The sequence below is a fragment of the Paroedura picta genome, chromosome 1 (assembly GCF_049243985.1).
Source record: "Paroedura picta isolate Pp20150507F chromosome 1, Ppicta_v3.0, whole genome shotgun sequence".
NCBI classification, from domain to species: Eukaryota; Metazoa; Chordata; class Lepidosauria; order Squamata; family Gekkonidae; genus Paroedura; species Paroedura picta.
Genome location: NC_135369.1, coordinates 32,150,890 through 32,221,898, shown reverse-complemented (window position 1 = coordinate 32,221,898; position 71,009 = coordinate 32,150,890). Strand labels below are relative to the sequence as shown.

General features: G+C 45.8%; 2 protein-coding genes across 4 annotated transcripts; one reads left to right on the top strand and one right to left on the bottom strand.

Annotated features, from left to right (window-relative positions):
• The first annotated feature begins 19,057 nt into the window (after positions 1–19,057).
• CTSB (cathepsin B) lies at positions 19,058–33,629 on the top strand. Its single transcript, XM_077332593.1, has 10 exons — positions 19,058–19,229; positions 25,522–25,675; positions 26,666–26,751; positions 27,790–27,904; positions 28,599–28,717; positions 29,074–29,159; positions 30,260–30,406; positions 31,052–31,168; positions 31,863–31,991; positions 32,918–33,629. The coding sequence occupies exons 2-10, from the start codon at positions 25,550–25,552 to the stop codon at positions 33,013–33,015; spliced, it is 1,023 nt and encodes a 340-aa protein (XP_077188708.1). The 5' UTR covers positions 19,058–19,229; positions 25,522–25,549; the 3' UTR covers positions 33,016–33,629.
• A 9,615-nt stretch (positions 33,630–43,244) lies between these two features.
• On the bottom strand, positions 43,245–63,015 carry LOC143835230 (squalene synthase-like). 3 transcript variants are annotated; one of them, XM_077332581.1, is made up of 8 exons: positions 62,705–63,015; positions 54,689–54,786; positions 51,081–51,264; positions 50,564–50,692; positions 47,182–47,373; positions 45,348–45,524; positions 44,192–44,344; positions 43,245–43,878 (listed from the first exon to the last, which is right to left on the bottom strand). In XM_077332581.1, exons 3-8 carry the CDS (start codon positions 51,204–51,206, stop codon positions 43,657–43,659), a joined length of 999 nt encoding a protein of 332 aa, XP_077188696.1. In that variant the 5' UTR covers positions 51,207–51,264; positions 54,689–54,786; positions 62,705–63,015; the 3' UTR covers positions 43,245–43,656. The 3 variants fall into 3 exon arrangements, with proteins under 3 accessions (XP_077188696.1, XP_077188687.1, XP_077188680.1); XM_077332572.1 differs by lacking the exon at positions 62,705–63,015 and adding an exon at positions 61,052–61,438; XM_077332565.1 differs by lacking the exon at positions 62,705–63,015 and having other exon boundaries at positions 54,689–55,191.
• Positions 63,016–71,009: the final 7,994 nt, after the last annotated feature.

Below are 71,009 nucleotides of genomic sequence, written 5' to 3'. Positions count from 1 at the left end.
GGCAAAACAACAAGGGTGGGCAAAGATTTTTTCTGGCACTAAGAGATTTCTTACCCTAACCTGCATGGCATAGACTACTAGCCTGAGCTTGTCAGGTCTTAGAAGCCCTAGTTAGTACATAGTCTGGAAAGAAGATGACTAAGAGGTGATAGTACTTGAAGGGCCGTCAGAGGATGGAGCAGAGATGTTTTCTGTTGCCCCGGAGGGCTAGACCAGAACCAATGGGATTTTCAGAAGTTCCTGACAGTTAGAGTGGGTCCTCAGTAGAACAGGCTTCCTCGGGAGGTGATGGGTTCTCCTTTGGAAGTTTTTAAGCAGAGATGCTGATTTTGTGAATTTAAGCAGATTGTACTTGGGTGGTGGGCAAAAGGGATTGTGTCTGAGCTTAGCTCTTGCGGCCGTTTCTTGCCTGGGAGGGAAATGCCAATCACCGCTTTGGGGTTGGGAGGTGAATTTCTTCCAGGCCAGACTGGCCAGGGATTCTGGGGGTTTGGGGGGAAGGCATCATCTGGACATGAAATTGGGGTCACTGTGGGTGGGCAAGTAGTTGTGAATGTCCTGCATTCTGCAGGGCGTTGGACTAGATGACCCTGGAGGTCTCTTCCAACTCTTTCTATGATCCTATGATTCTAGATGGGATGCCACTAAGAAAACCAGAGTTGCTATGCTGAGGTAGGCAATGGCAAACCACCTCTGTTTTTTCTCTTTGCCTTGAAAACCTTAAGCTGGCTGTGCCTCAACAGCACTTTGCACCGAAGGGAAATGATAAAGGTGAACAGCTATCAGTAATCCAAGCATTCTGAATGAATTTGAATCCAAGTGTAAATCACAGGCAAACTTATCCCAGTGGACTAAAATAATTGCACAGGTTGCTTCTGTGTTACTAAAACTTTCCAGCCTCTCCCTTCATTGCCCATCATTATTCAGAAGGGTAGCAGGGAGACAACTTGCTCCAAAACTGGCATTGTACCAATGGTGCAATTTGTGGCACTGTATCTTCCCGTTATAAACAGGTTATTCATAGGAGGGTTTTCCTTCCTTCAGTATCTGTGCATGTACTGTTTGAACTAGGGCAGTTTACAATCCGTCCTCTTCCTTTATTCATTGATTAACTGATACATTACACTGTACATCCTTTTTGAATGTCCGTGTATTCGGTTTAAAGGGCGGGGAAACTTCTACCTCATCCGATGACTCTCTTTTCTAAGATTTCATTGGGATTGGTAGTGTTAAAACCAAGCATGGTTTTTCCCCCAATGGGTTTCTAAGCAACTCCTAGGTCAAGAGGTCTTCTGACCACACATCTAGCGCTGAAACAGAGAGGGCTCTGCATACAGGAGATGTTCTCAGGGCCCCACTCTTTTTTAGTTTCATGGAGTGGGAAACCTTAATTGCCTTACTGACCTAGGAAAGGATAGAAGGGCCTCAGTAGGGACATTATCATGTTGAATGATGTTTCCATTAAACTGACTTAATTTCTGCTTGAGGTAGATGGCCCTGTTGGTATCTCTCTGCTCTCTGCATTACACTGTTGGTACCTGTTGGTATCTCTCTGCATTACACATGTGCTTAGCTGGATTTTTTCTGAAGCCTTCATGGCTGGATTGCTTCTAATAGACATCTACAGTGGGACGATCTGGTTGAATAAGCCACATTCATCTGTCACTGTGCCATAGATGTCAACTCCTGGAAAGGTTATTGTGGGTTGAGTGGTTCTTCAATCTTTTTATCCAATGTATAAGCACACACCCACCTCCAGGTGAGTGATCTTGCTAGTATCCCAGGGGTGACTGCACAGAAAACACAAATTTGAGAACAGGGTTGTACTTACCTATAACTGTTGTTCATCAAGTGGTCTTCTGTGCAGTCACACAACCCTCCCTCCTTCCCTACCGTGGACTGATGATGATTGCCTTACCTGTTCCAGGGGCAGGAAAGGGAACTGAGTGGAGAGTGCTAAGCCCTCCCACATCATGTGACTTTGGATGGGAAAGTCACCCTCCGTGAGGGGAGGGGTGAGCACTCTTGGAAGCTTCTAGAATTTTTTTACATGTATAGATTGCTAGCTCCTTCTCCACGGCCAGCTATGCAAAGACAATGCGCAATGTCACTTCCAATGAATACTTGTGGCATCATGTCACTGACACTGTACTTCGGGATTTGGCACAAAACATCAGTGACATGACATCACCTCCAGGAATTCACCAGAAGTGGCAATAAAGTTGTCTCCTCCCTCTTCAACTGGCACCCCTCTCCTTTCTATGTTTATCAGGTATCATGAGACCATTTATGTGCTACTTCCTAACAAAGGAAGAAGGAAGAAGGAAGAAGGAAGAAGAAGAAGAAGAAGAAGAAGAAGAAGAAGAAGAAGAAGAAGAAGAAGAAGAGTTGGTTCACTTTTCTCTACTCGAAGGAGTCTCAAAGTGGTTTACATTCGCCTTCCTTTTCCTCTCCCCATAAAGACACCCTGTGGGGTGGGTGAGGCTGAGAGAGCCCTGATATTCCTGCTCGGTCAGAAGAGTTTTATCAGCGCCCTGGCAAGCCCAAGGTCACCCAGCTGGCTGCATTTGGGGGAGCGCAGAATCGAACTTGGCTTGCCAGATCAGAAGTCCGCACTCCTAACCACTACACCAAACTGGCTCAAAGGACTCACAATAGCCAGTATTTGGGTCACAGAAACTTTATGGATTAGTAATCCATAGGTCAGTTATGCTGCATGCTTTCCCTTGGGGTAAAAGGCTGTCATGGAGGGTAGATTCTCCCCTCCCCAAACCCCAACTTCCCCAGGCTCCACCCCAACATCACCAGGCATTTCCCAAGCCACAGTTGGCAACCCCAGCTATCCTTTGGTCTATCCTGCTTTCATAGATTGCTGTATGAATAAACGGGGGAGAGAAAACTGTGCACTTTATCCAGCACTCCTTGGAGGAAGGGCAGAATTCAAACCCTGCTGATACAGTTGCTATCACCTAGATTGTTGTACAAGCTTAAACGGCTTCACGGGGGGGGGGGGGGAGAATGCATTTAAAATACATTTTAATATCTACCAGCCATTACTGTGCAATCTTTTATGCATTGCTTGCTTTTTCTTTCCTGTCATATTCATGCTTTGTCATGTCCCATGACGGCCCTCTCAGCAGACTGACCATACTAAGAAGTTACCAGACCAGCTAACCAAAGACCTGGTGATGTCAGAGGAAGATTTTTTTAAGCCGTTGCTAGAGTTTGTACACTTTTTAAAGGAACATGCCCTGGAAACAGCAGAGGAGGTAGCCTTAGCAAAAACTCTGGATTTATGGGCCATTACAGATCTATAGTTACATTTATTAATGTGGTACTACCAGCAAGGCCACATTCTCTGGACAGGAGAACAAATTTAGCTCTGCTGTGCTGCGGTGAAGCCTGGGGCATTGTAAGTTGCTTTGATACTCCTTGCGTTACAGAAAAGCAAGATATAAAAATCTACTCCTTCTGGGGACAGAGCTGTCCATTCTTCCATAGAGCAGAGAAGAACAAAGTGCCAGCTTTCTATGTTGTTCAGCTGTTGTCTGGGGAATAAAGTAGAGATCAAAGTGGGGAGCAAAGACACCTGTCCTATTCTGAAAAGAAATCAGAGAAAAGGAGGGATCCATTCTTGTTGCAGTCCAGTTGCAGCCAGGATTAGATGCTAACTGCTGGTTCTAAGGCCAAGCTACATATCCTGGTTTTGGCCCAAAGCATAAAATGGGTCCATTTCAGGAAACAAAAGAGTACGATGGAAGATAAAGAAAGACTTGGGAGTTGTGCAACTTACCCAGAGAAAACTATAAAGCTGACTAAATTGCACCAGGGAAGGGCAACAGGAAGAGAAGTTTTTGCTTGAATTATTGGACAACTTATCAGAAGAAAACTATCAAACTAAATGGCTCTGGAAAAGGGCAACGGGAAGTTTTTGACTGAATAGCAAAGCTGTGGGCATGAATCTGAGTCATCTATCCAACAGAAGCTGTGGGGATGATGGGAAGACATGAACTGGAAGTTTCACATGACCACAGGGCACTTAACGTCTGAATTGCATGAATGGTCAATGATTGCATCCCATGTAAAAGACCTTGCAGGAAGAAGCAGTTTTGTCTTCTAGCCTGATGTGGCTTAATTGCTGTCAGCTGATGGCATTCCCTGGCCCATTCCGCACAAGTTAAATGTAGCTGGAGTGTGACAAATTGTAAACGCTACTAATTTGCAGTTATGCACGACGTCGCACACAATCTGCCACACTCCTGAAACGGACCCGCGAAAAGCGCTTCATTGTAGTGCTTCCAGGGAAATCCCAAAAAGTGGATTCACCCTCTGGAAAGCGCTACACTCTTGCAAACAATCTGCAAGAGTTTCGAAAAAGTTCTGTGCGTTACCATTGTTGCAGTTTCAGCAAAGTCCCTCCCCCTGGCTTTCTCCTCTGAACTTGCGATCACCATTTTTTTTTCTTGGAGCGAGTGGAGAGCAACGAGCCAGCGAGCCTTCATTCACCCAGCGAGGCTTCTCCGGCTGCAGTCCCTCCACAGCTTTAAAGCTCTCCTCAAGTCACCAAGCACAACACCTGGTTTGCACCAAGCACAACACCGTTTGCAAGTTCCCTTTATTTTCGGCCGAAAATCGTGCCCGTGCACGGCGGGGGGGGGTTCACTCGGGGGAGCACGGCAACAATGAAATGGCAGTTCACACACCAGCTGCCAGCTAGATGGGTTTCTACATTAGGGTCCCTTCCATCTCTATGATTCTATGATCAGCTGGTAAATAACAGACCTATTTATGTGTATGCTTGCTGTGCATCAAATGCCCTCAAGTCACGAACAACTTATGGAGACCCCAGCAAGGGGCTTTCAGGGCAAGTGAGAAACAGAGGTTGTTTTCCATGGCCTTCCTCGGCAGTCTTCCTTTGTGGTCTCCCTTCCAAGTACTGGCCCTGCTTAGCTTCTGGGTAGGGTAGCCCAAATTCTCCTGGCAACAGGTAGGGAAGTGCCAGGAGAAATAGGAAGGCCCAGGCCACATCACTAGCATTACATCATCACGCCAACATCCAGGAGACACTCTGATATTTAGGCAAAACTCTGGTAAAACAGATTCAACCTTTGTCCAAATACCAAAGGGTTGCCCGGATGTCACTGGTGCGAGGGCATCATTTCCTGTGTGACATTAGCAACCTGCCCTATACTTATTGTTCAGTGACCTATGCATCGTAACTCTAACTAGCCCCTCCTAGCAACTAATCCCCCCACACACAAACCTGTACATGATGCTAGAAAAAGGTCTGTTTTAATGTGTCTGAAGAAGTATGCATCTATACATGCTAAGTCACTCAGTTCTCACTTATACCCAGAATTAAACTTTGTTGGTCTTAAAAAGTACCACCGGACTCAAACTTAGTTCTCACATTGAATTGTTAACTCATTGATCTGTATGTTATTTTGCTGCACCTAACCCCACCCCCTGTACCTATATGTAAGGCTTGTAAAAAAGGTAAAGGTGTTCCCTGTGCAAGCACTGTCTTATCGTTGGGGTGATGCCCTCAAGCGTTTTCATGGCAGACTCAATACCAGTGCCTTGCCAGTGCCTTCCCCAGTCATTACTGTTTTACCCCCCAGCAAGCTGAGTACTCATTTTACCGACCTCGGAAGGATGGAAGGCTGAGTCAACCTTGAGCCGGCTGCTGGGATTGAACTCCCAGCCTCATGGGCAGAGCTTTCAGACAACATTTCTGCTGCCTTACCACTCTGCGCCACAAGAGGCTCTTATGTAAGGCTTGAGGAAGCCTTTTTCAAGGCAGCTGAAGAAGTGTGCATGCACACAAAAGCTTACATTCAGAAATAAACTTTGTCTTAAAGGTGCCACTGGACTCAGCTTTTGTTCTAGTGCTTTGGATTGATCTGCCTACCCACCTAAAGCAGATCCTAAGTCAGTGTCAACTGAACTGGAAGGGGAGGGGGAAAAGAGGTCATTTCTAACTGCCACTGTGGCAAGTCTTTCAATTCTGGGTACACAGCTCCTGTTACTGCTGACTAATGTGCCAGACTCTTTGTGGGCCAACCATCTCAACAAGCTGGTTCATATCCCAGTGAAATCATGTGTGACTCCTCCTTCAGTTCCTCAGTACCCTCTCTGAGGCAGGTAGAAGAATTGCATGATCAACTGTTACACAATCGCAGTTTGATCTAGACCACAAAGGGGCTCTTTGATCAATTAGATCTTCCACAGCTCTGGGGCTACCTGTTTCTCCTCCTGGCAGGAACCTTTTCCTGGGAGAATTCCCTCCAGTGTGCACAATTGGAATGGCTAGTTTCCATAAAGGCAACAAGCAAGTCGAAGCTGTATTGCTAAGGTCCCATCCTCATTTGTCAAAGGAGGACTCTCAAATAATTTCCAAAGCTGTTAAACTCTTTATTGTACAATCAAAGATAGCTAAAGCAGAATTTCAAATGGGGGGAGAGGTTTCTCTCTAAACTACATTTATAGTCCCCCAGTTAAGTATGTGCAACTTGGAATTTAAACTTGGAATTTTCCAAAGAAACTGAATGTTTAGTATCTTTTCTCTGCAGCTGGTTTTAGTATCTTTTCTCTGCAGCAGAACAGTTAGTTCTAGTTTCGAGGTCACTTATTTTTTCAGTCACAGCGCATCTGACCTACCCTATATGACTTTCTCCATACTAATGTCACCCCCTTAGTTCAGTTTTACTTCCACATGACCAGGTGCTGGGTTTGCATTGGTACAGGATAGGATCTGGGTCACAGTCAATGAACACACAAATTAGTAACTGTGGGCAAAGTAACTGTGGGCAAACAAGAGTTTAAAAGTGGAACATAGGGTTTTCAGGTTTTCTATAGTGCATATAAAAGTAAAAGGTCAAAATTGTGGGGCCCCTTGGTAGTAGTGGCCATGTGATTTTGGACTTTATGATCTTGCGGAAGAGAAAAGCTGTATGTAGTCACACATACAGGCTAGACTTCAGGACAGCAAATTTTAACAAACTTGAAGTTATGTTGGGTAGAATCCCATGGTCAGAAAAATTTAAGGAGATGGAAGTCCAAGGAGGCTGGGAGTTTCTCCAAAGTGAAATACTGAAGGCACAATCGCAGACAATTCCCTTGAGAAGAAAAACTTGGAGGAACCTAAATTAACCAGGGTGACTCCATAAACAGCTTTCAAAAGAACTGAAGAATAATAAAAAAGATTCATTTAGGAAATGAAAGGAAGACTTTATAACTGTAGGGATAGTCCATAAACACCTAGTTTCTTTAAATGAAACTAAATCCTCTGGGCCAGATGAATGACATCTACGGGTACTAAAAGAACTTGCAGATGTAATTTCTGAGCCTCTGTCCATTATTTTTGACAATTCTTGGAGAACAGGTGAAGTTCCAGAAGATTGAAGGTGGGCAAATGTTATCTCCATCTCCAGTGGATGGGCAGGAAGATATGTGCCAGTGTTTATCTCTTGTGGCCCTTCCTTGCATACCTAGGAAACTTCACCACTGTGGGATGGTAGGTGAATTTCCTCCAGGCCAGGTTGGAGATTTTTGGTGAAGGGATCACTTGGGCATTAAATTCGGGTCACTGTGGGTGGGCAGGTAGTTGTGAGTACCTGCATTGTGTAGGGCATTAGACTTGATGACCCTGGAGGTCACTTCCAACTCTATGATTCTATGATTCTGTGTCTTCAGAGTAGCCTCCCAGCATTTGGTATGCACTGTATGTTATTAACCACCATATGATTTTTAGCTGTGCTGTTCCCAGACCAGTATTGCAATACCTATTATAAGGTGTGACGTGGATAGAAACATACATGTCTGAAGGCTGGGGAAAATAATTCATAGCTTTGTTGCTGTTAGGTGCGAAGTTGTGTCCGACCCATCGCGACCCCATGGACAACAATCCTCCAGGCCTTCCTGTCTTCTACCAGTCCCCGGAGTCCATTTAAGCTCGCACCAACATTCCTAGCTATATTAGGTTATTACAGAGTTGGTGGTTCCAGGATTTGTAGCGTCTTACCAGTGAATTGTTCAGGTTCACATTACCTAGCAATGAAGGTCACTTCCAAGCTTCCCCAAGGAAAAATTAGAAACAGGATTGGTTTGGAAAGTGCAAAGGATTTTGCAGGACAATGGGAACCTCTGTACTTTGATTAAGTGATGTCATATGCTTTTGCACCAGTAGCAGGTTCAAATAGGAGCTGGATTGTTGTGACTTCAAACCACAATAGGCAATGGCCAGAAAGAAGCCCACCTCGAAGTAGAAGCAACCAGAGTTGCCCAATACAGACTTGTAGTTGGAGAAGCTCAGAGAGTATGCTGTGATGGTGAAACTTACTAACAGTGACTAGATAACCACCAGAAGAATTACATGAATGCTGGGACTTTTTTCTTGAATTCATTGATAGATAATAATGGAGTGCAATGGTTTTACTTCTTTCTTTCTGTTCTTTTCTCTTCTTCTCATAAGAATATGTTTATTATTTATTAATATTTATTTATTATATTTTGCCTTTTGGTACTGTCCATTGGGTTTTCATGGCAAAGATACTGGAGTGGTTTGCCGAGATGAAACTCAAATACTTTGGCCACCTCATGAGAAGGAAGGACTCCCTGGAGAAGAGCCTAATGCTGGGAGCGATTGAGGGCAAAAGAAGAAGGGGACGACAGAGAATGAGGTGGCTGGATGGAGTCACTGAAGCAGTTGGTGCGAACTTAAATGGACTCCAGGGAATGGTAGAGGACAGGAAGGACTGGAGGATCATTGTCCATGGGGTCGCGATGGGTCGGACACGACTTCGTACCTAACAACAATAACAAATGTATTATATTTATATACCGCCCTCCCCGAAGGCTCAGGGCGGTTTACAGGGAACAGGAAAGAAGATACAGATAACAGATGGTAACAACAGGTGATAATAACAATAACATTATAACAACAACATTAACATGATAATAACATGAGAGAACATATTGTTAACATATAGTTAACCTGGCCAATAAAATCAAAACAAAACCCTGCAGAATTGCCAAACCCTAAATATAGCATTGGCCTCCAAAAGAGAAACATTAGACTCGGCCAAGAATATTGTGTTTACATCCCAGAGAACTGAAATGAGACCAGAACTCGTGCTCAGCATGTCATACAGATAGATTCCAGTGGGTAGTCATGTTCTTCTGAAGCAACAGAACGAAATATGAGTTACTTAGTTTATCTTTTGATTTTGGTATGCTGAACCTTTAATGTAGGGTTTTATCAGGGATTTTATCTGACCATTGTTACCCGCCACGAGCCATTCTGGGAGTTGCAGGGTAGAAGTCTAATAAATAAATAAATCTGGATGGGTTGAATGGGTTCTGCAATCTATACTAACATTGTTCTTTGTACTGGTGACCTTATATTTGTTTGCATGATAAAATACTGTATCGCTTGTTGCCTTAAGAAAACCAACTAGATGCTCAGACATATGTTGGAGGAAATCCCAAAGAAGAAATAGTGGGGAAAATATGTAAAATCGAGTTTAACTAGTAATTCAGAAAGGGGGAGGGAGAGGATGAAAAATATGGTTTTGTTTAAAGTTAGCAGTATGTAAAATAATTTACTGAAGTTTTACATTATATACATCTGATAGGAGGGGTATGTACAGGTGTCTAAACTGGAAAGAACCAGTCACAAGCAGCTTGAGAGTCAGAGGGGAAGTCTGTTAAGAGCTAGAATTTTCCACAGTTAAGTTTAAGTCTAAGCATGGGCATAGATTTTGGCAACACTATAAAGAAGGGGTTTGGAGTTTACATTTTCAAGGTCATCTCAGCCATACCCTACAATCACATGATAAAGATCAAACAACAACCCATAGTGAAGATCAGATAATAATCTCAAATTCTTCACAATTTGAAAATCTAGAACACCAACTTCTAAACTCAACTCACTTGCTCCCCCAGGTTCTGGGGCATCCCAGTTTCCTACAAAACTTTGTCCTCTTGTTTTCATTCCTTGGACTTCCTTCAGGCAAGGAACGCACTTCTCCTAGCAAGATTAAATGTCTTCCCCTCAAGAGTGACCCATCACAGGTTTTGCCATATTCCTGAGAGAGGCTTTGCCCCCATGATTGTGGTGTCCCCAACACCCTCCCCCTACATCATCTTGGTCTGCCTGGCTCTTTGCAGCCAACACATCCTGATTCAAGACTATATAGCCAAATTGGGACTGAATTGCAGGAATGAATGGCAAATTCTTAAAGCTCGGTTTATCGAGAAGAATCATGCTCTACTGTCTAAAAACAAATGTATGTTCAATGTTGAAAGTCAATCTTTCGTATTTGCAAAAATCCTGAGCATCGGGTTTCACCTGTGTTCATCTGTGTTGTGGTTATCTGTATTTATTTTAATTTATTTCATTAAGGGTAATCTATACCTAATCTCAAATTCAGGTCTCTGTGAGTTTTCTCCTCATCAACCTGTTACACATCACTGTGCATTCGGCCTACTTTCTAACTGGAGCCCAGTGTACAGAAATGATCTATTGCCAGAAATTCTGCCAAGGACAGACCTCGAGGTCCGAGGCAGGATTGCAAACCTGCACTATAATTGACCAATGTATGGCTAGATCCCATCTGCTAATTGACCAATGTATGGCTAGATCCCATCTGCTAGATCCAGTCAATTTAAGTGAAACTGACCAATAGTGTGCATTGGTGGAAAGATCTATTGAGTGGCTTTTGTATATAAGTTAGGGTTGGTTGTGGGTTACTTTGGTTCAGTATGATCATGCTGGGGTCACAATAAAGAGCTGAAATGAACTCATGGTCTATGAACCCAATGATCTAATACAGTGGTTCTCAACCTGGGAGTCGGGACCCCTTTGGGGGTCAAACAAACCTTTCACAGGGGTTACGGCAGGGTGAGCAGCTTGGCCAGGGTAGATCAAGATAGAGTGTTTGTCTGTCTGGAACAGCAGAACAGAGTGAGATTGGCATGGTGGGACAAGAGGCAGAACTAAACTGAGAAACCCTGGGGGGGGGGGAAACAATTTATATACAATCATGGATCCTCATGCCATTGGCCAGTTTTGGTTTAATTTCTGTGAAAGAGCACTTACATAAATTTATGCTTGGGGGTCACAACACAAGGAACTGTATAAAAGGGCCATGGCATTAGGAAGCTTGAGAACCACTGATCTAATAGATTCTTCTTAATAGCCTCTCATACATGGACTCATGCAGCTATGAAGGATCCATGACTAACAGCTGAATCTCAAGCAGAGTTACACTCCTCTAAAGCCACCCAAATCATTTCCCCCACACCCCATTTTCTTCTTGTGGTAACAAGCAGGCAAGAAAAGATATGGACTGATAACGAGGACCGGCCTTTGTCCCTCAGCCAGCCCTGCCCAATTTGAGCATGTTTTCTGATGGAGCCTGATAACAATTAGAGCTTCTGCTGGGTAAAAGAATGGCCCTTGTAGGTTCTAAGGCTGATCCTGCCTCCCAGGGAGAGCTTCAGAAACACCATCAGCACCACAGTTTAAGCTCTTGTCTCCAGATTTTATATTAAATTACTATAAATTCTGGGTTGTGAGTCTCTTGGAAACAGAAATGCACTTGAAAAAAACCTGCAATAAAACCGTGAGCTGGACTGAGATATAGCCAAGTCAGTAAGATACTTTCAAACTGGTCAGCTCTCTCTGAAGTTATTTTGTTGAATAATGTTTAAAAACACACCATGTTGCATGTATGTGATGAAGTGGGTTAGGTCTCTTAATACATATGCTACAACTAATGCGGTCAATCCAGGCTTTCTCAATCAGGATTTCATCAAACCCTGGGGTTTCTTGATGGCCCTGGAAGGGTTTCTCAAATGAGTAGAAGCTAATTAATTTAAAATATATATTTTAAAAAATTGTTAAACATTTATCAGTCATACATATCAGTTAAACATATATGGTCATGCCGACCACTCGGCAAGATTTGTTGGTCTTAAAGTTGCTCCTGGGCTCTAAATTTGTTCTCGCCAAAATGGCCAATGACGGGCTTGGAGGGAGTAGTTCTGTACACAGCTATGCTTCCCAGGATCTGTACCACTTCTGGGATTTCTTGAAGCCTGAAGAATGTTCCAGGAGTTTCTCAATGGTAAAAAAGTTGAGAAAGGCTGCATAAATCACACAAGATTCAGTTTTGTTTTTGCATTCATTAAGAGACTAGCAATACAATCCCACATACTGCATTCACATCCTGGATTTTCAAGGGACTTAGACTGAAGAAATGGTGCAGGGGGGTCACATCATGAGGCTGCAATCCAAAACCACCAGAAAGCAAACCCCGGGTCCCACAATCAGGAATGCACCTGTCCTTTAATCTTTAATCTTGACACTTTAGTTACTTCCTTTACTGTTTCCCTCCCACCAGAGTTGCGTCCAAATGAATGATGACCTTATAAACACAGCTTGTTATTTCAAGAAGGCCCTTGTATCTGGAAAACATCTTCATGAAGTTCTGTCCTAACCCACTCTCTTCTTATATAAGTGGTCTTGTAACTCCTATTTCATTGTCTGAAAGCTTACACCTGCTTTGAATTAAACTGTGTTGGTCTTAAAGGTGCCATTGGACTCAAACTTTGTTCATGAGATCAGAACACACAGGCCTAGGACTGCACTATGGCATGCCTGTCTGCTGGACCATGTCGTGTGTTATGCTGCTGTTGCCAACTGTCTCATGAGGCTGACAAGACTACTGTCAACATGCTTCTCACTTCGCTGCACTCTGCTGCACTCCTGGAAGAGGGAAAATTTCTTGTTTTGTTTTCAACGAGCCTCAGGATTCTCAGGGTCCATTCTCTAGGCTCTCATATTGCTACAAGGTTCCTTGGGGAGAGAAAGTCTGTTTGTAAGGAGACGATAAGGTGGCAGAAGCGCACTTGTCCACTGTTTTATTCATCTTGAACAATATAGTGGAGATGTGCCATTTTCCCATGACTTGGGTCTGGGTTCCCCTACTTTGACATTCAGGTAGCAGCTCCACCTGAGAGGCCTGATTCATGTTGGAACCCTGCTGCAGGGAAAGGGACAGCTTCAGCATCCCCACTCCTATGCAGTGCGATACTAAGCACATTTACACCCTTCTAAGCCCATTGACTTTGATGGACTTAGGAGAGAGTAAACCTGCTTAGGATGGTACTAAGGAAGGGTTAATACACTTCATCCTGTGATAGGCTATAGCCTGGGATTTATATGAAGGAGATGGAAGCTCATTTTTCTTTCTGAGATTCACTTCTTAGTTTTGTTTCCCCCTTTAGACAACAGATACAGACTTGAAAAAGAAAGGAGAAGTTACCAGGAACGGATGTGGGGAGGGGGAAATGAATAATGTTTTATTTTAACATATATACTCCCCTGCCCCAATTTTATCCTTAAAACAACGAAGTTACTCAGTAAGCACGGTAGTGTGGCGATCTAAACACAGCTCTTCCTGGGTTTACATTCTCTCTCTCAATCACTCACGCACACGCAGTCTGTTTTTCTTTTCTGACTACCAGTTTGGTGCAGTGGTGAGGAGTGCAGACTTCTAATCTGGCGAGCTGGGTTCGATTCTGCGCTCCCCCATATGCAGCCAGCTGGGTGACCTTGGGCTAATAAAGCTGTTCTGACCAAGCAGTGATATCAGGGCTCTCTCAGCCTCACGCACCTCACAGGGTGTCTGTTGTGGGGAGAGGAAAGGGAAGGGGATTGTAAGCTGCTTTGAGACTCCTTTGGGTAGAGAAAAGAGGCATATAAGAACCAACTCTTCTTCTTCTTCCTGATGATCCCTTTTCAGCTGCCCTTGCAATCAGCATTTAAACACAGAACCTACAAATAAGTTTGTATGGCATCAGTGATCTACTCAAAGGAGCACTGCATAACAGACATGGGGGGGGGGGGGGTCATGCACTTTCAGATTTCAGTCCTGGCAGTCTCAGTTTTCTTGAGCTTCTGCTTTGCCAGGCCCAGCAGACATCCAGCACAGCTTGCCTTTTTCTCCAGAATGCTGGGTGAGTACAGAGTCTTGCTGAGATCATCATTTCCTCATCCACATTCTAAATCACAGAGGAACTCTGCTAAGTCATCAGGAAGGGCCTAGTTGCACAACCAGTTGTCATCTGTTCTGGGTAACTGAGATTGCAGTGATAAAAATGCTGACTAACAGAGCAATCCTAAAAGGAGTTACAGCCTTCTAAATCCATTGAAATCAATGGGTTTTAAAAGATGCAACTGTGTTTAAGATTGCGCTGTAAATAAAAGGTAAAGGTATCCCCTGTGCAAGCACCGGGTCATGCCTGACCCTTGGGGTGACGCCCTCCAGCGTTTTCATGGCAGACTCAATACGGGGTGGTTTGCCAGTGCCTTCCCCAGTCATTACTGTTTACCCCCCAGCAAGCTGGGTACTCATTTTACTGACCTCAGAAGGATGGAAGGCTGCGTCAACCTTGAGCCGGCTGCTGGGATTGAACTCCCAGCCTCATGGGCAGACACCTTCAGACAGCATTTCTGCTGCCTTACTACCCTGCGCCACAAGAGGCTCCTTATATTATACATGCTGTGTAAATAGTGTCAATCAAACTCAGTAGAATTTACTTCCATGTAAATTTGCAAAGGACTGGGCTGCATATATTATGCACAAGTAAATGGTGCATAATCCCCACTAAACTCGTTGGTAGAACAAAGTGTTCCAGCAATACCTTTAAGGCTAACAAAGTTTTATTCAAGGTACTAGGGGCCAAGCCCATTACATTCAGGAACACAATGGGCGATAGATTGGGGTGTGTGGAAGACTGTCTGCAGACGGTCTCCCCTGGAACCTGGAAAGGCTCACCAGCTGGGGCAGGGATCTGCAGCCTCCAAGCCTCAGAAGGAAATGGAAGGAGGGGGGGGGGTCAGGGGTGAGGAACGGAAGGCGATTGGCTGGCCACTGGACAGACAGTTGGAGGAAGACACACCCAGGGGTGGGATATCTGCCCTGAGTGGGTGTTAAGCGCTGAGTGGCATTTAAACCATAAGTCACGCTCCTCCTCCAAGGCCTTACCAAAAATATATAGTGGAATAGATAGATGTGCTTTTGTCTTCAATCACTAAGGAAGTGTACATACAAAAGCTCATGTCTTGAATAAAACTTTATTAGTCTCAAAGGGGCTGCCAGACTCAAACCTTGTTCTACTGCTTCATACCAACCCGGCAGCCCACCTGAATCTGAACTCAGTGGTGTTAAATTCACAGTAAGCATGCATTGGATTTAGTCCATGAGCTCTCAAGCCCCAGTTGATTTACTGCAGGGAGCCCCATTCAAACACATGGTGCAGCCTGAAAGGACATCTCATCAGGGAATTTGCAGCACAACCTTAAGCTGAGCTGTACCTTTCTAAGGCCACAGAATCACTGTCTAGAATCGCACAGTAGGCCTGTTCAAAAGTCACACTGAATGTACAAACCATGCAGAGTGTACACTTAAAGTTTCTTTATATGGGTGCCGGATTTTGAGTAATTCTCATGTTAGATTCAATATATATACAGGCAAACATGTGGTTGAAAACATACACTCATCCAGTACTGGTTCCCAGTGTCAAATATAAAGAGAAAGCATGTTGGCTCTTTCAGCAATACATGTTCACCCAACATGTGACCAAGGTCTGTACGACATTCTTTCCCCAAAATTACTAGGGACTGATGTCTGTCTGGGCACAAATTTCATGTCTTGCCATTCCCACAGCCCCAGCATTCAAACAACTGTTTTTTTCTACTGCCATCTCACCATCTCCCGCCGTCCAAGTCTACTTCTGTGCCAAGAACAGCAGCACAAGTCAATGTCTCTGGACTAGAGAAAGCACTATTCACCCATGTCAGTAGACCAAGCTGCTGTAAAGGAATAGGGTAGCCCAGGGAAGCCTGTTTCTGTCAGATCCCAGAAGCTAAGCAGGACTAACCCTGGCAAGTATTTGGGTGGGAGACCTCGAAGGACCACTAGGGGTCATGATGTGGAACCAGGAAATGGCAGCCCACCTCCAAGCATCCCCTGTCTGGTTGCCAGACAATCTTCAGATCTCCTGCTCTATTACACATACCAGGGGTAGTCAAACTGCAGCCCTCCAGATGTCCATGGATTACAATTCCCATGAGCCCCTGCCAGCAAACCCTGGCAGGGGTTCATGGGAATTGTAGTCCATGGACATCTGAAGGGCTGCAGTTTGACTACCCCTGATATATACCATATGATTAATAAACAACAGAATAATATGCAAAAATGTGTCGTTTCCTATTATTCCCAAGGTAGAAGAAGGAGTGTTGGTTCTTATATACTGCTTTTTTCTACCTGAAGAAGTCTCAAAATGGCTTACATTCACCTTCCCTTTCCTCTCCTCTCCCCACAACAGACACCCTTTGAGATAGGTGAGGCTGAGAGAGCTCTGATATTACTGCTCAGTCAGAACAGCTTTATCAGTGCTCTAGGGAACCCAAGGTCACCCAACTTGGCTGCATGTGGGGGAACAGGGAATCAAACCCGGCTCGCCAGATTAGAAATCCATGCTCCTAACCACTACACCAAGCTGGCTCTCTTACCAGGGAGTATAGGTAGTCCAGCCCAGGTTTTAGAGATGGCTTTGGTTAAACTAGCTAGGTAAATTGTGGTGAAGTTCTCTGGTTGGAATTATCTCCTGCTAATGTCTGCAAAGAAATATGCTCTTCAGAGTACAATTTACAGAAATTAACCTGCAGGGCATTCCATGAAAGTTAGTTGTCCCTCAAGCTTTCTCACACTGCTGTACTATCAACCCCTTCGTCTGTCCTTTCTTCCATTGGATGTAGAAAGGTAAGCAAGTTAACCAAGTTGAAGACAAGACTCACTGGAAAAGGAAAAATTAAATGAGCAGGAAAAGAAGAAGACCCAACATGAGATGGATTGATTCCATAGAGAAAGTCACAGCACTCGGTTTGGAAGGTTTGAGCAAGACCGTCAATTATACAACTTTAGGATGGAATTAATTCATGTGGTCACCGTAAGTTAGAAACGGCTTTGATGGGACTTATACACACACAGTCAAGTTAAGATTGCCCGTTTCATTCCAAAAGTGAGATGAAAAACCCCACGAACTAATCCACATAATACCTTTTACTAGGACCAACGAACAACACATAACAGTGTACAAGGCTTTAATTCGCCTGAAGTTTTCCTGAAGCTGTATGTTATTAAAACAACATTAACAACAACAAAGTTTTAAACTCGCTTTGGAGAAAGGAAAAGTCCCCAGGCACGGAAACCCTGGCGCAAGCCTGCACTGTAGGTTAGATAGGAGGTTCAAGTGGCACCAATGTCAAGTTACACCCAGCTCTTTTGGCTAAGAGGCAATAAACTGATTACACTCCACAGTAAAGGCAAAGTCCAGGAAATGTCTCTGCTCTCTCTCAAAATCAGCAGAAAAGATCCCTTTGTGGAAAACAGCACAGAAAACACTTGTACAACCTCAGGGCAAAAATGTTAAATGTTGCATGATATATTGGCCCAAATGAAGCCCAATTATGTACTTGCACTTCATGTTACTTTCTTACATAGTAACTTGCCAGTCTGATTAATCTCCAGACAGCATGGTCTGTCTCATCATTGCCTGAATTTAAACAAGTCAGAAAAGTAAAAAATGGTTAGCTGCTTTGCCCCATTGTATTCAATAACCTGACTCACCAAAATGCACTATTTCGAAAGAGCTCATAGACGGAAGATGTTAAGAACCTTTTCCATGTAAAACTGATACTCTGACATTGAGGCTCAAACCAGATGAGATGGCAGATCCTCAAATAGGTTTCCTGAGCATCTTTGATTGCCAAATAGCAGCAGTATGCACTGCACTCCCTTAAATAAGGAACCAGCCAACAGAGCTGCTGCTAGAGATGTCAGCCTCCTGGTGGGACCTGGTGAAATGAGATCAGTTCCCCTGAAGAAATGGATGCTTAGAGCAGTGGTTCTCAACTTTCCTAATGCCATGACCCTTTAATACAGTTCCTCATGTTATGGTGACCCCCAACCATACAATTATGCAAGTGTTCTTTCACAGAAATTAAACCAAAACTGACCAATGGAGTGAAGATCCATTGTTCATGATTGTATGTAAATTGTTTTTTTTTCCTGGGGTTTCTCAGTTCAGTTCTTCCTCTTGTCCCGTCGAGCTGTGCTGCAACCTGGAGCACCTGGCAGGAGACTGTGCTGCGCTGGAGGCACTGCTGGAGCCGCTGGCAGCCGAGCATGGGCACCTGTAGGACCGTTTATGCACTGGAGGTTTCATGCCAGGCTCCAGGCTGGAGTTTTAGTCGTGGCAGGTTGTACCACCTCTTCCTGCCCCCACACAGGGGAGCATTTAGCCCGGTGCACCTCATCCACCCCCTATTTGTGCTCCTGCACGGGAGCTGGGGCAGTGAAGTTCCCAGTGCGTAAACTGTCCAGGAGGAGCCGCAACTGTAGCAGTGCACCCCCGGCCAAGCTGCTCGCCCTGCTGCAACCCGTGAAAGGGTCGTTCAACACCCAAAGGGGTCCCAACCCCCAGGTTCAGAACCACGGCTTTAGAGGGTGGTGTCTACAGCCTTGGACCCTACTAATGTCCCTGTCCTCCCCTAGCTCCATCCCCACAACCTGGATCTGGCAACCCTACCCCTTCTTCCCCCTGCCAGTGGCCAGGAGAATCCTAGCAACCCTGCAGCTCAGTGCTAAAGCATCTGGCCCTAGGTCTGAGCCCGGCATCTCCAGTTAAAAGGACCAGGTAATGAGGAAAATATTGGAAAGAAACTGCCAGATCTGGCAACCAGTGGTATAACTCCGCCTAACGCAGCAGGAGGAATGCTGCAGGATCCATTATCGGCAGCGGCCAGCAGCGCGCAACCCTCCCGCGCCCATCGGCGGCACGCTTTGCTTCCGAGCCCTGCCCTAACCAGCGCCAGCACCCTCGCCGCTCCTTTGCGCCTCCAAAGGCAAACGGGAGAGGAAATGCAATCACATGACTCGGCCGGGAGGGGGGGCTGGGGGAACGGAGCCACGTGACGCGAGTCAGGCGCTGCTGGGGCGGGCGGCCAGGAGCCACCACGTGGGGTGAGTCAGCGGGGGCGGGGGAAGAGGATCTGCAGAGCAGCCGGGCTGGGAGGCCACCAACGCCGGCGAGCAGGAGATAAAAGGCAGGACTCGCTGAGCCAAAGCGGGAGCGCGAAGGAGCTCTCCGTTTAGGTAAGGGAAGCTTATCTTCGGGGAGGGGGATTCCAGCAAGGGGGTCTATGGGGAAGGGGGGGAGGCTTGGTCTCCAGCCCTGCGCACAGCTCTTAGGGGGTAGGACTGGCGGAAGGGCAGTGCCCAGCCCGTCATGTTTATTCCCGGGCCGAAGTCATTGCAGGAAGGGCGCATAGTGTCGTTTCTGAAACGCGAACTGGGACAGGGTTGATTCCAGTGTTGGTCTAGGAGCAGCACAAGGGAAACCGAGTCCAATGGCACCTTTAAGACCAACCAAGATTTGTTCGAGGCGGGAGCTTTCGAGTGCATGCGCTGGCGTGCACTCGAAAGCTCACGCCTTGAATCAGTCTTGGTTGTCTTAAAGGTACGACTGGACTCGTATTTTGGCGGGGGTCTGGAGGTTCGGGGGCGGAGGACGGCACCAGTCCCGTTAAGGTAGACTGAGCTACTCCCCCCACAAAAAAACCCACCCCTACTTATATTTTGCATCTATAATGGATTTAGGTGGGGTTTTTTTAAAAGTACGTATTAAGCCGGAAATCAGTTCGTTTAGTCAGTTCGGTGGGAAGATCAGCCAAGTTTTAAAAGGTTTGAAGAGCCTTAGAAATCTGATCACTGCCTGGGGAGTTTGGAGGCAGTCTTTGCGTTGCATTTACACAATCGCTGTCTGCTATCTGCGGAAGCATTGCATAATAATTAACTCCGGCTCCTTTATATGAGATTATCCTTGAAATGGTTAACTTTAATTAGCGTTGTTATCCAGTGCGTCTCTTTGTAATCCCCTCTTTGCCACTTGGTTTTTGTCTTGGGCTGGGTTTTGTCTTTTTAAGCTGGTTGCTTTCCTGAAGTTTTGGTGTGGCCTTGAAGGCCGAATTGATTGAAACCTCTTGGCCTGATACAGGAAACGCTCTTATCCATTTAGTTTATACCTTGCCTTTCTGCAAGGTGCGGTTCTGATGTTTCTGTTGCCCGTCACCATCTTGTTCTTCCTTTGGAACTGCCGTCTGTTAGAAGTTCATGAAGTGTGATGGGGGGGGGGGAGACCTACAATTGAGTGGGTATTTGAGTCCGTATGACTCTTTTGCTTCTCTGTGTGTGCCCCCCTTGAGGATATGTTTTATGCATCTGAGCAAGTGGCCTCTAATTCGTGACAATGTATGCAGGAAATACGTTCATCTGTCATTAAGTAGCCGCAAAGCTTTTGTTTGCATGCAGATACTTGATGTGGATCTGATGGTAAGTAACAGGCCTGAGGTTTTGGGTGTGGCTCACTTTTCTGTGTGGTGGACTTGATGCTCAGCCAAGCAAACAAGTCACGGTGCAGGTGCAGTTTCCAGTTAGATAGACGAAGGATAGAAGATTGAGGAGTCAGGCCACATTGCCCATGCTGAACATACTGAAACAAAAGGCAATCCAAACTAACTTCCTGCGGGTGTGTATCTCTGGCATGTGTATAGTGTTCTCACTTTTTAAGTCATTGACTTTCAGCCGTTGAGTTTCAGCCTTACAGACAAGAGGCACGAAGGACAGCTTGAGAACCTGTAAACAGGCCCAGTATTGCATACTTGGATAACAGGAGAACCAGCTGTACTCAGTCTGGTTGAAACAGTGATGTCTGTAAAATTTTGTACTTCTCCAGGCCCTACTTTCCCTTGGTTTCTGTATGAGAGTTTTCCCGATGTCCCTTTGCCCTTTTCCTCAGTTCTGTTTTTTTCCCCACTCACCGTCAGCAGCCTTACTTTTTAGTTTCTTCAAGGGTTGCCAAGAGTTGAGGTTTTTAAGGGCTGTCTTGAGGACAATTGGGGGTAAGGGGCCAGTAGTCAAGGGGAGGTGCTGTTGCCCTCTTGACTGAATAAGAACAGAGTGTCACTGGTGCCAGTCATGATCCGGCAAGTATGGGCACCACTGCAACGGGACTGTGGCATTCACATTTCTGTTATCTTAGCCTACCCTACATCACTGACAGCCAATGGATAAGCCTGTTGAGCTAGTATCTGGAAGACTCAAGCTTGAATCCCCATTTGTGCCATGGAAGCGAACTGGGTTTCTTAAGGTCATTCATTCTCTCAGCTTAACCTACCTCACAAGGTTGTTGTGAGGATAAAAATGGAGAAAAGAATAGCGTAAGCTGCTTTGGGTCCCCATTGAGGAGAAAGGCAGGATATAAATGAACTAAATAGAGTTGTGAAGACAAAACAGAGGCTGAGAGGGACCATTAGGCCACCCTGAACTCCCTATAGGAAGAATAGGATTAAGATACGATATAGTTCCTGGAAAACCTGTCTGCCAGATACCTAGAGTTGACCCTCTTTCTACAGTGATCCCCTGCTTCTGTGGCATTGTATATCACCACCCTCAAGGGAAAAAAGCCATAGGCCATATGGGGAAATTCCTCTTAATGCTGGAATTGGCCCCTGGCTGAAATGATTTGAAATTGATTTGAGGGTTCAGCAGATCAGGAGGCACATGACTTTGTTCATGTAAGAGAATTTCTGGGGCTCAGGAAGTTTGCTAGTCTGTTTTATCTTTCCGAAAAAGACACCATGTTATCACACATCCAGTGAGTCTGATTTGGTTGAGTGAGGGCAAGAACACCATTCCACTGCTTCATGGCTGAAAGTGGGCTACATCTAGGTTGGGTTTGAGGAGGGGCTTTCCTTTTCTGATTCTACTGCACACATTTGCCAGCTGAGCTAGGAAGGCTAATGAGTTGATGTTTGCTTTGGTATTGCTTAGTTCTGGCCCTGATGGTGAGCCAAGGTTCAGCTGATGAGGTGCAACTCCTTGAGGCACAGTTTGCAAACCATTGCCTCTGTAGGTTGACTCCTGTGAGCTTATCTTTGTGAGTTTGTTAGTGCTACCTCCATGGGGAGACTTGTAGTGGTAAGACTTCCTTCAAACACAACTTGCCCATTGCTCCCAGCCTACTTCATGAGAGCATTGGATTCATTCTTCTTGTTTGTCATGGCTAAGATGAGGCCCCGGATCCTGGTGAACAAGCTTAAGTTAGTGGTGGTATGCCTTTTCCCAGAATCCTTTGCAACACATGAGTCCTACAAACTTTGGTGTGTTTCTCAGGAGATAACACTGGGGCAGAAAGAGTTCTTTGAGTATCAGATGTTAAAAGCTGAAAACAACAAAATGATAGGGGGAAACCCACATACTTTTTTAAAAAATGGAACTTGTTCTGATAGTTTGTGCAATAAAACTGGGCTGGAACGTGAGAAGGGAAGCAGTTGCTGTGAGGAGTGGCCAGGAGTGTCCATCTCAATTACTGCTCTGAGGCTTGTGTGTTTCGATTTATGCCATTCTTGTGGGGAGGGGGAGGAAGCAAGTGCTGGTAGTCTGTACAGGTGAGTAATACCCTGCTTTGGCTGTGATCTTGATTACTTGTATTATATTAAAAACCAGCTCACTGCAAGCACTGTACCAGGTGTCCTTGGCTTTATCTGCAGTAAATTCCTGAATTGGCAGTTTATGTTTAGACTAGGGGAGGGAGAAAGACCAGATGGCTGTCTTGGTTGTTCTAGTTGTCTGCCTCTTTTTGTCCAAGTTAACTTGAAGCTTGTGATGTTGGTCTTGGGTCACTGGCCTGTGATGTTAATCCTGAGTTTCAGGCATTAGTCTGTCTCTCCCCTCTCCCCCCCAAAATAAAATCTTTTGGTAACTTGAAATACTGCATTTATGCAGCAAATTTGTTTCCTTGGGGCACGGAGCAGAAATTGAGCAACTGGGGAATCTAGGGGTTTTGCTGTGTCAGTGTTTTTGGTTTTTCTAGTATAGCAGCTGCAAAGGCCTCTGTCTTTCACTGGGGAGCTCTCATCATCCCTGAGGTTTTTTAGAATTCCACAGCATATTCAGTGTATTTGCGTCCCTAAGGACTAGGAGCTTCCCTTTTAAAGAAAATTGATGTTCCAGAAGCTGACTTCTCTGGCCTGTACCAGATTCTGCTTATGCTGTGTCCCAGCAATATGATGCCATGTATTCAAGGCTGGTCTCATTAGAAGAAGAGTTGGTTCTTATATGCCTCTTTTCTCTACCCGAAGGAGGCTCAAAGTGGCTGACAATCACCTTCCCTTTCCTCTCCCCACAACAGACACCCTGTGAGGTGGGTGAGTCTGAGAGAGCCCTGATATTCCTGCTCGGTCAGAACAGTTTTATTAGTGCCAGTGACAAGCCCAAGGTCACCCAGCTGGCTGCATGTGGAGGATTGCAGAATCAAACCCGGCATGTCAGATTAGAAGTCTGCACTCCTAACCACTACACCAAACTGGCATGATTTCTGTATTGCCTTGACGGCCTTAATGGCTTCTGCCCATGATGAAAGGTCATTGAAAGCAGTTACAGTTTTGGTAGGCAGTGTTTGCCTCAAGTTCTGTTTGAACAGCACTGTTGAATTTCAGCATGGATTTCTCCATCCAAAGGATTTTGCAGTTCGGCACATTCAAGATGCTTCTGTCTGCAAAACATTAACAGCTATCTTCAGTGTACTGTGCCCTGTAGTCATGAGCCCCTGCATTCAAAGCAGCACTGGGTCTGCCAGACAGTATGTCTGATATTTAGTTTCTCCTCCCGATCTCATCCAAAGTGTTACCAAAGAACTGGAACTAGTGGGTTTCAGGGTGGCTCCCATATGTAGAATGTATAGTGAGTTGGTGGGGAAGTGTGAGCATTTTTTGTGGCATGCAGTTTAAAGGGTACTTGCCTGAGTTTAAAAAGTTATTTGGATTCTGAGAACTGATAAATTCAGCACTATCTACAAATTGGGCTATCTTCAGATAAGAATGAGTGTTAAAAAAAAAGCAAGCTTGTTCTAAACAAGACTACAGGAGTTGACCTATGCGTTGTATCCTGGACCATGTCTTGCTGCTGATTTAATGAAGTAGAATCAATTTCTACTCTGATGGTATATTACTACAAATTGCAATTTGCTCTGGTTAAAGAGGATAGTTCACTTAGATGAAACCATGTTGAAGGATCCTCGTTCAGGCTAAATTTATGTGGATTCCAATTTTCTATCTGCAGGAAACCTTTTTTTGTGTGGAAGAACATTCTAGCTTATCATTCCTTGTCAGCTGTCTGAAGTGCTACAGCACAAGAGATAGATCTAACGTCTTTGAGCCCTCATTGCTCTGTGGAGAAGAAAAGTGTGATAGGAAATACCTTAGCTGTGAGGGTTAGCTTGGCTACACAGTTGAAAATTGTATACCCCGCCCTTCTCATGTTTTGGATAGTCTGTAGTCCTGTTAAGCTGGCAAGGACAATGTCTTGTAGACCTGGAGACAGCCTGTTGGTGCTGTGTACGTTCTGCTTCAAACTTGCAAAGGTCAGTCTTGGAGAAAGAGCATGTTTGCAGTGTGCATGTGGGCGGGGGAGGGGGCTTTCCAGAGGAACCTCGCTAAAAATGTCTGCATCCAAAGACCTGTTTATTGTTTTGGGCAACGGATTGCAATGTTGATTCAGATTTGTTAATGTCCATTTGGTGACCTGCTAAAAGCGCTACTACTCGTACTCTTTGACTTTTGTCGTTCATTATTGAGCCGAAGAGTTCTTTCCTCTGTTCCTTCATTTCCCAACATTATGAACAAATATCTTGTACTCTGCATCAGTTCAAACTGTATGCTGTAGTCAAACCATGTGATGGTGTGTTTGCAAACGGAGAGGCTGCCATGATATTGCCCCAAAGCTTTGAGGAGTTACTAGAAAACAAAACAGGCCCAGGAAAGTATGTCTTCCAAGTAAGAATTCTGAACCATCTGGTACAACGTGGTCCATTGAGACTGGCGGTGCATCTCACCCCAGGCTTCAACTGAGGAGCTGGGGCCTGAACTGGTATGCAACACACGCGCTCTACTTCTCACTTATGGGCCTTGAGTATAGGGTAGAAAAATGTTGTAGTATTGTTCTGGTTCCCTCTTCTAGCCGTTTAAAGCTACAGTGAGGCAACACTGTTCTCTGTTCCAGCCTGGCAGAAGACATTTCAAACCTTGAAATCAATTATTAATATCCTTAATGTCTTCTGTTCTGATTACAGCACAGTAGACGTGGCACTGGATTTACTGTTTCCCAGCTTCAGTGTAATACTCTTTTCCCCCATCTTTAATTGACTGGTGACTCAAGTTTGCAAATAGCCACTCACCTGGTTATTCTGATGAACCAAGAAGTGCATTGGGCAAAGCAGATCGGCAGATTTTTTTCAGAATATACTTGACTGACAGAAGTGGGTGTACACGTGGGCTGGTCAGTTTTTGGGAGTACTTTGCTACAGTCATGGATATCTCCATCCTTTCAGGTGGCCTCTTAGAAGTCTACTTGCCAACATGTTGCTGCCCGTAGCCTCTCTGTGTCTCCTGGCAGCTCTTGCAAGTGCCCGCAATGTCCCCTACTTTCCTCCTCTCTCTCAAGACATGGTGAACTACGTTAATAAACTCAACACTACGTGGCAGGTAAGTAGCATTCGGGATGGACATGGCATGCAGGTAGGAGGTGTATTCTGTGTCAACTGTTCACTCAAACACCCCAATAGAGGGCTCTATTCTAAATCGAAATTCTGTCCATGATAGGTGCAGGAGGCCAATACAGGACCTCTCTGAAATAAGGCTTGACGTTTCAGTTTGGCTGAGACCTACCCAGTTCTATTCACCTGTGCTTCTTACACTCTAGATTAAGAGATGAGGCAATGGTTGCCCTTTCTGATGTGTCCTATGCCTGCTTGGCTGTTACTCCTGAATCTTGGAAGACAAACCCAGAAGGGTCTAGCTAGCTGCCACTCAAGGGCATGAAGTAGTCAGTGCCCTCTTGGTGGCTGACAAAATGGTGTTTGCTCATTTGCAACTGAGACTTCCATAATGTTCTAAAAGGTCTTCACATGCCTTCAGGTTTTGAATTATTAAACCCTGGATCTTTCCCAAGGTCATCCTTAGTTGTGAGTCAGAATTCTGGGAAAGAGGAATCCACATAAATTAATGGTTGTAGTATAAGCTATAAGGGAATATATGGAGGATAGTCTTTGCCTGCTGCAAGCTTCTTGACCCTGCATTCTAGCATGTGGAGGGTTTTGACAAGAAAATATCAACGCCATTTTGATTTGTGCAAAAAGAAAAAAATCTTCCGAAGAATGGTTCTGTGCCAGTGATCAAAAAACAGGAGAGACTAGATCAAGTCTGAGCCTCAGAAGTCGTACCAGGGCCTCAGAGGTTTGCCTTGAATTGGACCCTCCATGCCCAGCAAAATGCAATGTCTTGCTATGTCTCTACCCTTGACTTACAGATTGTTATGTGACAAAAGTTCCTTATTGGATTATTTACCATGAAAAGTATCACCTGGGTCCTTATTGTGGCTCATTGCCTTCAGGTGCTGATGTCTTTGAATACTATCTGTGTTCTTGCCTTGAGAAGTGTGGCTTAACTTAAAATTCTTCTCTTTTTCTTTTTAAGGCTGGGCATAACTTTCACAGTGCTGACTTGAGTTATGTGAAGACGTTATGTGGTACATTCTTGAATGGCCCTAAACTTCCTATAAGGTGAAGTATTTTTTTTCTTCTAGTCTTAAACTTGTCAATTGGGGGGGAGGGGGGTTGGAAAAGTGGTTTCTTCACTACTTCCTGATAGGTTATTTAATTCTTAAAGGATTTGTAGATAGGTGCTCAAACATGCAAACTCTGGGGGACAAGAATATGCAGGAGGTGGGTGGGAAACAGTTTGCTATTCAAATAGTGCAGTCTGAAGAGGAAGGAACTTGTGGCTGACACCTGATAGTGGCATCACAGACACTATCCTGTAAGCGCACATGTTTAGTCCCTACCAAAAATATGGTTGAAGATGGCTGCCTCTGCTGGGAAATGGTGACTTGCCAACAATATTGGGGTTTTCTGGGGCCAAGGACACTCAACAATGAGCTTCCTGGTCTCAACTTTCTCACATTCACAAAGACAAGTTCTTTGTTTTTGTTTGTTTTTTCCAATAGTAGATTAAAATACAACTTCTGAATCATTAGCATCCTGAGGGATGCTGGGATGTTGGAAGCAAACACTTCAACGTCTAGATAATGCTATTAACACAGATATAGTACCCATAGGGTAAGCTGTAAATTTCAGTAAATTACATGATTGTAATTCTACAAAACCCTCATAATGTGCTTAGTTTGTAACCCGATTTATAGCTAAAGCTCTCAGAGCAGCTTATAGGTGAGCTCCATAAGCTATAATGAATGCCACTAGCTGTGGCCACAGAATTCAGCTAGTGAGGCAACTCACCTCTCAAAATGTCTTTAGAAAAAGCCTTTGGTGCTTTTAACTAGGATGGGTTTGCATCTCTCTAAATTGGTTGGTGGGAACCTTGGGGCTTCCCCTGGTTAGTAGATCCCCTGGGGGCAGATCCAGGCCTGACTTGCTGCAACACTTAGTCTGGTCTTTGGGGATGTGGGATAGTCAGAAGAATGTCTTGGAACTTGGACCCAGCAGGTCAGTGTTCTGTTGCGTGTATTTGCTTGAAGCATGTGGCAAGACAGCTTACCTTGTCATGCTTTGTTTGCATTTGTCTCCCTTCTGCCCCACCCCCAGGTTAGGATTTGCAGCTCATATGGAGTTACCTGACAGCTTCGACTCCAGGCAGCAGTGGCCAAACTGTCCAACTATTAATGAGATAAGAGATCAAGGTTCTTGTGGCTCTTGCTGGGTAAGGCTAATGTCGGTAGCTAAAAGGAGTCACCTGGGACTGGCTTCAGGGTTCTGATGTCTCTTTGGGCATTGATTCAGATTGGAATAATGTATCTGTTGGCGGATGAGTGAGAGGAAACCTTAAAGCCCTTTTCTGTTTTGTTGGGGAAACTCCCACCTGAGTTTTAGTGTTATGAGCCAGTGTGTGCTTTTCTTCGCCACCACACAAACTAGGGCAGCTATTCCCTGAAGTGATGAGAGAGAATGTAAATCCTAACCTCTTTCAGACTTGCCAACCCCATCAGAGGAAAATAACCTTTAGAGAGGAGTGGATAGTTAGACATCCTGTTACCCAAGATGGCTGACATTAGGACTTGTCTAGGACCAGTTTCCTGTACAAATGGCAGTGCAGGGACGGTATTGTGGGAGCTGATGGAGGAAGGAGCACAAGTGCCAAACACCAGTGTACAGACTTTCAAAATATTATGGGGGGGGGGCTTAATTTGTTCCTGCTTGCGTGCAAGCTGGTTCCTTTCATCCACCCTTCCTTTCATGATTGGTTCTGTTACTTTACTTGAAAAGCTCAAGGGGACACTTATGGAGTCAGGTTCATGTGCAATGGGGAAAGCAAGCAGAGAACATGCAATGTTAACTGGCAGTAAAAGCTTGGCAGTGCAAACAAAGTCTTAGTTGACCCTGTTCCCATTCTGCAGGCGTTTGGTGCAGTGGAAGCCATTTCAGACCGGGTTTGTGCTCACACCAATGGCAAGGTGAACGTGGAGATCTCTGCTGAAGACTTACTGTCTTGTTGTGGTGGTGAATGCGGGATGGGGTAAGTGATTTTCATAGCCTGATACTTCATAGAGGAGTTCCTAGGTGGGTTGAAGCTTTCCAAGTTCAAGAAGGCTTGCTCAGTCAACAGGCTTGTTAAAAAGCTTGGGGAAGGGTTGATGGGTTCATAGATGCCTGAACATAAAACTCTCAGATGCCTTGGCCATTGAAGCTGAGGGAAGGAGAGAAGTCACAAGCCCCTCCAAAGATTCTTGTGCTCAATGAGCACAGTGGCTCTGTAGTTTTCCAGGGGGGTGTGGTCCCTTGTTTCCTACTAATACCTTATCTCCATTATCCTTCCCATATTTCCTAAAGGAGCCTCTGAATAGCTGTGCATAATCATTACTTTTCTTGCAGATGCAACGGAGGCTACCCTTCAGGGGCATGGCAGTACTGGACGGAAAGAGGCCTGGTGTCTGGTGGGCTGTATGACTCACATATTGGTGAGTCACACATGCTCATTGGAGAGGGACTGTTATGTCACTCACAGCATCTTGTGGCTCCCTACTCCACAGCCTGAATGTTGACGGTTTTGGTATGCAGTCCATTGCCCATCTTTCACAAGATCTCATCCCTAGTCTTTCCAGTTATACAGTAGCTCTAGTTGCATGACCCTTAGGGGGCAAGTGTTGGAATTGGCAGTCCCCATAATTCTGCATAATATCCTATGAAATGCAGAGGCGTGTTGACTACCTTTATCTCTCAGCCTTTCTGGCCTCCCCGGGGCCCTGTTGAGGCCAAGAAATGGGATTTCAAAATGCTGGCACCAGGACTGCTGTCAAAATACAGTTTTGCATCAGATGCCAGTTTCAGTTGGAGCTTGCCTAAGCTAAAACAGTGGCATTGGAACAAATGGAAAACGGACCAATTTGTGGCATGTAATGAAGCGCAACAGGGAATCGGGAAGAGCAAGAGTTGGTGGCTGCCTCTTGGATAATTATTGCCAAGACTGTCACAACCCTGTACAGGGGACCAGTGGTTTCTAATTTGCATCCTGAACCAGACAAAGCCTGATAGATGAAAAATTTCCAGAAAGTTTGATGTGAGGGCTCCTGGACAGGGTTGTTTTAAAGATGTTTTGGACCTTGAGACTCACAGGGGTGGGAATTTATGTCACATGAAACTGCCTTTTATACTGAGACCTTTGGTCCACCATTGTCAGGATAGTCCATTGAAACTGATAGAGGCTCTTCAGGGTTTCAAGTAAATGTCTCTTAAACATCAGGTGGCAAGGATTGACCCCGAGACCTTCTGCCAAGCGTCCAGTGAGCCCAGGCCCCTTATATTTTGAGTGCAGCTTTCTTATTTCAGATCAGGATCAGTTTTTGCCCATGTTACTGAGCAGTGCACCCCTACTGTGGTAATATTACCTTCCATTCTGCTTTGAACACCCGAGCCTTGGAATCTGAATGACTTCTTTTGCATGGATTACTCTTGTTAGACATCATTTGGATTTCATTGGGTAGAGCATTGGGTTCACTGCCTCATGAAAAGAATATTCTCCAAAGGTACTTGACTCCCTGTTTTGGTTTTCATCCAACAGGCTGCAGGCCTTATTCCATCCCACCCTGTGAACACCACATCAATGGATCCCGGCCCCCATGCACTGGTGAGGGTGGCAAGACCCCCAGATGTGTGAAGGAATGTGAAGCAGGCTACACTCCATCATACCAGGGGGACAAGCACTACGGTAATAAAGTCCACTCAAATATATGCTCAGGTTTAGGATAGGCCTGTAAACTTTACATAACTGTTTTGGCATAATGGTTAAAATGTCAAACTGGGACTTCAGAGACCCAAGATCACATCCCTGCTGTGCCACAATGCTCAGTCATGGTCTGCTTAGCTTACGGGGAACAACATAAGCTGCTCCAAACTCCTTAAAGGAAAAGCAGAATGAAAATGTACTAAACTAGTCAAATAAGTACTTTAAGAAGCCTCTTACAAAAGCCACACACTAAAATAATAATTTAAAAAGCTGCAGGGAGGGCTTTCTGAATCTTCAACCTTTCTCCAGTTAACTCCAGTTTCGTAACTAGAGGATGCCATTTTACTGCTTGCATTCACATGCCAACTAGGTCATTTTTGCTGCATGTGTGTGGCTGTCTTCAAAAGGAAACTCATGCTTTTAGTCCCTGTGGTTAGGAATGCATCCTAAGGAAACCTAGTAGATTGAAATTCAGAATCAGAAGTGGACAAACTGTTGCTCTCTAGATGTACATGGACTACAACTCCCATGAGCCATGGGTGGGAGCTCAGCAAATCTAGGCTAATCAGTTTAAAAATTCCTATGTCAGCTTCTGTGTTACTAGTTTTTTGCTCTGATAATTTCTAGGGTCCACCTCCTATAGTGTCCCTCACCTTGAAAAGGAAATAATGGCAGAGATTTACAAGAATGGCCCAGTGGAGGCAGCTTTCTTGGTGTACTCGGACTTCCTCATGTACAAATCAGGTAAGCCTAACCGGTTAAAATGTTTAAGTGACTTCAAGGGTAAAAGATACAAGAATTACCTGCATTTAACTCCTTATACACAGTTTAATTGGAAATGTGCCTTCAAAATGAATAGCTTCACATTAAGAAATGAGACTGTAACTGAAGGGGAAAAGACCTAAGTAAATTAAAGCAGGTTAATCCAAGTTCCGCTAGCATAAAAACACATTAAACATTTCTCGATCAAGTGTTATAGTACTGTGTAAAGTGTTACACTACTTTTTACAGATCTCCATTAAACCCACACACTTGGAACTTTAAAGCAAACATATGAAGGTTCTATACCATCAAACTCCAATATTTCTGAATTTGGACAAGTATCTTGGAAACTAATTTCTGTTCCATTCTGTGCAAGTGCATGAACAAAATCATGCAATCTGCTCAGTTTACTAATAACAGACTATCTGGACCCAGAGTCCATCAGAGAGAGGGGGGAGTAAGTGGTTCTTGTAACAAAGGTTTATTCAGTTGCAAAACATGCTATAATCTTAGCAGAAAATTTTAATCTCCCTTCATGAGCCTCAAACTTTAGACCTGCTAGAATGGGTTGTGTCTTCCAGAGATCTTGCCTAAACATACCTATGGCTGGTGACTGTGGTAAGAGGGCCCTAGATCCAGCATTAGAAGAAACTAACTTCCCCCCCCCCCCCTGCAGGTGTCTATCAGCATGTCTCTGGAGAGGAACTTGGAGGTCATGCCATCCGAATCCTTGGCTGGGGAGAAGAAAATGGTACCCCTTACTGGTTGGTGGCTAATTCCTGGAACACAGACTGGGGTGATAATGGTAGGTGACTGGTTGTTTCTTAGCCCGTTGGGTTTGGAGCAGATTTAAGTTACCTCTCCTTACATAGGACCATCCTCATGCCATGAGAACAGCACCAGTGTCAGGAGTAAGAACTCAAGCTTACTGCTTACTCGAAATGCATGCAAGAGCTCCACTCACTTTAGTACACATCTGACCTTTTTTAAAACCTTGACTTCTCATTGCTTAAAAGGTATCTTGTCAGTAACTTGCTAAGATCTAAATACCCCTCCTTTCAGAAGCTGGCATCTGATAAGAACAGGGCCTTTTCTGTGGTAGTGCCAAGATGGTGGAATACCTTCCTGAACACCACTTCACATGCCTCCTATGTTGCTGTTGTCCCATTGCCAGATAAGACTTCGGGCCAAACTCTTGACAATACTTATTTGACATGTTTTTTTTTTAATGACTTAATCAGGCTAATTTAAAAATAAACACCTGGCTTGCTTGCTCCTTCTATGTTGTTTGGAGCAGGGAAAAACCAGTTCCTTGCCAAGTTGCTTTGAAGGCCTGAATAGAAATACAGGATATAATTCCAGGTTAAGTCAGCCTTCCTAATGGGCCTGCCAGTTCACCAAGAGCATCAGAGGAATTTCTCTGTTCAGCACAAATAACAAAAGTGCAGTTGATAATGGGGACCACACACACACACACACAGTTGTGGACCCTTCTTTCTCAGGAGGTGCACCTAGCCTTGCCTTTGCTAGCGTACAAATGCTGGATGAATTCTTATTTAATTTTTTAACAAATCAGCTCGTCAAGTACACCCAAACAATAAAAACAGTTTTACTACTCAGTCATGTGCAGTAAGCACTTGTGCTCTTGATGGCATGACCGCGAGGTAGCTTGCAATCAGAGAGAGAAAATCATACAGTGCTACGCAAGGTCTTTATTTTTTCTCTCTTTAGGTTACTTTAAAATCCTCCGAGGCCAAGACCACTGCGGAATTGAATCTGAGGTTGTTGCTGGCATCCCGAACGTGAGCCACTACACAAATTGGCTGTAATGTTCTTCTGAACCCAGTCCAACCTGCTTTTATTCTGCAAATCATTTGAATTAATTGTTCCTGTGAAGCTACCAGCTACGGCTGCAGAGGTTCATAGGAGACATTTTAGACTTGAGCTTCTTATTAAAGTTTTTTTTTTTTTTTAAGTATAGTTGTAGTTTCTGGCAGTCTATCTCTGCAGTCAAGGTGATGGGTTCACCATTTGTGCTGAATTTACAAGATCTTTGCTGCTTGATGGACAAAATGGCAGACAAGGGACAGAGATGAAGCTGGCCTTGACGTAGGCATTGTTTGTACAGAGGGGAACATGTCTCTTGCTGCAATTCAGGGCACAATTCTTCCATCAGAGAAAAAGCAGTAACGAAAGAGCATCCATTCTACAATAGAGCTCGAACAATAAGGCGAAGGCAGTAACCTCAAAGATCCTGTAAGACATCTGTGAAAGGAGAGTGCTGTTGTCTTGCTTCCCAAGCCCACGGAGAACAACTTGCACCCTGGTTCTTGCTTGTGCCTGCTTGGGGAAGAGATGGTAGCAAAGCCCCCCGTAGCACTGCTCCTTACGCACATGCTGGGAGATTGACAAACTTGATCGTGCAATAAATCAGTTGATTCCACTAATGTATTTCTAGATTCTTTCACATGTATGTGCACAGACACGTGATGTTTTGTAATTGCATCTTACTACGGTTCTGCGCATAATGCCACCGGATGTAGCTCTCAAGGTACAGGCAGACAAGGTACAGGCAGACAAGATCCAGACGAATTCTCTCTCTGAAGAAATTTAGTCCTTTGGGAGGGGAGGACTAGGAGCGATCAAATGATCTGGCTCATTCTCACCCACTTGCCTATGTAAATATGTACTGATACTGCTTTGGCTTTTTCCCCAATTTTCTGATGTATTTGGAACAGGAATTCTCCAAAGCCAGGGAGTCCATATCAGTGATCCCAGTGCCCTGGAGTGAGGTAGCTCAGTTGACTGTACTGTAGACTTCACAGCTGATGGGGAGGGTTGACTAGAGCAAATGCTGGCAGGGGCTCATGGGAATTGTAGTCCATGAACATCTGGAGGACCACAGGTTGACTACCCCTGGACTTAGAGTGTTCTAAATGTGCTCAGGTATACATTAAAAAGGAGCTTGTTCGCCTTTTGGCCCTAGGCTGGTGAGAGAAGGAATAAGCTGGCTTTGATGTGTGCTCTGCAGGTAACTTCTCCTACCTTCACAGTAGCTGCTTTGTTTCTGACTGATTTAGCTCTTCTATCTTACGTAGCAAGGAGACTTCTATTAGAAGAGTTGGTTTTTATACGCTGCTTTTCTCTGCCAGGAGTCTCAAAGTGGCCTATAATAGCCTTCCCTTTCCTCTCCCCACAACAGACACCCTGTGAGGAAGGTGAGGCTGAGAGAGCCCTGATATTACTGCTCAGTCAGAACACGTTTATGAGTGCTGTGGTGAGCCCAAGGTCACCCAGCTGGCTGCATGTAGAATCAAACCCGCCTCAGCAGATTAGAAGTCATCACTCCTAACCACTACACCAAGCTGCCTATTTTATACTTTTGCAGTATTGCCTAGCCAGTAGAGTTCTGGGCTGAAGATTACTGAGCTCCAGTAAGATCCATGTCATGTGCAACAATTGTTAGTAGCCAGAACCTTCCTCCTTTGGAGGGGTAGTTTAGACAGTGCAAACATGAATGCCCCTGCAGATCAAATATATTATTGCAGTACACTATCTGGCAGAAACTGGACATTGGGTTTGATGGCAGAATGTACACAGTTAGTTTCCAGGCAGGGCTCCAGGCCTGTCCTAGAGCCTTCAGATTAGTGAGATTGCATGGGCTGCTGCATGAATAGCCTTTCTTTCCCACCCAAAGCAGAGGCAATAGGCTCTCTGGGAAAGGTGTTACTAATCTCATCTGTTCCCCATCTCACCTTCCATTCACATCCACAAAACTCCTTATTAGACCATTTATGCACTGGAGGTTTGAGGTTGGGCTGCAGACTGCAGTTTTAGTCATGGCAGATTGCCCCACCTCTTCCTGCACCCACATGGGGGAGCATTTGGCCTGGTGCACCTCATCCGCCCCTGATTTGTGCTCTTGCACAGGAGCTAGGGCAGTGAAGTTCCCACTGCAGAAATGGTCTTCCATTTCTTCGAGAGCACCAAAAATATGCCTCACTTCAGCAGTTTCCCATCCTGTAAACCAGGGGTCACCAAGACCCATTGACATCTTTACCAGGTACGTTGTTTTAGAGACTATCACGTCAGCCATAGCCCAAGGATACAATTTTCTTATAAGAGCAGAGAACCTAGAATCATTCTGTGTGACCATGTTCTTTGGATGTCGTGCATATACCACTTGCTTGCAGGTAAGTTACCCCATTCTCTTCTGAGACACTGGTTGATTATGTTGATTCTGGGGGGTGACTTCTACATGTCATGACTATAACCTCAATCTATTCCTATTCAACCCTGTTTTTCCTTAGTGAATTTCTTGTGTGTATGTTCAAGAGCCTTTGGTGTGTATGTTGAAAGTTGCTTTTAGATTTTTAATAAAATTAATTTCCAGTTATTCCAGACCGGATTATTATTTTTAAGAGTTTTTTAAGAGAATAACCCCAGTATAAATAGGTGGAGATTCTACCGTCACGCTTCTCACATCATTAAATTTCCCCCAAATCAATTTCTGATCATCTAATTAGAACAAAGCTGCTCTGAGCTGAGGACTTTCTTCTTTCTGAAGCATTTACAGCAGGAGTAGTCAAACTGCGACCCTCCAGATGTCCATTTGCTGACGGCTCATGGGAATTGTAGTCCATGAACAGCTGGAGGGCCGCAGTTTGACTACCCAATTTACAGTGTAATGCTGTTAAAAGGGACACATCTTTCACACTCACAAGAATGGTCATGAATGACCTTAAAAATAAGGTGTATACAATCTGGATAGGAACTCCATCTTAACAATATAGCTGGGCTAATAGGTTTGCTTTGTCACACTGACAACATGTAACTTGGCTACAGGGTGCTGTGTATAGCCTGAGGGATGCCTGCTGGTTTACTACATCAGATCAAAATCCATCTAATCTTGTGTTATATACAAGACCACCAGCCCTGCCACTGGAAGATGGTTACTTATCCACAAAAGTTACTACCTAGTGCATTTTATCTTTTCACCCTCCCCAAGCTTACCTTGCTTGCTCACTGATGGCAGGGTGGAAAGAAGAGTTGTTTTTTATACCCTGATGTTCACTACCTGAAGGGGTCTTAAAGCACCTTCCCTTCCTCTCCCCACAACAGACACCCTGTGAGGTGGGTTGGGCTGACAGAATCTATGTAACCGGACTGAATAGCCCAAGGTCACCCAGCTGGCTGCGGAGTGTGGAATCAAACCCAGCTCTGCAGATTAGAGGCCGCCACTCTGAACCACGACATTTCCTGTAATATCAAAGTTTGATCTGGGCCCTATTGCCAGGAAGACAAACCTTGTAATAAAACAGCACAACACCAGCTTATAAAAAGAAGCCAATCCTATGGGGGAATAAGTGGTGAAACTTTTAAAATACCAAGCAAATGGTAACTCATGATTTCAAAACTATTTAGAAACACACTGACTGACTGAGAGTGGTGTTTAGGAGTGCAGACTTCTAATCTGGTGAGCTGGGTTCGATTCTGCACTCCCCCACATGCAACCAGCTAGGTGACCTTGGGCTCGCCACGGCACTGATAAAGCTGTCTTGACCGAGCAGTGATATCGGGGCTCTCTCAGCCTCACCCACCTCACAGGGTGTCTATTGTGGGGAGAGGAAAGGGAAGGCGACTCTAAGCCGCTTTGAGCCTCCTTTGGGAGAGAAAAGCGGCATATAAGAACCAACTTTTCTCTTCTTATATTGCTTTAGTTCTATCACATTAGAAAAAGCACCAGGATACAGGGAATGCTGCTGAAAACCTCTGCACCGAGAATCAAGAACTCACTGGAGTTGGAGCATATGTGATAATCAATTATGGGGGAGGTGGAAATCTTTTACCTATGTTTTACAAATCCAAGGCTAAAAATAAAATAAAAACTCCACAGGGAAGTCATAGCCTGAATCAGGCTATCAAACGGGCAAAAGGAGAACTGTGTTTGTCAGGATGTGCCTTCTTGCTCTCTGTCACATGAATTTAAGGCAACAGTAGAATTCAAGAGAACCTGTAAAAGCTTGCAGAGAACACTGTTGTTTTCCCTTCCTCACAGTCTTTCTCTTCCCCTGGTAGCAACTCTTATTCTAGTGGATATTAAAGTTAACCAGTCTTTTTTTAAAACTAAAAAACTAGTCATCTTTATTTAATATCCCACCTTTCTCTCCCATGGGGACCTAAAGCATATTCAAATAGTGATGCTTACTATAGTTTTGTATTATGAAAGTTTCAGCATAAACTTGCCTGAGCTGAAAGGGGAGGTAATATATATATATAGTTAAGACTTCTCACTTTTGGCCTCACAAGACCGAGTAGGCCAAGTATGACTAAACCAAGGCCACCCATGACCATGGGGATTTGAACCTCGGTCTCACAGATCTTACTGTGACACCCTAACCCGGGGGGGAGGGGTGTCTCAACATTTTTGAGCCTGGCATTCTGACAGAGGTGGTGGGCACAATCCCAACATACAAGAAGCAAAAGTCAACCACAAAATATCAGAGAGTGAGATTCTAGAATTCTAATATAACTCCAGCAGTTTGCTTAACAGGAAGCACAGCCAATCAGAAGCTATCAAGCTTTCCATCTTCCTCCCTTTGGCAGCCTCTCCCTGGGGAAAATTTGGCCAAATTGCAAGTCAAGCAGTAGCAAGTCACACTGGTACATATCATGGTGGCTTCTGCCAACTGGTGGGAAACTCACTAGGACTTCTGGAGGGCATTTCACTCTCCCCTCCTACCCCTTCTGGAAACCTCTACTCAAGGGTGGCCAAACTGGCTCTCCAGATCTCCATGAACTACAACTCCCATGAGCCCCTGCCAGCATGACCTAGCAGGGGCCCATGGGAATTGTAGTCTATGGATATCTAGAGAGCCAGTTTGGCCAGCCCTGCTCTACATTCTCACCTTCCCTTCTTTCTCCTGACCACCCACCAACCTAATGTTTATCTCTTTCCCCACACCCCTTGGCAATATCTGTATTTCTTTCATTTATCCCCAGTTTTTCTCCAGGATGGAGACTCAAACCCGTTTACTTGATTCATCCTCCTCCATTTGATTCTAGAAGGCAAATTAGAATACTGAAGTGCCCTCAAGTTACCCAATGAGCTTCCCCAGTGAGCCGTGTGGGCATTCCGACTGGGATCTGGGAGACTAGTTCTGGAGCTGCTGCTGTGCAACACCAGCAAGTGGCTGGGCCCGGGTGTGTCATGCAACACGGGGGGGGGGGGGGGGGCAAACTGCCCAGTGGTTGCTGCCAGGCCTGGCCCCAAGGAAGCCTCCCTCAAAGGCCAACATAGCCCAGGGCCCCTGCCCCTGCAGGCTGCCTAGCAAAAGCAACCAAGGTACAGTCAGGAAAAGTGGGGAAAGGTTTAGGACTGTCATTGATCTAATAAGCTGCAAGAGAAGGGGGAAGAGCAAACTAACTTTTATCACAAGACAAAGCAAACCGGGCTCCTATCTTCTGCCACCCAGACCTTGTGTAGGATCAGGCCACTTGGGGGCTTGACCTCATTTGCTCAAAAGACTTTACAACACCTCCCCTCTTTCTTCATTGCCAGAGGAGACAGGCCTCAGCCTGGCCACTGGAAGCTGCAGATTTAATTGCTGCCCTGCTTTTCTCCCCTGTGGGAACACAAAGTGGCTTACGCTGTTCTCTATTTTATCCTCGCAATTCTGCAAGGTAGGATGGGCGTGTGTGGCTGGCCCAAGGTTACCTAATGTTAGTGAAATGGGCCTGGGGCCTGCTGTGCTGTCACTCATGGAAATTCAAGTCTGGGCCTCCCAGGCCCTAGCGTGGCACACTTCACCACCACACCAAACTAAGTCCCAGAAGGGACCGACCTCACCTTGACAGCTGAAAGCCCAATCTACCAAATTTCCCATACTCTGAGAGCTAAAGGTGCTTAGGTGGATATTGGAAACCAAGGGGTCCACTGCAATGCAACTTCTGCTTGGCCCTTCCCACTCTGCTCCTCTAGCATAGGGGTAGTCAGCCTGTGGTCCTCCAGATGTCCATAGACTACAGTTCTCATGAGCCCCTGCCAGCTAACATTGCACACTGATAGACTCCTTTGACACAACAACCTCCTCTCCAGGAAAATGCTTACTGATATACTCAGTGACCCATTCATCTTAAGCTGGTACAATCAAATAATTTCTAAGGTTAAAAGCACAGGCACTGAGTTATCTTGGGCTCTTGGGTCAAGAGGGAAATATATATATTTATAACAATAACAGCTGCATGGAGATTTGAGGATTTCCAACTTCTAAATTCAGTTCCTTGTAGTCCTTACTCCCCCAGATTTTGGGGTATTCCTGTATCCTACAAAGTTCTCCCTTCTTACTTATATTCCTTGGACTCTTTTCAGGCAAGGAAGGCCTTGCTTTTGGCAAGACTAAATGCCTTTCCTTTGAATGTGACTCGCGGGAGGTTTTGTAGAGTTGCAACATCGGAGTGAATATGCATGCACACCCTCCCTCACATTAATTTGGTCTGTCCAGCCCCTTCTAGTCATCATAATCCAGATTCAGGACCATGTAGCCTAACCAGAGCTGATTTGCAGAAAAGAACTGCAAAACATCAAAGTCCTGCTTAGTGAGAAGAACTATGCCTTAATGGCTAAAAGTTGCAAATATACTTTGGGCAACGTTAAGGTTTAACCTTTGGAGTTTCTCAAAAAGCTTAGGATACGAATTTGGCTTTCTGTGTACACTTTGCATGTTTACTTGTGGCTACCTTTACGTATTTGTGTCTCTTTATACCATTAAGGGTAAACTATATCTATCTACCCCCTTCAAGGATCGCTGCCTTGCTGTGGCAAGGGGGCTTGCGTAGTTCAGTGAAGCTATGAGCTATACCGTGCAGGGCCACCCAAGACGGACAGGTCATAGCTGAGAGCTCTGACAAAAGGTGATCCACTGGAGAAGGAAATGGCAAACCACTCCAGTATCTTTGCCATGAAAACTCTATGGACAGTTCCAATAGGCATAACGATATGACGCTGGAAGATGAGCCCCTCAGGTCGGAAGGTGTCCAATATGCTACTGGGGATGAGCAGACGGCTAGTACGAGTAGCGCCAGAATGAATGAAGCGACTGGGCCAAAGCCGAAAGGACGCTCAGTTGTGGAAGTAACTGGTGGCGAAAAGACAGTCCGATGCTGTAAAGATTTTTATTCCATAGGAACCTGGAACGTCAGATCCATGAATCAAGGTAAGCTGGACGTGGTCAAACAAGAAATGAGAAGACTGAACATCGACATTTTAGGAATCAGTGAACTAAAATGGACAGGAATGGGTGAATTTAATTCAGATGACCATCAGGTATACTACTGTGGACAAGAATCTCGCAGAAGAAATGGAGTAGCCTTCATAATCAATAAGAGAGTAGGAAAAGCAGTCTTGGGATACAATCTCCAAAATGACAGAATGATCTCAGTTCGAATCCAAGGCAAACCATTCAACATCACAGTGATCCAGGTCTATGCCCCAACCACTGCTGCTGAAGAGGATGAAGTTGATCAGTTCTATGAAGCCCTACAACACCTTCTAGAAGCAACGCCAAAAAATGATGTACTTATCATCATGGGGGATTGGAATGCTAAAGTAGGAAGCCAAAAGATAACCGGGATAACAGGCAAGTTTGGCCTTGGAGTACAAAATGAAGCAGGGCACAGGCTGGTAGAATTTTGTCAAGAGAATACAATGGTCATAGCAAACACTCTTTTCCAACAACCCAAGAGACGACTCTACACATGGACATCACCAGACGGTCAACACAGAAATCAGATTGACTATGTGCTCTGCAGCCAAAGATGGAAAAGTTCTATCCAGTCAATAAAAACAAGACCAGGAGCTGATTGTGGTTCAGATCATGAGCTTCTTGTTGCAAAATTTAGGCTTAAATTGAAGAAAGTAGGGAAAAGCACTAGGCCACTCAGGTATGAACTAAATCATATCCCCAACGAATACACAGTAGAGGTGACAAATAGATTTAAGGAATTAGATCTGATAGACAGAGTGCCTGAAGAACTATGGATGGAGGTTCGCAACATTGTACAAGAGGTAGCAACTAAAACCATCCCAAAGAAAAAGAAATGCAAGAAATCAAAATGGCTGTCTGAGGAAGCTTTACAAATAGCTAAGGAGAGAAGGGAAGTGAAAGGCAAGGGAGAAAGAGAAAGATACACCCAATTGAATGCAGAATTCCAGAGAAAAGCTAGAAGAGATAAGAATGCCTTCTTAAATGAACAGTGCAAACAAATAGAAGAAAACAATAGAATGGGGAGGACCAGAGATCTTTTCAAGAAAATTGGAGATATGAAGAGAACGTTTCATGCAAAGATGGGTATAATAAGGGACCAAAATGGTAGGGACCTCACAGAAGCAGAAGAGATTAAACAAAGGTGGCAAAATTATACAGAAGAACTATACAAGAGTGAGCTTAACATCCCTGATGACCACAATGGGGTAGTTACTGACCTGGAGCCAGACATCCTGGAATGTGAAGTCAAATGGGCCTTAGGAACTCTGAGCAACAATAAAGCTAGTGGTGGTGACAGCATTCCAGTTGAACTATTCAAAATCTTAAAGGACGATGCAGTAAAAGTGCTACACTCAATATGCCAGCAAATTTGGAAAACTCAACAATGGCCACAGGATTGGAAAAGGTCAGTTTACATTCCAATCCCAAAGAAGGGCAATGCCAAAGAATGTTCAAACTACCGCACCATTGCACTAATTTCTCATGCTAGCAAAGTTATGCTCAAAATCCTACAAGCTAGGCTCCAGCAATATGTGGACCGAGAACTTCCAGAAGTACAGGCAGGATTTCGAAGAGGCAGAGGAACTAGAGATCAAATTGCCAACATACGCTGGATCATGGAGAAAGCTAGGGAGTACCAGAAGAATGTCTACTTCTGCTTCATTGACTATGCTAAAGCCTTTGATTGTGTGGAGCACAACAAATTGTGGCAAGTTCTTAAAGAGATGGGAATACCAGAGCATCTTATTTGTCTCTTGAGAAATTTATATGCAGGTCAAGAAGCAACAGTGAGAACTGAACATGGAATCACTAACTGGTTCAAAATTGAGAAAGGAGTTCGGCAAGGCTGTATATTGTCGCCTTGCCTATTTAACTTGTATGCAGAGCACATCATGAGAAATGCGGGATTAGAGGAGTCACAAATTGGGATCAAGATTGCAGGGAGAAATATCAACAACCTCAGATATGCAGATGATACCACTCTAATGGCAGAAAGTGAAGAGGAACTAAAGAGCCTGTTGATGCGGGTGAAGGAGGAGAGTGCAAAAGTTGGCTTGAAACTCAACATCAAGAAAACGAAGATCATGGCATCCGGCCCTCTCAATTCATGGCAAATAGATGGGGAAGAAATGGAGATAGTGACAGATTTTATTTTCCTGGGCTCCAAGATCACTGCAGATGGGGACTGTAGCAAAGAAATTAAAAGACGCTTGCTCCTGGGGAGGAAAGCTATGGCAAATCTAGACAGCATCCTAAAAAGCAGAGACATCACCCTGCCAACAAAAGTGCGTTTAGTCAAGGCTATGGTATTCCCAGTTGCAATGTATGGCTGCGAAAGTTGGACCATAAGGAAGGCCGAGCGTCAAAGAATTGAGGCTTTTGAACTCTGGTGCTGGAGAAGACTCTTGCGAGTCCCTTGGACTGCAAGGCGAACAAACCGGTCAGTCCTAGAGGAGATCAACCCTGACTGCTCTTTAGAAGGCCAGATCCTGAAGATGAAACTCAAATACTTTGGCCACCTCATGAGAAGGAAGGACTCCCTGGAGAAGAGCCTAATGCTGGGAGCGATCGAGGGCAAAAGAAGAAGGGGGCGACAGAGAATGAGGTGGCTGGATGGAGTCACTGAAGCAGTAGGTGCAAACTTAAATGGACTCCGGGGAATGGTAGAGGACAGGAAGGCCTGGAGGATCATTGTCCATGGGGTCGCGATGGGTCGGACACGACTTCGCACATAACAACAACAAATATCTATCTATACAATAACCAAATGAAGCAAAGAGAAGGGCGGTGGATTATCTCACACTTTTTTTTAACTGTCAAAAAGTCACAAGCAGCAAAGATGCATCTTTAACATCCCAGTTAAAAAGCAAACTATGTACATCAAAACAGTCTGCAGTAAAGAAAAAAATGTATTTATAAAGTAAGACTCAAAACAGACTAGTTTGTAGTCAGTTCATCCAAAAAGAAAACAGGGGTCCAAGTTTAGAACCCACTATTTGTTAGAGACTTCAAAATCCAGAAGGTATTTCTCAGCTGAAGCTTCCAGCCCCGACTGGCTTGTGGCTGAAACCGGAGTCCTGTTCCCTGCAGGCCTGGGAATTCAACAGCTCTGCATCACACACACAAAACAATATGAGAGGGAGAGATAAAGGATGGGAGGGGGAGGACACTCCCAGAAAGCAGATTCTCCTCAGAGCTTTGTGCTCAGTTCTCGCCCGTATGCACATATTCCTCTGTCACTTTCGAAAAGGTGCTCAGATAGTGCCAGCTCAAGGCAGCCAACAGCATGACACAGGACAGATAGATGGGTGAGTAATGGGCTCGAGAGATGAGGGTGCCGCTGGGTACACTCAGGGATCGGACGGAGGCGATGATCTGTTGAGTTCTGCTGGAAGAAGGATCAGTGCTTGGGATCTTCTGGTAGATCTAATGAGAGAAAAATGTACAGATGGTAAAGAGGTCTCCTGGTCCACCAAGAGAACTGTGGTCACATATGCAGGTATGGCCCCCTAATACTAGGATACGGTATTCATTTATAGCTCTCAATGTCCTGATTTAGATAGGCCAGGCTAGCAGAGTTTTGTCAGCTCTCAGGAGCTAAACAGGGCTGGCCCTGGTCAGTATTTGGAAGGGAGAGACCAAGGAGTCCAGTGACACTATGCAGAGGAAAGTATTTCTGGCACTGGAACCACCAAGAAGAATTCTTGTATAAAGACTGCACTCCTGCTGCCCAACTTACCTCTTCTACATACTGGTACATGATGGCTTTGACAGCATCAATATTGGTGGCATCCATCATCAGGGTGACGGCTTGTCCCTTCCGGATCTTCACCACCCCTCTGAAAACCTGCTTGTTGTTGTAGCAGGCAGCCAAAGTGGCAATGGCCATCACCTATGGCGGAGGGAGGAGAGGCATCAGCACATCAGCACATTCTACCAGAGAGGGCCGTACCAGGACTGTGTCTATTATTGGCCGCAAAATGCCCCAAATAACGAGCCAACATAATGCCATACAAAATCCCACATCAGGAGCCTACTGGGTGTGGTTTACAGTGCTTCTGCTGATTGTGAAAATGGAACCATGAACTGTTTGGGGACCCAATCCTCACCAAGCCAGCCACTGAGGTTTCACCAGCGCACACATGTATAAAACGTACCTGAGCCCAGATTTAACAAATCCAGATTGTACAGCCTGGCAAACCAGTATGGGGAAGATAAAAACAGGGAACTCCACAATTAAAATCTCAAAAAACAAACTAAGAACTCCTTAGATTGCAGCCCATTCTAATGGCTCCAAAGTAGATATAGGCCACAGCCAACTCAACATAGCCTGTTCCTTGATCTTGGACATACGACAGAACCCAATAGGTATTTTCCAGTATAGTAACCTGGGTTTATGGTATGGGAGGGAAAGCAGCATGGTGTAGCCTGATTTTGTCAGATCCCAGAAGCCAAGCAATGTACGTCAAGGAAAGCTCTGTAGGGGAAGGCAAAGTCAAACCACCTCCACTTCTTACTTGCCTTGACATTCCCTTGCTGGGATCAACATCAGTCATTTGAAGTCACTTATCTACATATTTATTAGACCCTTTTCTTAGCCAAAACTTAGCTCCCAAAGAAATTCCTGAGTATCAGAAGACAACAGCGTGCCAAGTCAATTCTCCACTGGGAGCTGGATTCAAGCACAGTGGAGTCATAGTGGGCTGCTGCCTTGGTGCATTCAGATCCCACGGGGGTATTACTTGGAGCTGTGTCCAGACATGATGGAGGGGTGCCAGGCCATTCCCTGCCATCCCCCAAATGGTCCAGCAGGAGTTGGAATTTCATCTTAATTTTTACACGGAGGCTCTGAAGCCATGGTAGTGCACGACAAACCCGCAGACGATCCAACCTACCTGGGGAATAGCACAGAAATTGAACACACTTTGGTTTCTCAGCCGGGATAAGTAGGTCAAGACGTCCGGAACGTGATGGAGTGTGTTGGTGATGAGCTCGTTCATGCACTGAACAGCTTTGTCGATGTTCTCTGGCATGGCCAGATCAGAAAGTTTCTTCGCGTACTTGCTCCAAACCTAAGAACAACCCAAAAGCATTTTAACTGGGGGCTTTCCTACAGTTCTGAGTTAAAGCCAGCAGCCCATTCACCATCCCTGCACCAAAACAAAATCCACAAACAATTCAGCAAAAACATCAAAGAGCCAAAAGCACTTTCCCCCTAAATTTTGTGCATTTTTAAAAGATCTGATTCACTTATTTTGTCGTTGACAGGAAGAATGTTGCTCATAATGTTTAGGGAGCAGAGCAGGTTAAAAGCTCAGAGGGGACGGCTCATGAACCCAGCCCTGCTGTTTACAGAGCAAGGGAGGTTGCACTACCTCTGCTTTGCCTATTCACTCCTTTGAGACTCAAGAGGGTCTGCACATACAGATCCTTGCAGAGTGGACTATAAATATAATAAATGGTAATGCACTGGGCATCAGGCTGCCCTTGAAGACAACCTGGAAACTGCCAGTGCTGCATAGAAAGCAGCTGCGCCCAATTGTTGTCAGGGGCTAGTTCATGGGAACGCATCATGCCCATTCTGAGAAGCTACCCTGGCTGCCAGTGTCTTTCTGACCTTCAAAAACCCATCACAGCCAGGGCCAACACATCTGTAGGACCATCTCCTTGTGTATCTCCCTGCAGGTCAACTATGGCCTTCAGGCAGCTCTAACTAAGGCTGGCCCATCTGGCATTGATCAGAGACAAAGTCCTGCTCTATGCTAAACGACACACACATTTGAGCTGAACAACAGGGCTCTGGAAGTTTGCCTTGATCATTAAGGAACAACCAATTTTTCATGCCTTTGAAGCCCCTTCTGGAATTGCACCTACCTGGTGCTGAAAGGTGGCTACAGCCTTGCACTAATCAAGATTCCACTGTCTGCCAGCAAGGGCATAAAAAGCCTTAAGTCATGATTATTTTATCTCTTTCGCATAATAGCCTTTACATAAGCATTTTCTGTGCCTATGTTATAAATTATAATATATCACATATCATCATTTATAATGTATATTATTGACAACTGCCCTGTAATGTAGGCCAGTGCCAGAATCTCCATATGACAGGAGTGGTTGTTTGAGTCAATGTGGTTTGTCTAAGACTACTTAAGTAGCCATGAAATCCCAAGTAGGCCAGCAGAGGTGAGATTTATTTTTGATTTCTACTGTGATTTCTGTGCTTTCCACAGTGCTTTGTTGCAAATGTTAAAAAAACAAATGGGAATGTAAAACCGGCATGGATAAACATAAAGTGGATGCACAGTCCACAATGCTGGTGATTCCAACATGCAGTGAATGTATGTTTATCAAAAAGCTGTGCCTCTGTGTTTCTTAGGCATTCTAGGATATCAGATGGGAGTTTCTGTTTAGCTGGGAGACTGACTGCCAAGACTGATTTTAAAAAGAACAGCCTATGGGTTGAACATGCTCACTGCCTTCAAGAAGCTGGAAGCCAGTCAGGAAAAAAAGAGGACCTGACCAGACCCCCTAGAAGTTTATAGTAGCCCAAGAAGAAGTAGTACTTCCCTCTCAACTTTTTCACAGTTGAAAAGTCTCCAAAGACTGATGTGGCTCTACCTGGAGCTTTCCGAAATTTTTACCACCTAAGAAAGTGATTTTCCTTAACACAACCAGCAGCATTTCACAACAATCACTTCTCCAAATCACCTCGTCCCTCCCTCCTTTTACCTCACTGGGCCAGAATTCTCTCTCTTCTACTTGGTCCTCCAGGTAGTCTCGAATGATGTTGGTTTTTTGCAGGAAGAGGCCCATGGAGTTGGCCAGATCCGTGTCTTGTCCAATGATGGGATCTTCCAGCTTGGATGCAGAGAAGAGCCGGGAGAGGCCGATCCCAACCAGGCCAGCAACATAGTGGCAATACTGTAAGGGGTTGAAAAGTTTCAGGTTTCTTTCACATAAACAGCCAGGTGCCCTCCCAAGACCATTTTCCTGTAGACTAACGAATGATCCATGCAGGCATAGATTTATATGCTAACCAGCCCCACAGTCATGCATCCCATCCTCTGGAAAGCCATGCTGGGGAAGTTTTCTGTATTTGATCAATGGGGGCTGTTTCACACAGGGAACGGGTTCTACGGACCTCAAGGAATAATCATGTGCATGCAAAACCACCCTATGACTCCACAACAAGGCACCTTGCCAGCTTTGCCCAGAACTGACAGCCCACAGGCTCAACTGTCACCAAAACAGATCTGGAGGAGAACAGAGAAGCCCATCCAGATCCTGATTTGAGGAAAGATCCTACACATATTTCACCATTACAGCATAATGTTGGCAGAGGCATGGCAATTGAAGTCCATGGGCTTCTGGAGAGCCACCGTTTGGCCACTACTCCCTTAGCGGGTTGCTCAACTAAGGGCATGCAACTTTGCCAAAGCCTTAGGAGTCACATAGCAAGCTGTCAGCAGCACTGATGTCAATTGACTGACTGTCTTGATCACACTCTGCTGCTTCAGGAAAAAGCAACACTTGAACCAACACACAAATTTACTTATTTGACCTTAATTAACTTTAAGAATTGTCTCTCAGCCTGACCAACTTCATAAAGGTGTCCCAAGGATAAAATAGCAGAGAGGGGAGAACTACATGGGCAGCCCAGAGCTCTTTGGAGGGAGGCACGTAATAAATAACGAAGCAAGCAACACTGGCAAGGAGCAGCTAGGAGGTGTAGTCTTGTCATTGTTGCAATCATCCTTATAGTCCCGCCACTCCTACAGGGCTCTGGACCAATCCTTGCAATTTTGGCTTCAGGCATAGCCAACTGATTGTCAGCCAATCAGAGTCCATGGAGCTCCACTGGATAGGAAGGGGTGGCCCAGCCTCAGCTTATATGGGGGAAGAAAAATTTCTTACTTGAATTCTAAAAAAAGGTTTCGTGATCGGCTTAGAAAAAAACATTTATTTTAGTGTGACAAATAAGTGTCTTGTGAAGGGCCTGCAACTTCTAACTGATATATGTAAGTTCTGTGTTGGGGGCGGGGGTGGGGGAGAACAGCCTGATAATAATAGTAATGATAAATTTTACTTAATTTATTTTATGTTTCAATTTATAACCCGCTTCTCCCCCGCAGTGGCTTGTTATGGGTAACAATAATTAGCCCAACATAAAAATCCCTGTAAAACAATATAATAGAATCCCCTATATAAAACCCTACCTTGTCAGCGAAATTTGCCCCCTCCCACAGACTTTTTTTTATAAAAACAATGCTCAAGAGGGGCGGGGCTATGGACTGGCTATGTGATTTCTTTACCACCCTTCCCAGCATAGCCAGCCTGCGATGGTTTCCAACATTTCCCAATATAAAACAAAGCAATTAATTCATAAAATGCAACACAATAACTTCAACATTAAACATAACGATGGAAACCTTTTAAAAACCATCAGACCAGTTGACAGCCAGCATAGCTCCTCAGTGATGTCATGATAGTTCTAATTTCAGGTCTCAGGAGAGGTATTTGTGTGGAGGGGGGCCCATGCAATGTTTTTGATGTTACTGTTATTATCACTAGAATTCATTTGCCCCAACTAAATACTTGGCACAAGAGCTCCGTTTTTCAGGCCCTATGGAACTGAGTCAGCTCTAACAGGGCCCTCAACTCTTCCAGGAGATCATTCCACCAAGTAGAAATGTCTCTGGTTCTGGGTGAGGCCAGGGGTCACCAGCCTGTTGGAATCAATAGAGCGCTACGCCCTTTAGGCAGCGTAGTCAGTCAAGCGATCCCTCAGATATGCTGGGCCCAGACTGTCTATGCCCTTAAAGGTTACTACCAAGACCTTAAACTGGATCCAGAATTCAACTGGGAGCCAGTGCAGCTGCCTCAATTCTAGCCTGATATAGGTGTTTTCATGAGGACTGCATTTTGGACCACTTGCAATTTCCAGATCAGCCTGCATAGAGTGAGTTACAGAAGTCTAGCATGGAGGTGACCATCACATGGACCATCACTGCGGCCATTGAGGGTTCTAATAGCTTCACCTGGAGAAAATGGAAAAATGCACATCATCTATGAGGGCAGTCGCACTTTCTCACCCAACCCTTTCCTACCTATCCACAGGACCTCTGTCTTGGAGGGACTGAGTTTCAGAAGACTCTGCTTGAACTAAACTGTCACTGCTTCCAGACAACTGGTGAATGTTTGGGTATAGTGGCGGGGGGGGGGGGGGGGGGTCTGACCAGCTGTCCAATAGGAGGTAGAGCTCAGAGTAATGAGAGTACTGATGACACCCAAGTCCAAACCCCTGAACCAGCTGGGCTAAAGGGTGCATAAAGATGTAAAACAAGGTGAAAGGATCATGCCCTGCAGAACTCCACAAGGGATCTCGTAGCGTCACTACTGGTTCTCTCTCACTGCAACTCTCTGTCCACAGCCCTGGAGAAAGGAGATCAGCCATTGAAGGGCTGTCCCCCACATTCCAATGTTGCTGAGATGGTGAGCAAGAAACTCATGATCTACCACATCGACTGCTGCCATGAGGTTGAGCAGTACTGACCAGCGCCAATCAGGCCACCAAAGCTGTCTCTATTCCATGGCCAAGACAGAAACCAGACTGGAAGAAGTCAAAGACTGAAACTTCCTCTAAGTATGCTAGAAGTTGGTCTGCAGCCACCCTTTCAAGCACCTTTCCCAGAAACTCCAGATGTGAGACAGGATGGTCCTAGGAATCTGATTTATTTTTCAGCAAAGGGCCTCCTATCCTCTCATTGCTTGATTTGAGCAACCAAGAAGAACAGGGATATAATGGGCAGGTGGTTGGCCTCACCAAATTAGCAACCCATCTAATGGGCAGGTGGTTGGCTTCACTGAACTAGCAACTTATCCACTTCAGGCAAAGTAAAAATAGCTCTATCATCCTGATGGTCACTGATATGTAAAAAAAAAATTACTCACTAAATGACAGATTTGTGACAGCTGCTCACACTGCCAACTTTCTATGATCATCACCAACCTATTTACTGAGGGTGCTCATCAGAAAGGTTCAACCCACCAACCAACCTGCAAGTTTCGCAGGGGAATCATCAGCCTCTTCCGTCCCCTCCATTTCACTCACCTTATCCCAATCCTGCTTGGAATCCACCTTCTTTTCCAGGAACTCCGCCATCCCAAGGCCCATCATGTGGCAAACGTCGGCAATGATCTCTTGATAGACCTTTGCCAAGTTCCGAAACTCCAAAGAGATCTGAGGCAGAAATTGCAAGCATAAGAAACAGGCTAGCAGTAAATATCAAGGAGGCCATCCTGACAGTTCTCTCAACTTGCCAAACCCAGACCAGTCATGAGCCACTATACATGAAGGATAACCACCCTGGGCCGTATGGAAAGCGCAGTATAAAAATCTAAGAAAATAAATAAAATAAATAAACATTCTTACACCTCACAGCTGCTACTATGGACGTACTGGAAGTCACACATTTTCAAGAAGCCACAACATACCTTCACTATAGCAAAACACCCTCAAAGCCAAACACATGGTGAGCCAGTTTTTGTTTATGTTCGCTGAATCTTTTCAAGGACAGACTGCCAGTTTAAAAACCAAATGAGAGACCTGAACAGGCAAACCTGCTCACCGTTGGGAAGTCCTCTAGCACCTGTCTGTCTTTCTCCTTGCTCTCCATAAATTTCCACTCTGACTGGTACAGGTAGGAGTGAAAGTTTTCTAGCATGGGGACTTTGGTTTCTAGACTGATGGTCATGTCATCCTCAACGGTGTCCAGGGCTCGGAGAACCAAGTAGAAGATGCACACTGCATTCCTGTGAAGAACAAAAAAGGACACATTAATACCTGAATGCCCATCTGGAGAGATCATCTGGGCCTGGCTTCTGAAGACTGTCACATTTTTGAGCTGACCTTTCTGAACTCTGGTCATTCACATCCTGACAGGGCCACACAAGCACTTATTTATGTTAGTATTAACTTTTAAAGGCCTAAATGGCAGAGTTCAGGATACCTCAGGGAACTCTGAGGTAATCAGGCAAGGCCCTGCTCAGATGACATTTCCTATTACAATTTTAGTCTGAACTCCCCTCCAAGATGCTCAAGCCAGCATACAATGGTCCCTCCTGTATGTCATTCTTACTTTACAACCTTATGAAGTAGGCTACATTGAGAGAGAGTGACAGGTCCAGTCAGTTTCATGGCCAACTGGGGATTAGGTCTCATGTCTACTGTCATTACTTTGACTCTAAAAAGTCCAACTGGTGAGCACGACAGGCAGGAAGTCTTGGGAGCCAGACATTCACTGGAAGCAAAGATCCTGCAAGGCCCTCATAGCCAGATGCTATTTAAGACTCAACTACAGAGGACAGATGAAGATGTTGCACATACCAGGATCATTTTGGCCTCGTGAATTCAGTTGTAAGAGCTGATTCCTTCTACCACTTCCCTCCATTTCCCCCATCCATTTTCCAGCCTGTGTCTACCAACACATTTGGCGGGGGGGGGGGGGGGGAGAATGTGGACTGTGCCGAGATTCACTATTAACACATCAAGGTTTCTGAAGACATGAGATCAGACCAAAGTTTGGGCCAACTTCATATTTCATTCTCTTTCATGTTGGTAATTAGATCTGGACTTCTAGGGAAGGGTGGTGTATAAATACACAAAGTAAAAAAATAAATATGAAAAATGATGGAAGGCAAATGTTGTAGATGCTTATCTCTGCACACAATGTGCACTGCACTTCTGAGGATCCTGCACAAAGCACATCTGGTCAGAGTAGGGAACATGGTTTACCCACAGTCAAGCACGTCCATCTCCTTTACTACCATAGGAGAGATCTGAATAGATGAACTTATCTATTAAAATTGATTCTGAGATCTTGTTCTTGGACTGGGATGTTGAAATCCTATTTCTGCTTTCTAGGCACTAGCATCACGTTTCATATTTCCAATAAGAAAAAGAATTTGTTCTTATATGCCACTTTTCTCTATCAGGAGGAGTCTCAAAGTGGCTTACAGTCGCCTTTCCTTTCCCCTCCCCACAACAGACACCCTGTGAGATGGGTGAGGCTGAAAGAGCCCTGATATTACTGCTTGGTCAGAACAGCTTTACCAGTGTTGTGGCGAGCCCAAGGTCACCCAGCTGGCTGCATGTGGGGGAGCAGGGAATGAAACCAGCTTGCCAGATTAGAAGTCCGCACTCCTAACCACTGCACCAAGCTGGTTGTTGGGGTAGGGAATAAAGCATTGGACCAAATTTCATCCTAGAAATGTGTTCCCATTTCAGAGTAAGTAGGAAGCCGGTTGTTCAGAAAAGCAGAAGTGTGTGCTTTAGGTTTTCCTACTTGCTCGCTTTCCTCCCTGAACCTCAGACAGACATAACTGTCATTCCTAGAGGGGCTGGGTTAAAAGTAGCTGCTTGCTCCACTGGGGGAAAAAACACAGAGAGAGAGAAAGAGCTTGTGCGCATGAGTGAGTGAGCAGAGAACTTGCAAGGGCTCTCCCATGCTTGAAAACTGCAACACAAGGGGCAGACCTGCAACGGCAGCTTTTTACTTGACAACGGACAATAGGCAGGGTGCACAATACTGAAAGAGACCCACAAAAGCACTTCCAAGGAAGCTTCATTCTTAGTGGGATTTCTACAGCATATGAAACTCTCTCCTTACACAGAGCCAGTTCAGTGAACCATCTTGCTCAGCATAGTCTACTCTGACTGGTAGCAGTTCTTCAGGGCCCATTCCGCACACATAGGATAATGCACTTTCATTATGCTTTGGCAGCTGGATTTTTCTGTGCAGAACAGGAAAATCTACTTCTAAAGTGCATTATCTATTGTGTGCAGAATAGCCCCAGGTCTCCACCAAAGCAAGGTCTGTTCCTCACACCTGATGCCTGACTGCCTTTAATTGGTTATGACAGGGAGTGAACCTCCAACTTTCTGCACTCAAAGCAAGTACCCTGCCACTGAGCCACAGCCCCTGTTATGCTGCAGAACACATCAGGGACTGTGACTCAGTGGGACAATGGACTATCCGGACAAAAGCTCATCATTGTGGTGCCTTTCACTGGCCAAAGCAAGCTGAGACCCTGGCAACCACTCCACAAAATGATTTGTTAGAATCTGATTTCTGCATAGAGAAAACAGATGATATGGCAGAGACAAGTTGTCTTTCTAGAGTGTGCTAAGACATATTTGTGTGTGTGTTTACATAATAAACCTTCCAAGTAAAAACTCAACAGTGAAAAAAAAATCCAACTTCTCATTCTCCCTCATATACAAGCTTTCTACTTGCAAGGGAATTTTGATTTTGCACATTCTGCTATCTCATTCAGCTGCACGGGTGTGGACCTTCCCCTCCAACAATTAGATTGTTTAACCTAGAAGTTAGTGTGCACAGTTGTTTACAGAAAAAGGCAACCGGAGAATAACAACTCCAGAGAAAAGAATTAATCAGAGAGCAATGGTTAGAGAGTCAATCGCAGGCATCTAAGGGGAACACACTCCCAACTGCTTAAACAAGCTCCAGAGATTGGGGGTTACATGCTGATGGAAAATGTGCTGCAGGAAAACAGCAAAGAGAGGCAGGCCCAGTCCCAATCCAGCAGTAAAGTAGGCCTCAGGGATCAAGAGCTTGGAGAGCTCCAGGCAAATCAGGGTGTTTACTCTACCCCCCTCCATTTGCTGACTCCATCTTATCTTATTGAGAGACAGATGACTTTCTTACACAGTTAAGTGGCTATGTTTTTTGTAGGTTGAGACGTGGTCATACACAACTACAGAAAACTCAGAATTGCAAAGTTCTTTTCCCCAAGCTACAGATTTGAATGAATAAATGAGTCCCAGTCTCAGGTTACTAGGATTGTTTTTAACCCTATTGGTGTGATGCTGCTCAAGGCCAGTGGGTCACAATGGGTCTTTTCATTCAAGGAGCTGTGAAAGCTCACAGAGGAACACAGGAGTTGTCATTTTCATTGTCCAGCCTACCTTACAAGGCTGTTGTAAGAACACCGTTCAGAGAAGCAGGCCAGAAACTCACAAACTGCCAAAGGAGAAGTAAGTCTGCAGTAGCAAACACGTCTGATGTGGAGGCCGAGTTGGAGCCCCAGGAAGGACGCTTAGGAGCCCGAGCGATGTTGGTGGCCTAGTCCCGCCCCCCAGTCCGCTCACTCTTCCCTTGAGGCGCCCAACCTGGAAGGAGTGCCGGCCGACCCCCCATAGCGCCCCGCCACTCACCGCAGTTCTCCGTCGAGCGCTCGGATGACGGCGGCGAAGCTCCGGCTGGTCTGGTTCAGGTACGTGTAGCAGGTGCGGAGGCTGTCGCGGAGCGCGTCCTGCGGAAAGAGCGCGGGCGGGGAGAGCGGCTGAGTGGTCAGGAAGCGGGCCGGGGGCGCAGTGGGCGGCTGCAAGAGGCGGCTGCCCCCGGAGCGCAACCGCCCGCTGCCCAAGGCGGTCGTGCACGACGACCCGGGCCCGCCTCCGCGCCCGCCCCCACCCCCGCGCGGCGGAGAGAGCGCCAGCGTGCGCTTGAAGAGGGAGGCGGCGGCCTTGCAGCTGCAGCTGGCCATGGAAAGGGCCCGCCGGGCGCAAGCGGGGGCCAGGCGCTAGGCTAGCCGCCCACGAGCAACCTCCAGCCTGGCCGGCCCGCCAGGGCCCAGCGAAGCGAGGCAGGCCGAGGCCCAGCGGCCACCCAAGCGAGCAAACAGGCGGGCACACCCACCGCCCCTGCCCTGCGCCCCATTAGGCACGCCCCCCCGCAGCCCCGAGCGCAGCCGTTTAACTCCGTGCGCTCCGAGCACGAGCAAGCGGCACGCGCCTTGAATTCGCGGGACCAACCGCCGCTCGGCGCCCGCCCCGGTCCCTCCCTGCCTCCGAAGGAGCGGGCTGGCGCAGGGAAGCTCAAATCGCGAATACAAACTTGGTCGGTCTGAAAAGTGCCATGGGACTCGAACTGGGTTCTGCTTCAGACCCACATGGCGACCCACCCCAGGGGTCCTTTACCACAGCTTCAGATATTTGTTTCCACACAATGAACTGCTACTAAAGGATATTTTTCTCCAGGTTCATTGGCAACCCCAAAGAAGCTGTTCAAGTCTTGTCCATCCATCCAGTAGACTATATTTAAATAGCAGCTGAGGCAACATTCAAACAGGCCAGAGGGAAGGAAGCAATAATTGTAGGGAAATGTAGGACCTCTTCTGAAGGAACTTGACTTTCAAGTAATCATGATAGTAGGATTTTGGCCGTAGGGATGGGTCCTGTCTGTTTTGTTTGTGTGGCAAAATGTAGGGCAGTGTAGACGCTGCTTCAGTTATTGCCTCCCAAACAGGGATCCTACAGTGCCTCAGGAGAGTAATGGGGTAGAGGCAGCCACCTGTGGGGAAGATGAAGGTGCTATCTTAGGCATGCTTATTCCACAGTGGTGGTGACAGAAAGTGCTATCACAGCTGAATTTTTGCAACCCCAAAGGGGTTTCAAGGTAAAAAGAAAAGCTGGGATTTGATACCCTGCTTTTTACTACCTTAAGGAACCTCAGTCACCAACCCTTTCTCACCCCACAACAAACACCCTGTGCAGTAGGTGGGGCTGGGAGAGCTCTTAGAACTGTGAGTAGCTCAAGGCCACCCAGCTGGCTGCATCTGGAAGGGTGGGGAATCAAACCTGGTTCTCCAGATTAGAGGCCACCGCTCTTAACCACTACACCAAGTTGGCTCTCAGAGCCCTTCAGTGGTGGCTTGCTAAAGCAGTCCTCTGAGTCATTTGAGACTCCTTCAGGTAGTGAAAAGGGGAGTATAAAAACCAACTCCTCTTCTTCACAGTTCTAGTTTCCCTGTTTGATCCTCACAAACATCCTGGTGCAGGTTAGGCAGTGAGTATTCTGGCCCCACTAAGTGGACCTCCAGATGCACATTAGTTTTAGTCACTGTTGGGCTGGGTGGGCCATTGTCCTGATCCAGCATGGCTTCTCCTGTGTTCTATCCGACCACCAAGGTTCAGTCAGCTTCATGGCTGAGTGAGGATTTGAATCCCAGTCTTTGTTTTCTTCTCATTCTTGCAAAGCCATGAAACTAACCACTTTGTACTGGCAGTAGCTCTAGGGTACCACTATAAAGGGAGAAATCACAGCCACCTCCCTGCTCTTTAAAACAAGTCATCAGCCAAACAGAAATAACAACCTACATCACAAGATTGCATGGTATACTGGGGATTAAACTTTAGAATAAATTGAAGTTTCAGCCTTCATCTTTAGCCTGGTATAGCAGGGTTATTTTCTACAACCCCCCAATTCAATGGGTCTTTCTCCTAAATATACAAGGTATCCCCTGTGCAAGCACCGGGTCATGTCTGACCCTTGGGGTGACGCCCTCTAGTGTTTTCTTGGCAAACTCAATACAGGGTGGTTTCCCATTCCCTTCCCCAGTCATGACTGTTTTACCCCCCAGCAATCTGGATACTCATTTTACTGACCTCGGAAGGATGGAAGGCTGAGTCAACCTTGAGCCAACTGCTGGGATCGAACTTCCAGCCTCATGGTCAGAGCTTCAGACAGCATGCTTTACTACTTTGCACCACAAGAGCTCTACATACACACTTAGGGCTGTACTATCATGCAGGTAACAGGTTAGCTCCTCCCAAGAATTCCATGTACCCTGGCCTAAGTTGACTAACCCGTTAACTATGCATATCTTAAATACATTTGTTCCAGCTACCAACTCTATTTCATAATCTCTGTTATTGTTCACATGCGTAATCCTAACTAATGCATGAAGCAATCTTGAATTTATGCTCAGGGATAGCATGGGTTACTGAACAAAGATACACCATGTGAATGGTAGGGTGGCTGGAGAAGTGGACTCATTCTGTTGCAGACAGTGGCATGAACTTCTCTCAGTACTGAATTCTATAAACTGGTTCGGCCTGTCAGCAGCAGAAACCAGCACCAATTGGCTAGTGCCTGCACCATCACAAATCCATTTATCCCAAAGCAGTTTTTCAACTTAAAAACAACTGTCTAGTTCTTGTTTAAGAAATAAGACCATGAGGAAACTGTGAGGTACAAAACATACAAAAGGAGCTTTCAACATAAAATGGTGGTAGCGAACAGAAAAACTGAACACTGACCCTGTGAGGTAGCGACAAAAATACATTTCTTGCAAATAAAAAGCTAGCCCATACAGAAGTGCTCACTGAAGGTATATAGTTTTATCTAAAGCCTGACAAGAAGCATGAGAAAGAGTTCATTTCTCTGAGCAGAAAGAAAGAGGTAACCTTGACCTGTAGTCAGGTTGGAAATTTTTTTGGCATTCTTCAGAAATCAGAACAATTTGCTATACCTAGGTGCAACAGCTGATAGAAGGAAAACTGCCCCAAGGATTCACAAGTCAGCCACAAATTCTCTTTCAAAGAGAAAGTGTTCCTACTTCAAAGGCAGTCAGGTGCATCATAATTAATGTACTGTATTCCCTGTCAGTCCAACATCTTATTACCAGGTTACAGGATAGATTTTATTTACAATATTTGCAGACAAAATGTCAATGGAAGGCAGTGAAATACACATTAGATTATCGTTGTTGTTAGGTGCGAAGTTGTGTCCGACCCATCGCAACACCATGGACAATGATCCTCCAGGCCTTCCTGTCCTGTACCATTCCCCGGAGTCCATTTAAGTTTGCACCTACTGCTTCAGTGACTCCAGCCAGCCACCTCATTCTCTGTCGTCCCCTTCTTCTTTTGCCCTCGATCGCTCCCAGCATTAGGCTCTTCTCCAGGGAGTCCTTCCTTCTCATGAGGTGGCCAAAGTATTTGAGTTTCATCTTCAGGATCTGGCCTTCTAAGGAGCAGTCAGGGACTGACCGGTTTGTTCACCTTGCAGTCCACGGGTCTTGCAAGAGTCTTCTCCAGCACCAGAGTTCAAAAGCCTCAATTCTTTGATGATCGGCCTTCCTTATGGTCCAACTTTCACAGCCATACATTGCAACTGGGAATACCATAGCCTTGACTAGATGCACTTTTGTTAGCAGGGTGCTGTCTCTGCTTTTTAGCTTATTAGATTATTACGCACCCTGAATTCAGTGGATGTTTTGCACATAGATCACTTACTGAATTATCCATGGGGGGGGGGGGGACAGCTGTTCCACTATATGTTTCTGGTAAGGCCTTGGAGGAGGAGCGTGTCTCATGGCTTAAGTGCCACTCAGCATTTAACACCCACTCAGGGCGGCTGTCCTGCCCCTGAGTGCCTCCTCCTTCAACCGGCTTGCTTGTCTGTCCAGCGGCCAGCCAATTGCCTTCTGTCCTCAATCCCTGACCACCCCCTCCTCCTTTTACTTCCTTCTGAGGCTTGGAGGCTGCAGATCCCTGATGTGTCAGAGCTGCCCCTGCTGGTGAGTTCCCTAACAGCTGCTCGCAGCCCTTCCAGCTCCTGGGGGAGGCCGTCCGCAGAGTTCTTCCACTCCACCCGCCTAATCTAGCACCCATTGTATTCCTCAATGCAATGGGCTTGACTCCTAGTTACATACATAATTTGTAGATTCCTATTCTACAGGAAGGACAGGAAGGCCTGGAGGATCCTAGGACAGGAAGGCCTGGAGGATCATTGTCCATGGGGTCGCAATGGATCGGACACGACTTCGCACCTAACAACAACAACATTCTAGTAAAGCATTTAAAGAATGTAAGAATATGAAGAGCCTTGCTGGATGAGACCAATGGTACAGGTAGTTCAGCATCCTGTTTCACAGTAGTCACCAGCTTTCCTGGGGGCCTAGGCATTCCCCAGATGCTGCCTCCTAACACAGAGGCTTCCTGTCTCTGTATGTGGAACAAGCAGGTATAAAAGCTGTAGATATTGAAGCTGCTTTAGCAAAATGTGTACATGCTGAAATTATAGCAAAATTAGTCCTTTGGGAATCTTTCTTCTTTTACTACTCCCTGGTCTTTTTCACACACACACACACAACAGGTCTTGGATGGACACTGAGAGAGACATTATACTTGTGGGGGAAAGAAAGGCTTAATTGTGTTGGTGCTCTGTTTTGTGTTTAAGCTTCCATCTTTCATTTGTCACTGGCTTGGCTAGCATCGTGCCCTGCCCTGAAATTCCACTGTATGGCAAGAAAGATCGAATGTAAATGATTTAATAAAGTACCTTTAAAGTTAATTATGAACTGTATTTTGTATTTTTTTGGGTTGCAAGCTTGTAGCCCTTGGTGGTAGACAGGAGATATTTCTCTGAAAATCCAAGTTTTAAATTTAGCCATAAAGGTAACAACGGATCAGACCTATTACCTAACCTAATTCTGAGGATATGGAGGGGATAACAGTGATAACAGAAGAGCCCCTATCTGTGGCACATTGTATTCCATGGAGGAAGCCATGTACATCATTAAGTTAATTTTTTGAAAGGGGCTTCATCCTGCCTAAAAACTTTCCATTGTAACTAGAAGCCCTAGCCCCTATTTCCCAGGTATATATGAAAGATAACTCAGAAGTGAGGAAAGATGCTTTAATTTTTGGCCCCATGAAGCCAGAGACATTAATAACACATGCTGTTAGGGTACCTAATTTTAGTAGGTCCCACTGTTAAAACACCTTGCCATCCATTGACAGTTCACTTTCATTATCTGGCTTTCTTTCCTCCCTCCCAAGTCCTATACACCAGAGAGCCAGTTTGGTGTAGTGGTTAGGAGTGTGGACTTCTAATCTGGCATGCCGGGTTCGATTCTGCGCTCCCCCACATGCAGCCAGCTGGGTGACCTTGGGCTTGCCACAGCACTGATAAAGCTGTTCTGACCGGGCAGTGATATCAGGGCTCTCTCAGCCTCACCCACCCCACAGGGTGTCTGTTGTGGGGAGAGGAATGGGAAGGCGACTGTAAGCCGCTTTGAGCCTCCTTCGGGTAGGGAAAAGCGGCATATAAGAACCAACTCTTCTTCTTCTTCATTACTTACATAAAATATTTGTAACTGAAATGCCTTGTGATAGGACAGTGTTTAGTGTAAGTTACACACAGCTGATTGCAAAAAGGGAGATCTGGATTCAAATGCTGACTAAGGCATGCAATCTCCCTGAGTGTACTTAGGCTAGGTTCTCTTAGCCTGAGCTACTTGGCATTGTTAAAATAAAATAATCTCAAATACTGCCTTAAAGAAGGGCAGAAGAATGAAATAAGCTTAACTTTTTTCTTTTCTTTTTTTTTGCTAAGTAAGTAGCAGTGTTGGTCTACAGCAATATCCAGAGGCAAAAACTGTCACACCACCCCTGAAACATCAGTAACATAGCCCCAAAGGTCTTTTCTTCCTTCCCACTCTTTTCATTTCATTTTTCGTCACCTTCTAGCCAGATTGTACCACAGGGTTCTACTTTTCTAAGTTGCCCTCAGTACCAAAGTATTTCGTGAGTTCTGTTTTAAGATGCTATGTGCACTCCCAAAATAGGTACGCGGGCACTCCCTTTGGAATTGCATCCTCTTCTCATTTCTGCCGGGTTCCCCAATGAATCCTACTGTTAAGGGAGGAAGGGGGCAAGAGGGCTGAGAGGTCTTAAGAGCAAGTCTCAACCCTTCAACCAGCGGCTGCTCTCCTGCGTGGGTTCACTCACCTCGTCTGCCTGGGGCATCATCGCCTTATAGCCGCCCAGCTTGAACTTCACCAGGTTGTAGAGCTCTTCCGGATGGCCCAGCCATTTCTTCAGCAGCTCCATTGGCATCCGGCCTCCCCTGGGCACAGGGGGTTGAGTGCCCGCTTTCACCGGGAGACCCACCGGGCGCTTCCCCTTCCCCGCTCCTTCGGGTGTCGCTCCGGTCTCGTCTCTCCCCGGCTTCCTGCTTTCCCGTCCCCTTCGCGCGCGCTGTTAATTTCCTCTCGCCGGACCCCCTGCCCGATGGGACCCCTTCCGCCAGCCCCTCGAGCAGCGCGACCCTAAGACATCTTTCCCCTCCTGCCCCGGCTCTCCTCTTCTGCAACGTCCTCCTGCAGCCGCAGCCAATCAGCCTGCCAGGCACCGGGTCCGGTGGGCTGATAGGGAGTCGAGCAGCCGCGCGGTGCTCGCACCAGGAAGGCAGCACCCAATCAGGCCGTTACAGGGCTGGTGTGACGGCCATTCGCTCTCTCCCGATTGGCTCGCCAGTGCAAAGAGCTGCTTAAAAGGGGAGAGTGCAACAAAGACGCCGGCTTTCTTAAAGGGACCGAACCTTTTAGAGAGGCACGGTGTACTACGCGAACGCCCATCCCAGCAGGTGCATCTTTGAATAAGATTAAAAATAGTGCTTAGATCAAGATCACGCGCGCACCCATCATAGCGCTAACGCCGGTGGTTCCAATCTCGGTAACAAACTGAAGAAAACAGCCAGCCTAGTTAATTCTACATTTTGGCTCACTTGTTAATCTGTGCCTCTGGCCATGGAATAGGTTACAGCTTGGCTACCCTCACAGTTTAGGGTGGTTTACAGATGAAAATCACAGTACAGGTAAAAACATGGCCTAATAATAACAGCAGGATAAGAACAGTAGCAATGGATGACTGTCAATCATAATAGCCTTATTTAGGTATCTTAAATCCATACATATGGCTCCATTTTGCTTCTGTACTACCACTGTAGGCAAAACCTCTGCAATAATATCCTGTTGCACCAATTGCCTTAGCTCTGACACAGCATTTCTTATAGCAAATGGAAACCTCCATGTCTTTTGCTGCACAGGGGCTACCTTAGGCCTCTCTTTCACTTTATGGATAAATCCCTTAGCACACCCAATTTCTTGTACAAACAGAATTTCTTGTACCACACACACCTGGAACAGGCCTCTGTGAAGATTCCACTTCTAACTGGACAGACTTCTGTTAGGGCTTCACTTCTTACTGGGGCATCACAACACCTCCACCTACTACTACCACCATTAACCGTAATACCACAAACAAGCAAGTGCCTTTAGGTACAATATAAAATTCCGTTATTAATGCATGGTAAGTACTCAACCTCACTTCAGCAGGTAAGCAACCACGTCATGGTATTTGATTCCTTAAATAGCATACTAGCTGCAGTTTTTGGTCTACCAAAGGCACACCACTGAAATGCTGCTAATAAAGTGCCTCAGGTAACAGAGAAACTGCTGAGCCTGTATCTAACATTAGCTCAATATCCTGACCCCTCCTCAACAGAGTAACAGAAACATGAAAAGTACACATAATTCTTCTTGGTGTAGACACAAGTACACACCCATCCACATATACCTCAGGCATTTGGATTGCACGCACCTGTTGATTAGTCTGTTGGCTCCGACAAGCCTTAGCAAAATGTCTGGACTTTGTATAGAGATTACATTATACTGTTTTTGCAGGTCAGGATGTTGCAGGGAGCCACAACATAAGCATTTTGTTGATGTCTTACTTCACTGGCTCCCTTTTTTTCAACTTGCTCTCTAAGGTCCTTCCAGACATCCTGAGTTTTTGCCAAAGGTTTCTGTAGTAGCTCCACCTTCTGTACATCTCTGGCACTCACATTTATCATCTTGGTCTCATGCAATGAGATTTGAATTTGGCAGGCTACTGTTACAGCTTTTTCCAATTTCAGTTCTGGTTCCAAAAGCAACCTTTCCCTTAGAGGTGGAATGTTTCTACCAGCTTGTCTCCAATTATCTCATCAGTCAAGTACACCAAATTCACAGGAGACAATTAAGCCTCTCAACACTGCAGCATACTGTAAAACTGACTCCCAATAATGTTAACTTGAGGCACAAAAAATTCTGTAATGCAGCAAGAGCCGTATCATGTTTCTTCTCGGCAAGAAGCAAAGTATAAAAATATACTGTCCTTCTACTCCCAAAGAGCGAATAAGCAATGCAAGCATCCTTTCTTCAGACACTTGGTCACTAATTGCAAGCAGGTCATTATCAAAAATATGAATCCACGAAGCAAAAGTGATTGGAGGCTCACCTGGACTTTGCAGAAAAAGGTACGAGTGGACTCAAAGGCAAAAAAGCCACCCCACCTTCGTCACCAAATGTTGTATCTTTGAATAATGTCTCCAATTTAATTCCAAAACTCCTTTATTCAGCCAGTAACAACTTCATAGAATGCCACAGTAACAGCATAAACTATACTCCAAGCCTGCTGCTTGCCTCATCTACTCTTTCATCCCTTATATACACTCTTAAAGATGCATACACTCTCCACAAGCTGTTTCTCTACACCCATTTACTCATTCACACAGCTGCAGGCTAAGCAAGGAAGGCAAACTAGACTTTGTACCAATACAGCTTCCCAAGCTTTCTGATTCTGTAACAGAAGAGCTTATCCTCTGCTTTTTCTAGGGTGGCCTAGGTCTTTTGAGGCAACGATCCCTATTATACACAGGTTGTTGAGACAACAATTGCAGACCAGGTCTCTAATTTCTTCTCAAGGAGCAAAGAACGAAGTATTGGCTTACTTACTCGGTCTCTCCTTTTTTTCTCAAGTAGTTCTGGCTTCTTCCATGTGTTGTGCTCTTTAAGCCCATACTAACATTCACCCTGCCCCATCTCCCCTCAGCCCTTAGAGTTGTCCACCCTATACCAGCAAACACCAGGAGCTCTTGAGGAACAGAACCTGTAGAGATGGGGCATGACTGATACATGACTAAACAGGCTTCCTTGGGAGGTGGTGGGTTCTCCATCTTTGGAAATTTTTAACAGAGGCTGGGTAGCCATCTGACAGAGAGGCTGATTCTGTGAAGGTTCAAGGGGGTAGCAGGTTACAGTGGTTGCGCAATACGGTTGTGAGTGTCCTGCATTGTGCAGGGGGTTGGACTAGATGACCCAGTAGGTCTCTTCTAAATCGATGATTCTATGATGCTTTGACTTCAATCCAGGAAAATAACAGGAAGTGATGTCACAGGTCACACTCGCGCTCTTTCTCTCACACACAGCTGTATTAATTCTCCCAATATTTATAGTAAAGTTTATTGAAATGGGAGGGTGAAATTCCTAGAGCAACAGTCAGTCACCCAGAAGTTATGGCCCAACATCCTCAACATTTCTCACACACACACACACACACACACACACACACAGACTTGTTTGAATGAGTGTGGGTGATGGAGGAAGGGAAGATTTTTCTAGTTAAGTGAACAGAACTCAAATCAAACTAGATCCATGTCACTAGGCATTGGAGGGCTATAATCTTGTTCCCTATTTAGCTTTCTCAGAGCTAGGGTTGCCAGGTCTGGCTTGAGAAATTCCTGGAGATTTGGAAGCCATATCTGGGAAGGTCAGAGTGGGAGGATGGAACAAAGCCTAGTGGTCATGTAATGCCACTCTAGGACTTTGGTTTATTTCAAAAGTATCAGGACTACTGATAAGCACATGAAATACAAATAAACTTACATGCAACATTTGTTGTTAGGTGCAAAGTCATGTCCAACCCATTGCGACCCCATGGACAATGATCCTCCAGGCCTTCCTGCCCTCTACCACAGTGGTTCCCAACCACCAGGCCACAGCTCCCTCTCCCCGGCCCGCCCCCAGTGAGAAACTCACCAGACTGGGAGCAAATCAGTCGCCAAAGCGGCTTGCAGCCCGGCAAGCTTCTTTCTGCGGGAGGGGGGGGGGAGAGAGGGAAGTCTGACCGCCGGCATGACGGAGGTGCAAACATGCGTGCGCGGCACATCCGCGCATGCATGTTTGCTGCCCACCAGGAGTGCAAATGTGCATGTGCGGCAGGTCCTCGCATGCGTGAAACTGCCGCGCATGCACGTTTGCGGGCCCACCAGCACAAATGCGTATGCGTGGACCTGCCATGCATGCGTGGCGCCCAGATCACCCTCCCCCACACAGGTCCGCGACCCCCAAAAAGGTTGCGGACCACTACTCTACCATTCCCTAGAGTCCATTTAAGTTTGCACCTACTGCTTCAGTGACTCCATCCAGCCACCTTATTCTCTGTCGTCCCCTTCTTTTGCCCTGTCGCTCCCAACATTAGGCTCTTCTCCAGGGAGTCCTTCCTTCTCATGAGGTGACCAAAGTATTTGCGTTTCATCTTCAGGATCTGGCCTTCTAAGGAGCAGTCCGGGCTGATCTCCTCTAGGACTGACCAGTTTGTTCACCTTGCAGTCCAAGGGACTCACAAGAGTCTTCTCCAGCACCAGAGTTCAAAAGCCTCAGTTCTTTGACGCTCGGCCTTCCTTATGGTCCAACTTTCACAGCCATACATTGCAACTGGGAATACCATAGCCTTGACTAGATGCACTGTTGTTGGCAGGGTGATGTCTCTGGTTTTAAGCTTATTAGATTATTACGCACCCTGAATGCAGTGGATGTCTTGCACATAGATCACTTACTGAATTATCCACGGGGGGGGGGGGGACACACAGCTGTTCCACTATATGTTTCTGGTAAGGCATTGGAGGAGGAGCGTGTCTCATGGCTTAAGTGCCACTCAGCATTTAAGTGCCACTCAGCTTTCACAGCCATACATTGCAACTGGGAATACCATGGCTTTGATGAGACACACTTTCAATGGCAGAGTGATGTCTCTGCTTTTTAGGATGCTGTCTAGATTTGCCATAGCTTTCCTCTCCAGGAGCAAGCATCTTTTAACTTCTTTCCTACAGTCCCCATCTGCATTGATCTTGGAGCCCTGGAAAATAAAATCTGTCACTACCTCCATTTCTTCCCCATATATTTGCCAGGAATTGAGAGGACCGGATGCCATGATCTTTGTTTTCTTGATGTTGAGTTTCAAGCCAACTTTTGCACTCTCCTCCTTCACCCGCATCAACAGGCTCTTTAGTTCCTCTTCACTTTCTGCCATTAGAGTGGCATCATCTACATATCTGAGGTTGTTGATATTTCTCCCCACAAACTTGATCCCAATTTGTGACTCGTCTAACCCTGCCTTTCTCATGATGTGCTCCGCATACAAGTTAAATAGGCAAGGTGACAGTATACAGCCATGCAAAATGCATTAAACATTTCAATTAAGCAGCTACATGTTGATCAGAACAAGTGGGTGGAGTAGTATCTACCTGGCACCTTATGACTGAATTAAGATACTATCCCTTTGATTCTTAGAAAGGTATTAATGCCAGAAAGAATTTAGCGACATTTGCATTCAGAGAACAAGGGAGGGAGGAAGTAAAACACGTGTATTGATAGAACTGAGAAAATGACTGTTTTCTGCTTAATTATGAAATTAGCCATTATTTCAGTGTACTTATCACCATATTCTTGTTTAATGGGTACAGCATCTACTTTGGGTAGACTTTACTATGTTTAAATGGCACAAACGTCTCTTCGTTTAAAATATTAACAGCAGAGCAGGGGTGGGTGTTAAGAGCAAAATCTTACAAAAAGATTATATAATAATATATATCATCAAGGTTAATTATATATTCAGAGTGTATAAAACAAAATATTTCTCCCTAACATCCCCATTATAATTTTAATTGAAGACATTATCTATAAAATACAAATTTCATAACTATTTTGTAACTACCTTATTAGTTTCATCATTATTTCATATGCAATATTACATAACTTGCCATTTCTATATGCCCAATATAACTTTTAATATATTAAAGTACAAATGAATGATGTTTCTGCTCAAAATCCACTTCCTTATATATTTATATTCAAACCTTGCTCTCATTCTGCTTCAGAATTGCAGAATTGCAATATATATATTTACATTTTTAAACTGTTTCTCATTCTAAATTTGTCTGTGGCTTGCTTAATGCACATTCCATTTCTCCTCAGATTTCGTAATTGATCTGTTTCTCAAATAGCTTGTGACAGTCAAAGAGCTCACACCTTGAATAAATCTTCATTGGTCTTAAAGGTACCACTGGACTCAAATGTTTGTCAAGCGTTGCAAGAACTTTTAACAAGCTTCTTTATTAAAGAAAGTGTTTATTGAGAAGTTACTTCATACACCTAAGCTAAGAAAGTCAAATCTCCCCTTATCAATAGAGTTCTCCCGCCTAAAACTTGAAAGTTCCCAGGGGAGGGGGAAAGGAGGCACCAGGTGCCATAAACCATAGTGTTACATCTCGCACGTCCTTGGTCATCTCCGGACAAGATAAGATGTTATGGTTACAAAAGGCAGACCCAGCCGGTAGGTTCAAAAGACAAATAATTCACAGCTCCCTGTGATAACAGGAGGTAGCAACATAGTTTCAGTTTCAGGCATGCAAGCATAATATATGGGCCTTGGGTTACATAGGGCCCCAAGAACAAAGCAGAGAAAAGGCAAGGCAAACGAAGATGGAGAAATTCATGCTAACTCATGGCAGGATTCAGCAGCGATCCTGACATACCTCCGCATTAAAATTAGCCCCCACCCCTCACCCCGCATCCACCGGCCGAGGGTACAGGGGAAAAGCACGATGAAACGCACAAAGTAGTCGAGGGGCTTTTACGTCAACAGCCTCCACCCATTCCCTATCCCCCGAGGGGAAATCCTTCCATTCCACCAAGTATTGGAGCCTCCCTTTGTGAATGCGAGAGTCCAAAATTTGGTTGACCTCGTAGTGGGTGTCTTTGTCGATGAAAACTGGAACAGGCGTTGAGTGCGGAGGGTGCCAGGCGTCCAGCAGGGGGGCGCGTCGCAGCAAGCTGGAATGAAAAACCGGATGCACATTCCTGCATGGACCCCATTGTTGTAAGCAAACTCAGCCATAGGCAGGAGGGCGACCCAATCGTTCTGCTGATGATTGATGAAACAGCGCAAGTATTGTTCCAATATTTGATTCACCCGCTCTGTCTGACCATTTGACTCTGGGTGATAGCCTGAGGTGAGGGCTTGTTCCACCCCTAGCAGCCGTAAAAGCTCCCGCCAGAACTTGGCAACAAACTGGGGGCCCCGATCCGAGAGCAATCTCCTAGGGATTCCGTGTAGTCTAAAAACATGGGTAATGAACAGGGAGGCTAGTTTGGCCACCTAAGGCAATCCCACACAGGGGACAAAATGAGCTTGCTTCGAGAAAGCGTCTACCACCACCCAAATCACGTTTTTGCCCTGGCTCAAAGGTAGATACGTTATAAAGTCCATCGCCATGTCAGACCAGGGGCAGGAGGGGGTGGGCAAGGGCTGCAGCAACCCCCGCTTCTTTCCCCCCAGCGGTTTGGAGGCGAGGCAGATGGGGCACCCTTGCACATATTTTTCCACATCCCCCCTTAGGGACGGCCACCAGTAGTGCCTCCTGACCAAGTGCAGAGTTTTCACAAAGCCAAAGTGCCCCGCGGCCTTAGAATCGTGGCACAATTTCAAAACGTCTCCCCGCACCGCGGTGGGCACGTAAAGGCGGTCGTCTTTGAAAAACAGCCCCCCCTTGTCAACCAGGGCGGGACGCAGAGTAGCAAACTCTACGTCCTATAGGACCTCCTTCTGGACCCACCCCCCAGGCACCGGGCTGCCCCCTTTTGCCTTGTTGCGAGTCACGGCAGCCAACCCCAACTGGGCGGGCGTGAACACCGTGTCCACCAATGGGTCTCTCTTGCTGTTGTACTGCGGCAGGCCGCTAGAAAGTTCAGTTTCCCAGGCAGATGCTTAAGGGAGAAGTTGAACCGGGAGAAAAACTCCGCCCACCGCTTTTGCTTGGCGGATAGAGAGCGGGGCTGCTTGAGCGCCTGCAGGTTTTTGTGATCCATCCAAACCACAAATAGGACCGCAGATTCTTCCAACCAATGCCTCCAAGTAGCGAGCGCTAGTTTTACAGCCGCCGCCTCTTTTTCCCATATCGCCCAGTTGCGTTCGGGACCCGAAAACTTCTTAGATAGATAGGCAAGGGGGTGCAACTTCCCATCCCCCCCTTCCTGGAGGATCACGGCCCCCATGGCCACATCCAAAGAGTCTACTTGCACCGTAAATTGTTTGGCCGGGTCTGCGTGGGCTAGCACCGGTTCAGACGTGAAAAGGTGCTTCAGTCTTTCAAACGCTCCCTGGAAGAGCGGACACCACTTGAGCAGGGCGCTTGGTTGAGCAGCTGCCTTCCCACCCTCCTTGGTCTTTAATAAGTCCGTTAAGGGAAGGGCCACTTTGGCAAAGTTGGGAATGAAAGTTCTGTAAAAATTGGCGAACCCCAAGAAGCTCTGGAGTTGTTTACGTGTTTTGGGCGGCTCCCATGCCAATAGATCCTTCACTTTCCCCGGATCCATCCCAATCCCTGCCTTGGAGACTCTGAAACCCAGGAACTCCACCGACTCCTGGTGGAACTCGCATTTGGACAATTTGGCAAACAGCTGATGCTTCCGTAACCGGCTAAGCACCTCTCGGACCAGCTCCACGTGCTCCGCGGGCTTGTTTGAATACATCAAAATGTCATCAATGTACACCAACAACCCCTGGTACAGCAAATCATGCATAATTTCGTTAATCATATTCATGAACACGCCCGGAGCGCCGGCGAGGCCGAACGGCATGACAGTGTACTCAAATTGGCTCAGGGGGGTGTTGAACGCCGTCAGGTATTTGTGCCCCTTTTTTATGCGAACCCAGTAGTAAGCTTACCTCAGGTCTAACTTTGTAAAGATCCTCGCCTTTCCCAAATGCCCCAGCAAGACTTTGATGAGTGGCAAGGGGTAGGCATTGCAGGTGGAGACAGCGTTCAGCCCTCGGTAATCCGTGCAAAGGCGAAGGGAACCGTCCTTTTTTACAAAAAGGACCGGTACGGCCAGGGGAGAGGTGGCCGGCCGAATGAAACCTCTAGCCAGGTTTTTGTCCAAGAACTCCCTGAGTTCCTTCATCTCCCGCGGACTCATGGAGTACAATTTGGCTTTGGGGAGAGGCTCCCCTTTCTTTAGTTCGATCGCACAATGTCTTGCGATGGGGGGGCAGCTGATTACACTCCGCTTCTGCAAACACGTCCTCAAACCCTCGATACTCCTTCGGGAGCGCTAGCACCCCCGTCCCTGCCAACGCGGCCACGGCCAGCCCATCCTGACTTGGTTGAGGCCGCTGGTGCTGCTTACACCCCGGAGACGAGAATTTTACAGTCCCTTTCTTCCACTTTACCGTGGGATCGTGCTCCCGCAGCCAATCCAGACCCAGTACGCAAGGGAAGGCAGAACGGGGGGCCACCAGGGGCTGAATCTGCTCCCAATGTTTATCAATGTCCAAGTCAATGGGGAGCGTTTTTACTGTCGCTTCCCCCCCCGGGGCACACTCCCCGTCAAGCTGGGTGATTGGTAGTGGCTCCCTCAAAGGCACCTTCCCCACCCCCAAAGTCTCGGCCAGCGCTGGGCTCACCAGGGTTTTGGTGCAACCCGAGTCCACGATACAGCGCACCCCCAACTGTTTCCCCGAGTTGGGTTCCATGAGGGTGGCAGGCAAAAGAACCAAAGGGGAATCACTCACCGAACGTTTGCCCCTGCCTTGGACCTGCTGGCGGGGCGCCTACACAGCAGGTCGTCTTCGTTTCCCGATGGCTCTCCGGAGTTCGATCCTTCCTCCGGGCCACTGTCGCTGGAGTCTCCCACTGAAGGCGCCACCCCCGCCGGGGCCAGTAAGGACTTCTTCGTCACCGACCCTCGAGCTGGAGCACCTCCCACCGGCTTGGCTTCGGTTGGGCTTGCGCTCCCCGCTTTTC

What these genes read in the sequence shown, in the direction of transcription:
- CTSB (XM_077332593.1), top strand. Translation starts at nt 25,550, where the DNA reads ATGTTGCTGCCCGTAGCCTCTCTGTGTCTCCTGGCAGCTCTTGCAAGT. An exon ending in GGCCCTAAACTTCCTATAAG is followed by an intron (nt 26,752 to 27,789) that starts GTGAAGTATTTT and finishes CCCCACCCCCAG; the next exon opens with GTTAGGATTTGCAGCTCATA. An exon ending in CACAGACTGGGGTGATAATG is followed by an intron (nt 31,992 to 32,917) that starts GTAGGTGACTGG and finishes TTCTCTCTTTAG; the next exon opens with GTTACTTTAAAATCCTCCGA.
- LOC143835230 (XM_077332565.1), bottom strand. Translation starts at nt 55,020, where the DNA reads ATGGCCAGCTGCAGCTGCAAGGCCGCCGCCTCCCTCTTCAAGCGCACG. An exon ending in TGCTAGAGGACTTCCCAACG is followed by an intron (nt 50,693 to 51,080) that starts GTGAGCAGGTTT and finishes TTTCTGCCTCAG; the next exon opens with ATCTCTTTGGAGTTTCGGAA. An exon ending in GAGAATTCTGGCCCAGTGAG is followed by an intron (nt 45,525 to 47,181) that starts GTAAAAGGAGGG and finishes GGTTGTTCTTAG; the next exon opens with GTTTGGAGCAAGTACGCGAA.